Genomic DNA, 72,089 nt, shown 5'->3' with positions numbered 1-72,089 from the left:
GGCTCTCTTTGATGGACAGGAGATGTGACATCTCTGAAAAGTAACCACCAGATAGGAATGACCTCTACAGAGATAAGATATTATGAGATCTCTGCATTTAATGCGATTGTACTTGTGCGTACGTGGCTTCCTCTGAACGTTGGAAGATCAGTCCTAGGAGGAATGTTCAACTGATACTTGACTTTAGTATCAATCCTTTGCGCGCATTAAATAATCAGTCTTCAACTGATTCTTCAACTGATACTTCAGTTGGTATCTGCAGTCTTCAGTCTTCAGTCTTCGTTCTTCAGTCTTCAGTCTTCGACACCGCAACTAAACTAGAAACGAACTCTAACACTTGAGTTCTAAACGATTCTAGTCTATTACATATAAGTCCTATGAATTTTGGTATCATCAAAACAAGGGTTAGGATATTCCACAAGGTTCCCAACACACTCAAACACTCGGTTTCTTTCTTACGAAAGGAGGTTTGAAAAACTTGCCAACTAGACTTCAAAGAACAAGTTCTTTGGAGCAAGTTTTGACCTGGACTTCTTGGTAAACAGATATATGCCTAAGGTCTAAGAGAATGTGTGTAATCAGCAGTGACTGATTTTGGCTTTGGAATTCTCCTCTTCGATTCAAGCTTTGGAGAGTTTAAGCTTTGGGCTAAGTAGCAATTTCGGCATACCTTCAGCTTAGGTTGTTGAATCGGTGAAGATTGAAGTTGATCCTCGAGCGCTATTTATTGGAGAGGTCTTGAATAGATCCGTTGGCGAAGAACGTCTTCAAGATTTCTTCCGTTGGAGAGCATTTCGAATTTGGGCTGAGGCTTCAATCTTCGGGGTTCCTTGTTTGGTGGAAACGGCTCTCTTGAAAGACATGAGATGTGACGTCTCTGATAAAGTAGCCACCAAATAGGAATGACCTCTGCAGAGAGGGATGATCCTGAGATCTCTGCATTTAATGCGGCTGTACTATGTAAGCACATGGCTTCCTTTGAACGTTGGAAGTTCAGTCCGAGGAAGAATGTTTAATTGAGTCCACGGAGCACGCATTAAGTAATCAGTTCTGAACTGATTCTTCAACTGATACTTCAGTTGGTATCTTCAGTCTTCAGTCCTTCGGTCCTTCAGTCTCCAGTCTTCAGTCTTCAGAACTGCTAACTAAACTAGAAGCGAACTCTAACACTTGAGTTCAAAACAGTTCTAGTCTATTACAATATAAACCTAAGGATTTTGGTATCATCAAAATAAAACCTGATATTCCATGGGGTTCCCAACACATATAATTGAAAAAAGTTGAGATATAAATTGAGTTCACAATCGAGGCAACTATGGACGAGTTGCTAGTTTAGATTGTAGCATAAATGGATAAATAGTTTGTCTTGGCTATTTATTTATGCTAGTACCTTCGTGTATTGAACAGGATCACAGTGAGATGAATTCTTATATTCTGACTATTTAAGAATCAAGATCTCGGCGACTTAAATAGTCTTAACCTTAGTTGGATTAATCGGTGTGAATAATATATTGACTATTGCTTTGATTTATCATGGGTGAGAGTTCTTTTGAAGCTCAATATAGTCGATACTTTGGGTGATAGCAATTATTATTTGACATGCGATTATATTGCAATAAGGATCCATGTCCTGCTAATAATAGGATGATAATATCCTATCGAGGAACTTAATAAGTTTATCGTATTAAACCCTGCAGGTGAAATTAGTTCCGATACAAAAATAAGTTTAAGTGGTAGCACTCGAGATGTCGTTTATAATTAAACGACTAATTAATTAATTAATTGATCGTTAGAGGAATTAATTAATTAATGGATATTGGATATCCTAAACACGGAGATTAATTAAGTCTAATGCTAGCCCCGACTCACCTAAAGAATAAAGAGGTAAATCAGTATTAATTTTCTAGTGGAATAAATTAATATTTGTGTCTCGATTTTATTCTGGACTGAATAAGAAAATCGAACACTGGGAGGTCAAACTTTATTCAAGCTAGTAGATCCCCACTTGGCCCAATTAAGGTTCGTACTCCTTAAGCGGGCGTCCCTCTCATCTCTTAAGCCTTTGGGCTTGGTCTGATTTAATTATGTTTATGGGCTTATTATTTAGGTATGACTAATACCTAATATAAGTAATAAGACAACCATAAACCTAATTAATTATTCATACATGTGAGAGCAGAATAGTGAGGAGGAGACGCCAACTGTGAGGGAGAGAACTTGAAGATCGTTGCCACCCAACGTCGAGTCTTACCGTGGGAACAAGTTGGAAGATCAACACTGGAGTCTCTCATCGCCGGATTTGCAAGTAAGCCTCGTTCTCTTGTAATAGGCACTTGTGGTTTTTTGTATGTATTCGTTTGGTATCCGAAGTTGGTCACGGGCACGTGGATCATATGTCACAATATGGTTCCTACAGTCCTATATGTGATGTTATTTTTTAAAACGTTCGAGGAATACACATCGATATTTCGACTTGCCACGTCATCTTTAATTTGAGCAAAAATTGAATTTATGACATCGTATAGGACATCTCTAAAATATATCGTATAAGACATCTCTCAACTCATAAATCGTATTCAAACTAGGCACCATGAATTTATCCAACAATGTGATGAATCAACTATAGATTTTGATGATCTAAGGGCTGAAATTGGTTCTTATTTTATATTCTAAGAGGTGTTTTTATTTTAGCTCGCCCCTATATATATATATATATATATATATATATATATATATATATATAGGAAGCAGATCAAATGACAATGGACAAATATGATGAGAAATGTGAATAAATCTATAACGTTAGATTTTTAAATCCTATGGCTAATATTTATTTAGAGGGAGTTCGAATCTTGGGAGCGATTAATTAATTGAATTTTGTTAATTATTATAAGCATCTTATGCAACACTACATATAATTACTTCTGTGTTATTCTTATTTGTTACGAAAGATAACATTCTTAGTGTAACCCTCTCTCTCTCTCTCTCTCTCTCTCTCTCTCTCTCTCACACACACACACACACACATATATATATAGTTCAACAACAACACAAATATTTGCAAAGTCTAGAGTCACAATCTCGTTCGTTGATTTCGGGAGATCTGACGGTAGTGATTAAGATTGTTTATATGCGTAAGTTTATTTACAGAAGGATAACTTGGTATTTTCATAGTTTATGTAACCGTAACTTATTATCCTTATATCATATCAAATCTTTTTTTTATGGTAGATTTGTTCGGCAGATACGTTATTGAATGTTTGACCATTAAAGCATATTTCATACTTTGTAAACCATAAACCTAGCGTCTTCCACACAAAATTAGTTTCGTATTCCATTGAAGAAGAACTGCAGAACCTGAATTCCTAATATGAACGACGCAGGTACGTCCATATTACTTGACGAGCTTAGGAGAATTATATAATACATCATCAGAAATTCAATCTTATTTCATTTAAGTTCGAGTCATGATTCATTGAATTGAGAATACTTAGAAGTTGTGTTACCATCTGTTCGTAGAAGATGTCAAAACATCGAAATCGTTCGACAATCCCTATAGACGCTACTACTGCTATAAAACAATATCGGTAATTGGCTGTAGAAATTACATTCGATTTGATTTGTCTGATTTGAGATCATTACCGCTTCATTGTTATCCGACATAATGTTCTAATTGTTGTCTCTAATTTTCTATGATGCATAGGAAGACAATTTTCATTTCTTTCAATGGTTAGATCCTGATATTCCCCACTACCAGAAACGGTTTTTCCAAAAAATTAGAACAGAGTGTGGGCGGCTAAATGAAGAAAACTCAAATTTACAAAGTGCAATTCGTGGTTTCGATGACGAGTTGCGAGAATATCAGGAGACAGTGATTTGCTTAAAAAGGCAAAGACAATTTATGATATGCATTCTTGTATTTTGTTGTTCTTGTTGGTTGTACGTTTTGAAATATTAATGAAATCATGAAATTTGCTCTCTTTAAAAATACAAATTTTATTAATCTAAATATTTAATTTAATTACTTATTTTGCATCTTCATGTAACGAATATATAAGTAAAACGAGTATACTTAATGTGTAATATACAGTTGTAGTTATCTATACTCAAAGCGAATGTATTAAAATCATTCTAATATCTTACCCCCCAATCAAAAGGTGCAATCTTCACTCTCTACGAATATATATAAAATTCATACACAAATGAATAGTTCGCAGACTTTAGTTCGACACACGTAACAAAATGTTGTAGCGAAACTTGAGGTTTTCCAAATTCGAACACGTTTATAACATAATTTGAACTTTCTAAAATCAATGATTCGAATATATCTTGTATCTTATACCCTTAAAATACACTATATCAATTGCTTGGGCTTAAATATAGGAAATTAATAATTTATAACCTTGCTGATATCATAATAACTATAATATTTTTAAGGTCAATAAACATCATATTATATTTTCTTTTCAAATGAAAATTAATTTTGTTTTCTTAATTTTTAATATTCCAAACTTACCATATCAGTATCCCGAACATGAGCATAATATTGATCGAACTTGTAAATTTATGCGTTGAACCCAACTACCATACATATTGAACCAACGTAAATCTCCTGAACGATTAAAGGTATTCACTTATTTTAAAACTAAATGTATGAAATATTATTTGTCTATATACTTTCATTGTTGAAACTTGTAGTTATCAATAACTTTATTAAAATACACTATATCAATTGCTTGGACTTGAATATAAGAAATTCATAATTTATAACCTTGCTGATATTATAATAAATATAATATTTTAAATGTCCATAAACATCATATTATATTTCACTTTAAAATAAAAATTAATTTATTTTCTTAATTTTAAATATTCCAGAATTATCATATCAGTAACCCGAACATGAGCATAGTAGTGGTCGAACTTGTAAAAATTATGCGTTGAACCCAACCACCATACATATTGAACCAACGTAAATCTCCTGAACGAATAAAGGTATTCACTTATTTTAAAACTAAATGTATGAAATAATATTTGTCTATATACTTTTATAGCATAATTTGAATTTTCTAAAATCAATTATTTGAATAAATCTTGTATCTATACTCTTAAAATACATATCAATTGATTGGGCTTAAATATAGGAAATTCATAATTTGTAACCTTGTTGATATTATAATAACTATAATATTTTAAAGGACAATAAACATCATATTATATTTTCTTTTTAAATAAAAATTAATTTTTTTTTCTTAATTTTTAATATTCCAAACTTACCATATCAGTATCCCAAACATGAGCATAATAGTGGTCGAACTTGTAAAATTTATGTGTCGAACCCAACCACCAAACATATTGAACCAATATAAATCTCCTCAACGATTAAAGGTATTCACTTATTTTAAAACTAAATGTATGAAATAATATTTGTCTATATACTTTTATAACATAATTTGAACTTTTTAAAATCAATGATTCGAATATATCTTGTATATTATACCCTTAAAATACACTATATCAATTGCTTGGGCTTAAATCTAGGAAATTCATAATTTATAACCTTGTTGATATTATAATAACTATAACATTTTTAAGGTCAATAAACAACATATTATATTTTATTATTAAATGAAAATTAATTTTGTTTTCTTAATTTTTAATATTCCAAACTTACCATATCAGTATCCCGAACATGAGCATAATAGTGGTCGAACTTGTAAAATTTATGCGTCGAACCTCACCACCATACTTATTGAACCAACGTAAATCTCCTGAACGATTAAAGGTATTCACTTATTTTAAAACTAAATAAATGAAATAATATTTGTTGGGAACTTAATGGAATATCCTAATCCTTGTTTTGATGATACCAAAATCCATAGGCTTTGTTTGTAATAGACTAGAAACTGTTCGAACTCAAGTGTTAGAGTTCTTTTCTAGTTTAGTTGCTGTTCTGAAGACTGAAGAACGAATGACTGAAGACTAAAGACTGAAGTTGCCGACTGAAGTATCAGTCGAAGAATCAGTTTGGAACTGATTACTTAATGCGTGCCACGTGGAATCAGCGGACTGATACTAAAGTCAAGTATCAGTTAAACATTCTTCCTCGGACTGAACTTCCAATGTTCAAAGGAAGCCACATACTCCAGAAGTACAGCCGCATTAAATGTAGAGATCTCAGAATCGTCCTTTCTCTGCAGAGGTCATTCCTATTTGGTGACTACTTTATCAGAGACGTCGCATCTCCTGCTCTTCAACATAGCCGTTATCACCAAACAAGGAACCTCGAAGATTGAAGTCTCAGCCCAAGTTCAAATTACTCTCTAACGGAAGAAATCTAGAAGACCTTCTCCGCCAACGGATCTATTCAAGACTTCTCCTATAAGTAGCTCTCGAGGATCACTTCAATCTTCACCGATTCAACAACATAAGTTGAAGCTCTGCCAAAATTGCGTCTCAGCCAAAGCTCAAATTCCCCAAAGCTTGAATCGAAGGAGAGAATCCCAAAGCCAAAAATCAGTCACTGCTGATTACATATATTCTCTTAGACCTTAGGCAAACCTTGTATATCCAAAGCCTAGGTCAAACTAGCTCCAAAGAACTTGTTCTTTGAAGTTTAGTTGACAAGATTTCAAACCTCCCTTCTGAAGGAATATTAAATTGAATTAATACTCGATTGCCCGATGATCGATTCTTGGATTATTATTAATTCATCATACAACGATTAATTCCTAACATGCTCCTATGAATTTAACAGCTGCACACAGGTGTTAGGAAAACTTACTTGAGAAACGGATGCACAGATGATTGATGATCGTGTCGAATGATTCAGACTCCAGCTCTGATCTTCTCGACTGTATCCCGCTCAATTCCCAACGTTGGATGGACAACGAGCTATGGAAATTCCCAAGACAGAAAAGCTTCTCACGTTTTTCTGCGCCTCCTCTACTCTCAAAAACCCTAATTTTATCAGTGTATTTTCCTGAGAGCTGACAGCTGTATTTAATAGAGAATTAAATACGTATGGGGCGCTTCTTTTTTTTGTGATAGGCGATTTCTGCCCTACTTGGGCTAGGAGACATTGGGCCAGCCCAGGGACCAGATACAAGGAATAAAGATGGGCCTCAAATAAATTAATTTATCTATGGTCAGCCCAGACCATAATTAATTTATAAATATCAGTTCATTCCACTAGAGAACCGATACTGACTTACCCCTTTATTGCCGGTGATGAGTCGGGGCTTGTATTTAGACTTATTAAATCTCCGTATTTAAAATATCCGACATCCATTAATTAATTAGAGCTCTGACAGCTTAAATTAATTAATCTCTTAATAATTCCTTAAGCAGTACCACTCAATCTTTATTATTACGCCTGAACTTAATCAACCTGCAGGGTTTAGCGTAATAAACCTTATTGAGCTCCTTAAGGGGATGTCATTATCCTATACCGGATACGGGTACTAATACAGATAATCAAATATCATATATTAACCGCTATCACCCAAGATACAGAGTACTCGAGTTAGTATATAACTTTCACCCATAGTAAGTCAAAGTGATATACGAGTTAACATATATATCTGAATACTTATTAGTATTAAGATTTATAAGTCACCGAGATCTTGATTCTTCACTTAAGTCAGATAGAAGAATACATCTCAAACTGTGGTCCTATCAATACGTAATGACGTACCAGTATAGACAAGTAGCCAAGACAAACTACTTCCATCTATACTGCAGCCTAAACCAATAACTTGTCCTAGAGTTATTTCGGCTGTGATCATATTATATCTCTTAAGGTTATTCCAATTATATGGTCTTCTGTGATCTACAACACACCATATAATCTACTTATACAGAGATAAAGAACATACATATGCAATCATGAACACAATCAGATAGGAGATAAGAATAGTGAATAACAGGAATCATTGTATACAAGCATAAAGTTCTTGCTTTCAGTATACAAATCCAACAATCTCCCACTTATACTAAAGCAAAACTTTTAGTATACAATGTGTCTAAATACTAGCTATTACAAAAACTTCACTTCATCTCTCCCACTTATACTGAAAGTTTTTCTCTAAGTGGGTGGCATCAACCGCAATCCCATCCCTCGAGCATGCTTCTCATAGGTCTTTTGCGGTAAGCTTTTCGTGAAAGGATCAGCTAGGTTCTCCAATGTATCAATCTTTTCTACTAGCACATCTCCTCTGTTTACGATTTCTCGTATGATGTGGTACTTTCTCTCTATGTGTTTTGACGCCTTGTGGCTCCTGGGTTCCTTAGAATTTGCCACTGCACCCGAGTTATCACAATAAATTATGATACTCTTAGGCAAATTAGGGACCACTCCTAGATCCAAGAGGTAGTTCCGGAACCATACAGCCTCTTTAGCAGCTTCCGAAGCAGCTACATACTCGGCTTCCATGGTGGAGTCTGCAATGCACTTTTGCTTTGCACTCCGCCACGATACGGCTCCACCTCCCAAGGTAAACACATAACCAGAGGTAGATCTCTTCTCATCCCGGTCAGCCTGGAAATCCGAATCGGTGTAACCCAAAGGAAATAGACTGTCTGACTGGTAAACTAGCCTATAATCTCGAGTCCGTTTCAGGTACTTGAGAATATGCTTTACCGCAGTCCAGTGTCCTGGTCCAGGGTTCGACTGATATCTTGCAACCATGCCAACGACATAGCAGATATCAGGTCTCGTGCATAGCATTGCATACATGAGGCTACCTATCTTCCTCATCTCCTCAACCTCACTAGGCGTCTTAGGACACATGTCCTTAGACAGAGGAATGCCATGTCTAAAAGGTAGCAAGCCTTTCTTGGCATTTTGCATGCTAAAACGAGCAATCACAGTATCAATGTAAGACGCTTGAGATAAGCTCAACATCCTTTTCTGGCGATCACGAACGACCTTGATCCCCAGGATGTACGCTGCATCTCCTAAGTCTTTCATTTGAAACTGTTCGGATAACCACTTCTTTATGTCCGATAATAGCTCAACATTGTTGCCAATGAGGAGGATATCATCTACATAAAGTGCAAGGAAAACCACGTCACCATTGGCATCTAAACGGTACACGCAACTTTCGTTCTCACAACGAGTAAATCCATAGGATTTAATGACCTCGTCAAAACGTTTGTTCCATGACCTCGAAGCTTGCTTAAGTCCATAAATGGACTTCTTAAGCTTCCACACAAGATGCTCTTCGCCCTTCTTCACAAACCCTTCAGGTTGCTGCATATAGATGTCCTTTCCTTCTTCAAGGAAACCGTTTAAGAAAGCGGTCTTGACATCCATTTGCCAAATCTCAAGGTTCATGTGGGCTGCTATGGCAAGGAGTATTCGGATAGACTTGAGCATGGCAACCGGCGAAAAAGTCTCATCATAATCTATACCCTGTTCCTGGGTATAACCTTTCGCCACCAGTCTAGCTTTAAAAGCTGCGACTTCGCCATCCGAATCTCTCTTTCTCTTGTATACCCACCTACTACCTATAGCTAAAAAGCCATCTGGTAGTTCGGTTTTCTCGTATACATCCATAGCACCCATGGATTCTATCTCAGAAACCATGGCCTCGTACCAAGAATCTGCATCTTGATCTTTCATCGCTTGTCTATAGTTATCAGGGTCGACATCCTTTTGTTCATCAACAGGAAGTAGATCCGAAGATTCTCCCAAGAACATAAATCGATCGGGTTGAACTACAACCCTCCCACTACGACGAAGCGGTGGTGGTACAGTTGTGACAATGGTTTGTGCAGTGTCCTGTGGTGCATTCACTTGCACACTTGGCTGGGGTGATGGATTCGCCTGTCCATTGCCTTCGATTTCTTGAAGGACAATCTCGGACCTAGACTTGTGATTATCTATATAATCCTGTTCCAAGAATCGTGCGTTGGTGCTAACAACCACTTTCTGATCCTTAGGATTATAAAAATAACCACCTCTCGTTCCCTTAGGATATCCTATAAACAGCATTAATTCGCATCTAGGTTCCAATTTCTTCGCTTCCTTGTCTAGCACGTATGCAGGACAACCCCATACCTTTATATGGTGCAGGCTGGGCTGACGCCCTGACCATAACTCGATAGGAGTTTTAGGAACCGATTTGGACGGTACCTGATTCAGCAAATAAACCGCTGTTTCCAAGGCATATCCCCAAAACGAGATAGGCAAAGATGCATAGCTCATCATAGATCGTACCATTTCCATAAGAGTTCTGTTTCTTCTCTCCGCTACACCGTTCTGTTGGGGAGTACCCGGTGCAGTCAATTGGGATGTAATCCCTGAATCTGACAAGTACTGTAAGAACTCGTTCCCGAGGTATTCGCCACCGCGATCAGACCGCAATGACTTGATAGATTTACCCAATCTCTTCTCCACTTCCGCCTTGAATTCCTTGAATTTCTCAAAGCATTCAGACTTGCGTTGAAGTAGGTAAATATACCCATATCTTGAGTAATCGTCAAAGAAAGTGACGAAATACTCATACCCTCCACGAGCTCTGGTGGACATCGGTCCACACAAGTCAGAGTGAATCAATTCTAACACATGTGAGGCCCTATTCCCCTTGGCCTTAAAAGGCCTTGCCGTCATCTTTCCCTCTATACAGGATTCGCAGGTTCTAAATGGAACAGCTTGAAAGTCTTTCAAGACTCCATTTGAAACGAGCCTTTGGATCCTGTTTAGATTGATGTGGCCTAACCTTAGGTGCCACACATGTGTATATTGTTCATGAGAATAATACTTCCTCTTATTCGGATTAGGACAGATTTGTGATGTAGATGCAACATGGACAGAGTTATTCATTGGACATGTAATAGTATAGAGAGAGTTGTTCAAAATTCCAGAACAAATAATCTTGTTATCTCTCATGATAGAGACACCCCCATCAAAAGTAACAGAATATCCATTCAAAAACAACTTAGAAACAGAAAATATGTTCCGCCGAAACTCCGGCACATATAAAATATCCCTCAAAACTAAAATGTCATCACCAAAACATAAAGATAAATCTCCAATAGCAACAGCTGCGACCTTCGACGCATTGCCCATGGAGATGGTGATCTCATCACTTGCCAGCTCCCTTGTTGGGTTGAACCCCTGCAAGGTGTAACAAACATGGTCAGTTGCCCCCGTATCCACTACCCACGAATGAGTAGAAAACGAAGCTAAACATGTTTCTGTTACTAAAACTTGTGACGTACCTTGTCCCTTTGCCTTGAGCACTGGACAATCTTTCTTCCAATGCCCAACCTTGCCGCACTTGAAGCACTTTCCTTTGGCTGTCGGCTTGTTCACGCCGCCGCTAGGGCCATCAACCTTGGCCTTACCGCTCCCACTAGCCTCATGGTCATGCTTGCCCTTTGGACCTTTCCACTTCTTTTTCCCGCCTTTCGACGAAGAAGTAGATCCCTTGGCAGCAACAAGGACCTCTTTCCCATTGCGCGTGCCCATGACCCCCTCTGCCGAAACTAGAGCATTCAATAACTCATTAAGAGTATAGTTGGCCTTGCTCATAACGACATTGAGACGGAAATGCTCAAAAGTTTTGGGGAGAGTATTGAGGATGATATCGACCTTGGCTTCGCCTTCGATACCCCCTCCTAGCAGATCAAGCCTGTCAAACAGATTTGTCATATGCATGACATGATCGTGCACCGAGCTGCCCTCGCTCATTTTACAAGATAAGATTTCTCTCATCAAGTTAAAACGAGCAGACCTCTCGGACTCCCCATAAACCTCGCTGAGGTTTAACATGATGGTCGCTGCGTCATCCATGACCTGATGCTGGAGTTGCAAATTTTGCGACATAGTCATCATAATATAGCACTTGGCCATATTATTCGACTTGTGCCACCTTTTATGCGCCTCACGTTCCGCATCAGTCGACTCATCAGTTAAGGTCGCGGGACGTGGAGTGGTAAGCACAAAACTGTGCTCATCAGCGTCAAGAATATACATAATATGGCGTTTCCATTCGGTGTAATTTGGACCGGTGAGAGGATTGTTTGCTAGAATGTTAATAATCGGAGACATAGACATATCTGAAAGTAAACAAATAAACATGTAAGAACATGAAACACATATAGTTCGTAACAATAATATTGTAACCTTTTGATAAAACAATATTAATGAAACCTCCAACGGCTCAAAGAATTCTATGTGCAAGCCACGAAGGGTGGACGTTTACACATAAACTCCTCAACCAGACTATTAACCTAGTCGTTTAATTTCCATACATGTCAACTTAACCTTTTGACAAAGGAAATCAATAGTTGGCACCTTAACTAGACCATATCATTATCAAGAAGGGACTCCGATGGGGAGTTGTACATTGTACTTGAAATGATATCTAAGCAATGACCACAATTTAACCTTGAAAATTAAATTCTCGAAATTAACATACTCACGCGGACCATGTCGCTTTCAATTTAATTTTCTTGGTTATCTTATTTAATTCCATTCTCCAAAGTACTCGTGAAAACTATACAAGTAAGCCACGATGGGTGGACGTTTACTGCATAACTCCCACTACTTTAATGGTTTAAATATTTTAATAGAAATCTCTTCTGACAAACTCATGAAAAACAAATGTGAAGTAAGCCACGATGGGTGGACGTTTACTCACATTGCTAATCACTTTGTCTAGAGACCGCATGTGGAGGTCTAAAAATAATTTTAATTGCTTAAAATTATTAAAACTGCTTAGTCTTTTTAACTTCAAAAGGTTTGTACATGCTCAAGCACATAAACCTAAACATGCTTCTCTAGAACGCAACATGTAAATCATGCTCGCAGAATTCTAAAACATGCTTAAGAAAACGGCAAACCTACTATCATGCTTGTCTAAGCGCAATTAATAAACAAATATTAACAAGCAAAGACGTGCAAAAGCAGGTAAAGAGCATAAGGGATTAACAACCACGACATGCAAAGAACAGTAATAAAAGAATTAAAATTCTTCGTGACCCATTCGTGGAAACCCAACATCTATTCTATTTTAAAGAAAAAATAAAATAAATAAAAAAAGGACAATAAAAAGCCCAAAAACCGCCTAAACAGGCTCAAAAACTGATCCAGCCCTTGATTGGGCCCAAAACGCGCGGCCCAGCCGCCCAGGCCCGTCCAGCAGCTGCCCAAATCCACGCTCCCAGCCACTCCAGGCCCAAAACCGCAAGCCCAAACCATCTCTGGCCCAGATCCGCGCTCAGGATCCATCGACCCGCGCCCTGCCCGTCTGACCCGCCATCGACCCGTGTCTGTAACTAGGGTTTGGCGAGAAGCAGGCGCCGCCTAGGGTTTCGCCGCTTAGCGCGGCGCCGCCACCTTCTTCGACCGCTGCAACCAGCTCCCCGGCGAACTCGGCGGTAGCAGCTCCTCGGCGAACTCGGCGGTAGCAGCAGCAATCGACGGCATCAGCAACGGCAGCAGCGGCAGTGCGCCGCCCGCCGGGCGCGCAGCGCGCAGAACGCGCAGGCGCGGCCCTGGGCGCGCACCGCCCCTGCCAGTGGCTTCCAGCCCTCGCCCAGCTCCTGCCCTCCTCGCCTTCAGCAGCAGGTCCTCGGCGCCTCCAGCATGCTCCTTCGCGCAGCCCAAGTAGCAGCAGGCCCCCGGCGTAGAGAAACAGCAGCGGCAGCAGCGGCTGTGCGCCGCCCGCTGGGCGCGCAGCGCGCAAAGCGCGCAGGCGCGGCCCCGAGCGCGCGTAGCCCCTGCTGCCTGCCTCCTCGCTCTCGCCCGACCTGCACACCACCAGCAGCCCACGCAGGAGCGCGGCCGCCTGCAACCTGATTCCGGTGCAGCCTCATCCCCGTTCTTCGTGTTCTTCGTTTGTTCTCCATAATTACAGATTACAACAGAAAAACGAATACAATTCGAAAATCTAATCTAACCACGGATTTTCTCGTGGTGGAAAAACAATTACAACGTCAAACCGACGTATCCCACGAATCAACAAGCCACGAAGAACAACAGCAGTTAAAAACAATGCACATTATTAATCGTACATAAATTAATAATAGAGCCAAGAAATTAATCCTGGGCTCTGATACCAATTGAAGGAATATTAAATTGAATTAATACTCGATTGCCCGATGATCGATTCTTGGATTATTATTAATTCATCATACAACGATTAATTCCTAACATGCTCCTATGAATTTAACAGCTGCACACAGGTGTTAGGAAAACTTACTTGAGAAACGGATGCACAGATGATTGATGATCGTGTCGAATGATTCAGACTCCAGCTCTGATCTTCTCGACTGTATCCCGCTCAATTCCCAACGTTGGATGGACAACGAGCTATGGAAATTCCCAAGACAGAAAAGCTTCTCACGTTTTTCTGCGCCTCCTCTACTCTCAAAAACCCTAATTTTATCAGTGTATTTTCCTGAGAGCTGACAGCTGTATTTAATAGAGAATTAAATACGTATGGGGCGCTTCTTTTTTTTTGTGATAGGCGATTTCTGCCCTACTTGGGCTAGGAGACATTGGGCCAGCCCAGGGACCAGATACAAGGAATAAAGATGGGCCTCAAATAAATTAATTTATCTATGGTCAGCCCAGACCATAATTAATTTATAAATATCAGTTCATTCCACTAGAGAACCGATACTGACTTACCCCTTTATTGCCGGTGATGAGTCGGGGCTTGTATTTAGACTTATTAAATCTCCGTATTTAAAATATCCGACATCCATTAATTAATTAGAGCTCTGACAACTTAAATTAATTAATCTCTTAATAATTCCTTAAGCAGTACCACTCAATCTTTATTATTACGCCTGAACTTAATCAACCTGCAGGGTTTAGCGTAATAAACCTTATTGAGCTCCTTAAGGGGATGTCATTATCCTATACCGGATACGGGTACTAATACAGATAATCAAATATCATATATTAACCGCTATCACCCAAGATACAGAGTACTCGAGTTAGTATATAACTTTCACCCATAGTAAGTCAAAGTGATATACGAGTTAACATATATATCTGAATACTTATTAGTATTAAGATTTATAAGTCACCGAGATCTTGATTCTTCACTTAAGTCAGATAGAAGAATACATCTCAAACTGTGGTCCTATCAATACGTAATGACGTACCAGTATAGACAAGTAGCCAAGACAAACTACTTCCATCTATACTGCAGCCTAAACCAATAACTTGTCCTAGAGTTATTTCGGCTGTGATCATATTATATCTCTTAAGGTTATTCCAATTATATGGTCTTCTGTGATCTACAACACACCATATAATCTACTTATACAGAGATAAAGAACATACATATGCAATCATGAACACAATCAGATAGGAGATAAGAATAGTGAATAACAGGAATCATTGTATACAAGCATAAAGTTCTTGCTTTCAGTATACAAATCCAACACCTTCGACCGATAGAATCGAGTGTTTGAGTTGCAAAGGAGTTTAGGAAGGTACTCTGACTCCGTGAGATCCTAGTGCCAGTACGTGCTAGGAGTGAGAAATCCAACAAGGTGTGTTGGTACTGAAGATTGGATCTTCAGTTGATTCGGTTGTGTGCATCCGCAAGCACACGGTTTGGTTTGTTGTGCACCCGTAAGCACAAGCATCGGTTTGCAGTGCACCCGTAAGCACTTGCAGAGTGAAGTTGTTGGCCTGATCAACCGACCGTGCATGTAGGAAGTGTTTTCCGAACCACATAAAAATCTTTGTGTTATTTACAGCTTTCAGTTTTACTTTCCTACTTGTGCTCTTACCTTTCATAAACTGAAAACTGATTAATTGCAAAGAGAAACTTAAGACTAACAACGTGCTCAACTCAAAAGGCTATTGTGAAACAAAAGATTTTAGCTGCGTGTGTTATTAGTCTAACTGATCTATCTTCTGATAGTCAGCGAGACTTATAACATCTCTGTTTATCAAACTCGACTGAAGCCTTACGTGCATCAATTAAGTACTTGTGACTTAACTGATAACTCCTTACTGAAGAGTCATTCAGTATCAGTCGTCAACCCTGTTTTGGTCAAAACTCCTTTCTGTAAACAGGTGTCTGAGTTTGTGTTCGAAGTTTCGCTCTTGATCTCTGTATTAAGATCTTGATTGATTGTTGTTTTTAAAAATAGCCTATAGGTGTATTCCCTCCCCCCCATACACCTATTCGAGACCCTCCGGTCCTAACAATTGGTATCAGAGCAGGTTGTTCACAAGAACAATTCTGTGTCTGATTAAGTTCTTACTGAACTAGATCGTTTTGAGGGTTATTTTCGCTGGTCAAAACTTTCTCAAGATTCTTCTTGAGATTCCATGCTCTGTGTTCCTTTCTTGCCCCCTGTATGTTTTCTTTTCTTTTTGTCATGAACAGGAACAAGAAAGACTCCTCCAGCGACTATATCCAAACTTACTTTCGAGAAGTCAACGAACTTGAGATTGGGACACTGGACTCTGACCTTAACGACAAATTCAGGTTTCCAGAAGAAAACCAGAGTCCGGCCCACTCACAGTCAGAAGGAACTTGCAGATATGATCAAGTTCGATAAGAGTATCAAGACCTAAGAATGAGATTTGAAAATCTCCTTAGGGAGCACAGACAAATCTTGAGAGAGATTCTCTATGTGCAAGATGCTTGAAGGATTGTCATGCGCTATGTCTCAGACGAAGACGAAGATGATCGAAGAAATGTTCAAGAGCGCAGACTGATCAACAGACTGAAACTTCTTCAGTCTCAGAAACAAGAACTTCTGCTACGTCTTGAAGAAACAGAAATCAACTTCAAAAGGACGTCCGAAATTTTTGAAGAAGTGATTCATGAAGAAACACTTTAGATCAGAATAAAGATGAAGCAAGAGAAGAAAGTACAGTAACAGTCGACACCAGAGTAGCTAAAGAAGAACCAGTCATCTATTTAAAGGGGAACTTCCATTGCAGTCAACATCTAATTCAGTACTAGTTGACGTGTAAGTTTCTCTCAACAAGTTCATAAGGTTTAATGACTAAGTTCCTTACTTCTCTCGACTAAAAACTGTATCAAGGATGATTTGTCATGACATATATATTCTTTCCTTATTCTTAAATGACACGTAGAAATTACGTCTAAATATGGTTGTCACACGTTCGCACGATCCCGCCATTTTTACTAACAAGCGGATTGATCCACATGTCACGTTTCTATTTGCACGGATTTCAAAAGCTCATTGAAACCACCTTGTGCACGATCTTCCACATTCTCTTCAAAATCGTTTCATCTTCTGAAAAAGATTTACTCAATCTCTGAGAAATCATTCGTTTCAAATCAGATAAGTGTATTTTCTCTCCTCGACTCACCGTGAAATCCACAGTTCAATCTCTATGATAACATTTTCGAGATTTTTGCAGAAACCTCTCATTTCAAAATCTACACATGGCAAGATCCACGAAATCCATCTCTCAACAAGCAGTATGTTACGAGCCCATCGTCACATCCGAGGCACTTCAGAGTCTCACTAAACACGACAAGATTAATGAGATCTTGAATCGTCATGGATGGACAAGGTTTCTTCACAGCTCGCCAGAATTTCTTCTCGACGAACAGATCATCAGAGAATTCTATGACAACATTCAGACTGATGAGTCGACTGGTGACTTCATAGCAGACATCAATATCTTCACCAATGAAGATTTTTCAGAATCAACGAAGTTCACTGTCAACATCTCTCGAGCAGCAAGAGAACTGTTCAATCTACCAGCTGAAGGACCAGCTCCAATCTTCACTGATGAAGAAACCACCAATCTCATGAGAGACACATTGAATGATGATGCTTTCTCAGATCTCAACATCACAAACGTCTTGAGCATGTCAAGACTGCAGCCTCATCTCAGACCAATTGCCAAAATGATCAAGAAATGCTGGTTTGGCATTCTTGGATCACCAGGTCATCTGTCAAGACCACACAAATTGGTACTGATCGCACTATTTCAAGAAGGCCCATTTAACTGGGAAAGGGCATATCTTCAAATTCTTGCTGAAGAAAAGAAGGAGACTCATTCCTCTCGACATCTTCGTCAAGGAACAAGAGTATCATCATTGATCCTTCACAGCACGAAAGAATTTCAATGTTTCTGGAAAAATACCACTAAAGTGTCTTCAACAATCCATCTCTTTGAAGGGCAAAAGAGCTCAACCAAAGAGATTTTCAACATGCCTAGTGAAACCCCTGGTTCTTTAACAGAGGCTCACTACAGAACTCGAGGTTCAGTCAAAAGGAACCTTGACAGTTCCTCAACTCCAGTCAAGATCTCTCTTGACTCTCCTCAACAACCACTCAAAGAAGACTCTAAAGAAGCTGCACAAAGGACTCCAGAGGAAGCGCTAAATCCGGACACCGAAACCTCTCATCAACAACCACCATCCTCTACTGATCCTTCACAATGTCAAGAAGAACGACAGCCGAAGGAGTCACAAGCAGCTGACAAATAGGGAAATCCCACAGAAGAGCCCCATCTTCTTCTCAAAGGGTTCTTTCACTTCTGCCTTGACAGCTTCAACAAGAAGGTCAAGTTTGCAAAGCCTGCTGATCTCAATGCTGCATCCTCATCTTCAGTGACTCTGCTTGCCCTTCTCAATAATTATGTGACACTTCTTGCTCAACACTGTGTCACTACCGCTTTTCCCTTAATCATGGCAACTGAGCATGCTGAAGAGTTTCAAGACCTCGTCAGCTACTTCTTCTTCATCTTCGTCAGGATAATGCCCAAATCCCAATTTCAGGGAATTGACGAAGTTCTCACAAATGCTGAAATGGAAGCTCTAGAGAGCAGTGTCTTAAAAAAATTCAAAGTAACAAATCTCTGGGATGCAATTCATGACTGGTCTTCCAACTTCAGACAGTATCTTGTCTCCAAAGGTCTTCTCAAGGAAGATCACAACATTGATGATGAAACTCAGCCAGAGTCTCCAATTTGTCAAAATATTCCTTCCCATACAGGGAATGAAGACTCAGCTGATGAAGTTCCCAAGTCAGCAAGACCTCTCACTGATGAAGAAATTCAGATGCTAGATGAGAGGCTGATCATTCAAGAAGATGAGACTTACGATCTCAAAGTCAAACTAGCCTTTCTCGAATCTACTGTCATGAATCTTCAACAGCAATTGGGAACTTAGACCAAAATCAGCAACGTGCCTGAATCCCACAACAACAATAAACAAGAAGAAGACAAGAAGGGAAAAGGGAAGAAAGCTGAAGAGTCAACTGAAAGTCCGCCAAAGAAACCAAACAAGAAACTTCGCATCAACTAAGAACGAAGGAAGGTCCAGAATGTCAATTGTCCTTAAAATTTCACACTTGTAAATGACATTCTAGAACTATTTTGTCAACTTCCCTTTGTTCAGTCTTATTTTGCTACTCTTAACTGTTGATGTATTAAAACTGTTTTTTCCTTGCTTACGCATTTTTCTCTACTTTCAAATCACATCAGTCACTCTTTATGATAATAACTGGTTATCAAACTTAGGGGAAACTTTGTTCAGATCAAAACAGTTATTGATATCCTTCCTGACTAATTGTTGGGAACTTGACTGAAATAGCATTGCCTTTAACTAATGAGAGAATAAGATAGCTTGTGCTTTATTCTTGACTGGTGACCGTATCTTTTGGATAAAAAGGATTAATTCAAAATATCTTATTTGAATATATCGTTTTTGATCATAGCATGATTTGCTCGCCGCCTATTTTCATGAGTAAGAGATTGCGTCAAATATTCTTCATCATTTTAATCTCTTATTTTAAGGTATTTCTCTGACGGGCATTAATTACAGACTTCAAAATTCATTAAATATGATTTGGCGCGCGGATTTCAAATCGCCCATGTCTTTTCAATTGCCCTAAGCAAACAGTTCATCTTCCACGATCACACTTCGTCACCACGTCTCACATCTGCACTTGTCTCCACTACTCACATCTCTCATCACATTCTCACTTTCTCTTTCACATTCCAACTAACCATCTTCCACAGCCATCAACTATGAGAATTCTCCCTGTTCCAAAACTCTCTTTCTGCAGATTCACAGAATGACCAAATCCGACGGAAAGAAGTCTGGTGCCCAGAAGATCGACTGCCTAACTAAAGGAGTTAGATATGACCAGTCGGTGGATTTCCCATCTCTTCAGAAGAAACCGGAGCACCCAAAAGTAGAAGAAATTCTGACTCAACATCAGTGGAAGACTTTCGTGACCAAGGAAGCTGATTATCTTCTCATCGATACTATTAAAGAATTCTACCAGAATCTACGGTTCAACGACTCTGATGAACTCTTCTCCAAAATCACTGTGTTCACAACCCCAGATTTCTCAGACAAACAAGAAGAAACACTCAATGTTACAAACATTGTCAGAAATCTGTTCAACCTTCCGAACAGTGGTTCTTCACTCTCATCTATTTCATATGACGAAGCAAATGCCACCCCACCCTCAAAACGGCAATGAAGAATCCAGACGAATCGACTGAAGGGACTCTTATTCTAACTCTTCTCAAGCCTGAATATACTATGTTAGGCAAAATTATTCAAAAGTGCTGGATAGGAGCGACGGGAACGCCGGACAAGGCTTCTCAACCTCAGAAGAACATTTTGGCCGCTCTCCTAAAAGAAGGACCCTTCAATTGGGAAGAGGCGTATCTCAAACTCCTCTTCAGTGAGCGTAAGAACTCCAAACCGGCAATTTTGCTCCGACAGGGAAACAGGGTTTCTCAAATTATCATTCAAGAGACGAAGTCTCTCTGTATTGTTTACTGGCCGGAGACGCTGCCATTTACAGATAATTATTGACTTCTCAAAGTTGCAAAAGGCGGACCCAAACCTTCCCCAAAAGCGAAGGTAATCGTTCTCTCCTCCCCTGAGTCAATTGAATCAGAAATCCTTGTACCCTCCACCTCTAAGCATCTCATTCCCACAAACATACCCCGTCGATCTCGCTCATTCCTTCTAAAAACAACATCCAAACATGTCCCCAAACCAAAGCCTAAAGCTGCCTCAAGAACTCCCATCTCTCCCAAATCTAAAGGCAAAGCTGTATTGTAGACTACTTCAGAACCTACTCTCACTGGTTCATCTACTAAAATCCAAGCAATCACAGCACTGCAGTCTGAAGCTCGACAAGATGCAACAAATCACCTACTGCATATTCTTGGTGATTTTGATACATCATTAGAAGTCTACCAGAATCTCCATAGACTTCTCACCTACACACTCCTGAAGACGGCTCCTTGCCCTCAGGTCAATGATCTTCAAAACACTGAAACTGAAGAGTCATTTGAATTCGAAGAAGCATCCCTGATCAGCCTCTTCCAAATCACCAAAGTCTAGGAGGTAATCTACGGCTTTGACAAGTTTGCCATGGATTATCTTGAATCCCTTGGTTACTCCAGACAGTCACTGACTCTCAACCGAGATGATGGCACCTCCACATCGAGAATCATTGAAGAAACTCCAGCTCCTGATTCTGTAGCTACATTGCCTCCTCCATCGCTTCCACATCAGGATCCAGAACCTGATGTCACTCTCCGAGAAGCACCTGCTTTTGAGAATGCTCCTCAAACCGACTCCGCAGCTGGTCTCACTTCTCCAGATCGGCTGATGACTGATCCAATCAGTCAGTTGTTGATAGAAACTTCAACTGATATGTCGTCCTTCTTTGAGGATTTTCAGCCCAGTAACTTTGACAAGGCTAAACCTCCGAACTCCCCGCCTGCAGCCAAGACGAAATCAGTTGACAACGCTGATCCCTCATCTCCGGAAGGACGAGTTCAGGATATCACAGAAACTCCTCTACCTTCATCACCGCCCATCTTCCCAACAGATGAGCCCACTCCAATCGAGGGCCACAACATCAGCAAATGACACACTTTTGCTCTTCCTTCTCCCACTGAAGAAGAAGATCTCCCTTCTGCTCCAACTACAGCCAATGTTGCTTCAGCCACTGATGCTGCTTCAACCTCTCAAGGTCCAGCATAGGTACCCCCTGCTCCTCATGAGCAACCAGAGGAAATCATCGAAATCTCTCGCCAACCTGGTGTCATTCGATATGACTCGGATGTTGACACTGATGGATTCCTCACTGAGTGGAAAATGAGAGAACCCATCAGAACTCAGTTCAAAATTCCTGAAGGAACTGAAAATTCGATTGATGCTCTGTTAGAAGTTATCTCCGATCAACAATTCGCGCTTGAGACACTCAAGCATGAAAGGGAACGACAGGACATCTACGGCGCCAAATTCCTGCGGTATCTCATGTCTGTTGAAGCACAAGCTCAAGATGACACGATCGATCATGATGTTCGCATCACTGTTCTCAGAAGATAAATTCTAAAAGCAGAAATTGATCATCTCAATCTCAAGAAAGATCTGGTTTCAGTTCAAGAAGATTTTCCTAAAGTTCAGAAGGAACTCAGCGAGCTTCATCAATACATCTTTGAAGCCGAAATAAAATCCAAGCAACAACTTCTTGAGATTCAAAATCAACTTGGAAACATGCGCATCGAGTTCATGAAAGACTTCATGACTACTACAGATGCTCAACTGATGATCGCGCAAGAACTCCGACCAGTCCTTGTTCGCCTGGCAAAAGTTGAAAGTGAGTTGAACTCTGTTCGAGAGTCTTCAAACTCATCGCTCATTCAATTGATGCTTAATGACATCAAGGATCTTCAAAGGAAAGTCAGCTCTCTCCTTGGAGATGATGCGAAAAAGGGGGAAGAGTATTTGGAGCCTTCCCTTCCTAAAGAACTGGCACGGGACTTTGCTAGAGCTCAAGCAATCTTCTCTGGCGCTACCAACACCACTGCGCAAGCTCTTTCTGTCTCAAGAGATTTCAACAGAAAGAGATCAAGAGAAGAAAGCTCATCTTCTAGAAACCCAGAGCCGAAGGCCAAGAAAGTTCTTTCCATGGGCGAAGATACTCCACAACCCTTCCCACAGAGGCTTCGAGAACAACAAAGAATAGTGCAATATATCAGCGAAGGCCTCCTGGTATCCTATTTGGATAGGTGTGAATGACAAGATCGATAGATACCGACTTATATGAATGAATGGTGGGAAAAGCTGAAAGAATGCTACACCAAATGGGTTATTTTCGCCAATCTGGACAGAAGCAGGGAGTTCCAAAATGAAGCTTGAAAATATTTTCTTGTAAACTGGCCTGAAAGAGCAATGGTTTTGAGAATGCAGTCTGCTCAGAAAGATGTTGGGATTCCGACTTCAAATTCCCTGAAAAAGACGGTATGTCCTCCAAGAACCAGAAACGGAGTTAACAGAGAATCTATCAGAAGAGAAGTCGAAAGCATCTGCAACATTTGGAAGGTGCCCACTAATGTCAGTTCAGTAGATTATGACAATATCAAGAACGCAGTCTTCAGATTGTATGGCCAGAAACCTCAGTTTTCTGTTTGAATTTCTTTAAGAAGTCTCTTCACTTATCACGTAATTCAAACTGATGTCTTATCAGTTATTTTCTATTAATGAAAAGAACTTCTTTTTTATCTCAACCTGAAGACAATGACTCTTTGTCCAGGCTCTGATTAATGTTTTTTTGTCTTCTCCTCGTTCTGTTTTTGAACTGTTGTGTTCTTTCTCTTAGTACACGTTTTAGGTTCTATTGTTAAGGGGGAATAGTATTCACCCTGTTTTAGGACTTGTGCTCTGAGTTCGGTCTTTTTCTTACCTAGAACTGTTGTGTGGTTTTGGCATCATGAAAAAGGGGAAAATTGTTGGGAACTTAATGGAATATCCTAATCCTTGTTTTGATGATACCAAAATCCATTGGCTTTGTTTGTAATAGACTAGAAACTGTTCGAACTCAAGTGTTAGAGTTCTTTTCTAGTTTAGTTGTTGTTCTGAAGACTGAAGACTGTAGACTGAAGTTGCCGACTGAAGTATCAGTCGAAGAATCAGTTTGGAACTGATTACTTAATGCGTACCACGTGGAATCAGCGGACTGATACTAAAGTCAAGTATCAGTTAAACATTCTTCCTCGGACTGAACTTCCAACGTTCAAAGGAAGCCACATACTCCAGAAATACAGCCGCATTAAATGCAGAGATCTCAGGATCGTCCTTTCTCTGCAGAGGTCATTCCTATTTGGTGACTACTTTATCAGAGACGTCGCATCTCCTGCTCTTCAACATAGCCGTTCTCACCAAACAAAGAACCTCGAAGATTGAAGTCTCAGCCTAAGTTCAAATTACTCTCTAACGGAAGAAATCTAGAAGACCTTCTCCGCCAACGGATCTATTCAAGACTTCTCCTATAAGTAGCGGTCGAGGATCACTTCAATCTTCACTGATTCAACAACACAAGCTGAAGCTCTGCCAAAATTGCGTCTCAGCCAAAGCTCAAATTCCCCAAAGCTTGAATCGAAGAACAGAATCCCAAAGCCAAAAATAAATCACTACTGATTACATATATTCTCTTAGACCTTAGGCAAACCTTGTATATCCAAAGCCTAGGTCAAACTACCTCCAAAGAACTTGTTCTTTGAAGTTTAGTTGGCAAGATTTCAAACCTCCCTTCGACCGATAGAATCGAGTGTTTGAGTTGCAAAGGAGTTCAGGAAGGTACTCTGACTCCGTGAGATCCTAGTGCCAGTTCGTGCTAGGATTGAGAAATCCAACAAGGTGTGTTGGTACTAAAGATTGGATCTTCAGTTGATTCGGTTGTGTGCACCCGTAAGCACAAGCATCGGTTTGCAGTGCACCCGTAAGAACTTGCAGAGTGAAGTTGTTGGTCTGATCAACCGACCGTGGATATAGGAAGTGTTTTCCGAACCACGTAAAAATCTCTGTGTTATTTACAGCTTTCAGTTTTACTTTCCTACTTGTGCTCTTATCTTTCATAAACTGAAAACTGATTAATTGCAAAGAGAAACTTAAGACTAACAACGTGCTCAACTCAAAAGGCTATTGCGAAACAAAAGATTTTTGCTGCGTGTGTTATCAGTCTGACTGATCTATCTTCTGGTAGTCAGCGAGACTTATAACATCTCTGTTTATCAAACTCGACTGAAGCCTTACGTGCATCAGTTAAGTACTTGTGACTTAACTGATAACTCCTTACTGAAGAGTCTTTCAGTATCAGTCGTCAACCCTGTTTTGGTCAAAACTCCTTTCTGTAAACAGGTGTCTGAGTTTGTGTTTGAAGTTTCGCTCTTGATCTCTGTATTGAGATCTTGATTGATTGTTGTTTTTAAAAATAGCCTATAGGTGTATTCCCCCCCCCCCCTCATACACCTATTCGAGACCCTCTGGACCTAACAATATTTGTCTACATACTTTTATAACATAATTTGAATTTTCTAAAATCAATAATTTGAATATATCTTGTAACTATACCCTTAAAATACACTATATCAATTGATTGGGCTTAAATATAGGAAATTCATAATTTATAACCTTGCTGATATTATAATAACTGTAATATTTTTAAGGTCAATAAACATTATATTATATTTTATTATTAAATGAAAATTAATTTTGTTTTCTTAATTTTTAATATTCCAAACTTACCATATCAGTATCCCGAACGTGAGCATAATATTGATCGAACTTGTAAATTTATGCGTCGAACCCAATCACCATACATAATGAACCAACGTAAATCTCCTGAACGATTAAAGGTATTTATTTATTTTAAAACTAAATGTATGAAATATTATTTGTCTATATACTTTCATTCTTGGAACTTGTAGTTATCAATAACTTTATTAAAATACACTATAGTAATTGCTTTAAGTTGAATATAGAAAATTCATAATTTATAACCTTGCTGATATTATAATAAATATAATATTTTAAATATCCATAAACATCATATTATATTTACTTTTAAAATGAAAATTAATTTATTTTCTTAATTTTAAGTATTCCAAACTTATCATATAAGTATCCCGAACATGAGCATAATAGTCGTCGAACTTGTAAAAGTTATGCGTTGAACCCAACCTCTATACTTATTGAACCAACGTAAATCTCCTGAACGATTAAAGGTATTCACTTATTTTAAAATGAAATGTATGAAATAATCTAGTTCAACAATTTCAGATATCTAATTGTATGAACTTAAAAATGAATCGAATTAATAAAATATATGTTCGGACGTTCATTAAAAATCTCGTCAATGTAAATTCAAACATTCTACAATTATAGATATTTTCAAAATGTATGTAACTTGTTATCGAACACTAGTTCAGTTCAACAAAAATGGTGATAAGTCTTTTTGTTGGAACTAATTTCTAAGTTAAAAAATATACAGTAGCATAAAAAAAATATTGAAACCATTACAAACTAAAGGATGAAACCAACTAATAACGAATGAATTTGCATTTTTTTTAGAATGAGCTTGTTGTTTTCTTCAACTATGAAGGTCACCAACCTGGAATATATAACAGCTATAGCATACAGAATCGGAAGATGCGGATTTTGTAAGATACCATATTACTTTCCAAATTTCGTTCGTTATATTTTTACTACAAATTTCGTTCGTTATATTTTTACTATTTTAACCCTACGAATATCAGATTCATTAAAATTAAGAAAGAAATTGATTTAAACAATTAATACATCTTGTAATCTGGTCCATTGATTGATTCATATCCAAGGAACTAGATTAAGACTAAAGACTCTATATAGAAGTGTGTTCTTATAGAATGCAACCCTATATATATAACAAGAAACATCAGTTTCCAGGAAACAGGGGATTGTTATAATATTATCGCATCTCTCCCTCAAACATACACGCACATAAATATATATCACATTATTGTTTGTAAATAATATCATAATCATGTAGGTTTAGAAGTAGTTATATCGGTTGCATACCATGTAATTAAAAACCTTATCTTGGTACCTTGTGCGGTGTGGTGGCAAATACTATTATATATACACTAGTGCTAACTTGTCGAAATTCGACGGGAAATTATTTTAAATTATTATTTAAATTATATGATATTCTCTTCATCTTTCAAAATTACATACTATTTTTTGGTACAGTCCTCAAAATTATGCATACCATATTTTTAGATACTACCCCATATATAATTTTTACAATTTTACCCTTTTAACTTACACTATTTACTCATAATCTATTTAACAATACCCTCACTGTGGGACTCTTTCTCCACTATCATTACTACAAACTTCCATGCATAATTTTGGGGGATGGGGGAGTATTATTTTTGTATAAATAATTATTTATATATAAATTATTTTTAAATTTATTTAATTTAAAGTAATATAGTTGAAATTATATTAATCTGAATCATATTCATCAACTAAATGTTAACCTTTTGTTAGAATAATAAATATTCTTTTTATATAAATTTTTATTTAATAATATTTTGGAAAAAGGTCAATATTGAAGATTTTATTTCATCTGAGCATCATCTCGTCTGAACCACCCAGTATGATCATATCATCATCTAAAGCCCGAAAGACGACATCTAATGTTTGAACACCAGACTTTTGAGCATCATCTCGTCTAGACCTTAAAATACAAAAAATGAACTTTTATGCGTCAATTTTTTTAACATCATTATCTGGAGGTTTAAAAATAAAATTTGACTTGTGAGATTGTATGATTTGGAGCTTCTAATATCATAACTAACTTGTAAACATCATTTTGTATGGAACTTGAAAAAATCTTGACAAACTTTTATGCATTATTAGCTTCAAATATTATAATTGGGTTCCAAGAATCATCTCGTTTGGAGTTTGAAAGAACAAATTTAACTTGTGAGTATCATCATTTAATTGGGTTCCGAGAATCATCTCATTTGGAGCAATTCAAATTGTATTAGTCACAATCATTCCGCCAATTAAATATAGATTTTTAATTTGGAGAGCAAGAGCTTTAATTAATTAAAATTAAGATTTTATTGAAAGGAAGAAAGGAAAAAAACGAACCTTAAAAACCCTTGAGAGCACAGAGAAGCAAACTAAGGGCCGAGCCTCATTAAAACTCTTTTAAGACAAACCCGGGAGGGAAAAATCTTAAAAGGGAAAAAGGGTACTTGTCTAAAAAACAAAAAAACTGTGAGCAAGAGCTTATTCTTGTATAAGTTTTATTTTAGTGAAACCTTATAAAAAAAAAATCAATGTGAAATGAGGCGATTTATATGAATTCTTCACTCGATTGAGATTATTATAAATTTAATACATAATTAAAGATTTCTAATGTATTTTAACATCATATCCTCTATTATTCTTTATCTAAATTCTTCATTTATGCATTACTAATTTCATAATTTATCTATTATTATTATTATTATTATTATTATTATTATTATTATTATTATTATTATTATTATTATTATTATTATTATTATTATTGTTATTATTATTATTGACGAAACTGAAACAAATAAAGTTCTAGATATGAAAAATATATTTTTCTTCCCTATACAAATAAAATGTACGGATATATTCTATAAAAAATAAAATAAAATTTTAATTATTTTGATAGACATAAAATAAGATTTTATTTTAAAGTAATCAAGTTATAGAATTTGTGCCTTATTATTCAAACATGTAAATCAATGACCAAACTCGTTTATAATTTACATACATGTGCATGTCTCAATTCAAACTCAATTTAAAATTGATTTTATTGAAAATTAAGAAGATAAAATATTATATATATATATATATTTAAATTCATACAATATAATATATTGCAACATATACATATAATATACACACTTTTGAGAAATATAAAATTAATAACAAATATACATCTAATCACTAGCATTCAATTAAAATCATTTATTGTATATAAATTATAATCTTTTTCCTTGTCAGACATGTAAATCTAATTTTTATCGTGATAAAATAAATAATAAAATTTATTAATTTAGATTATATGAAGTTATTATTATTATTATTATTATTATTATTATTATTATTATTATTATTATTATTATTATTATTATTATTATTATTATTATACATTTATTATTAATTATATGTATTAAGATTAATGAATCTTTATATGGAATGTAATAATTAATTAATTAATTAATGATGAAGATTATATATGGTAAATTATTGAAATGGAACAATTCTAAGCATGCCACATAGTTTAAGGCTTAATCCTATTATAAAGAGGATATTAATGCTTATAATTAGTAATATATATATATATATATATATATATATATATATATATATAGAGAGAGAGAGAGAGAAAGAAATTAAAGGATGCTATAAGAATGATTAAATATGGTTAGAAGGCAATGTAAAATGAATTTTGAACGTTAGGTATTTAAATTTTGTGATTGAAATTAAGTTATTCAAATTTATTGTATAATAAGAAAATAATAAATAAGTTGCTAAAAATCTATGAATAATAAATCAATATAAATCTATGAATAAGTCGATAGTAATGCATAAGCAGCCATTTAAACATGGGTTCAAATTAATCTTAAAGGGGGCAAAAATTCATCTTATTTGAATACTTTATTTGTGTTTACAAACACTTTACTTCTAAAATTTATATTAACTTATTCATTATTCTTATTTCTCACTCTATTTTTTTTTTTTTTTTGGTAGAATAACCAAATTGTTTTTAAGGTTAATTACACGAAAAATCATGAACTTTGGGCCGATTTTCATGTTTACCATGAACTTTTTTTTTTATCAAATTTTCCCAGGACTTAACCAATTGATCAATTTTGCCATGGTTTTGAGAAAACCCCAAATAGAGTGCTGACATGGCACTTTTCAGTCACCTGAAATATGACATGGCGCCGCCGGACGGAAACCAAAACGACGTCGTTTAGTTGGGGGTAAAACGACGTCGTTTTATCTCAAATTTCAGCCCCCGTCTTCTCCTCTCTGAACTTCGACGAGGAGCCGCCCACCGGACCACCCCTGCCCTCAGTCTTGCAGGGCCCTAATTTTCTATCTACTGCTCTTTCTTCATCCACCCCCAAAGATGCCACCACCATCGTCGTCGGAAAGAAATCCGCAGCGACTACATCGAAAATTTCCCAACAATTAAAGGAAACCCATTCCCCAAATCGACAAATTTTCAATTCACCCATCCGATTCCTTCAATGGAGGCCTCAGGCTCATCGAAGAAGATGATAGCGATGCAGGAGGAGATGGTGGTCAACGATGGCGGAGCTCTGGTGATAGGGGTGGAAGAGCGGAGGGGGCGGCGGATCTGGTGATGGTGGTGGGGGAGGCCGATGGAGAAAGAGGTGTGGTGGTGGAGAAGGGTGGCGGGGCGGCGGCAGAATTCTTCAATTCCAGAGCTGACTAAGTATTCTTCAATTCCAGAGCAAAGTATTCTTCAATTCCAGAGCTGACTAAGCCTTGCCAGAGGCAACTCTGCCGACTCTGCCCGACTCTACGACTCAGCTCTGTTGACTCTGCTCTGCGGGACTCTGCTCTGCTATTCCGACTCTGCTCTGCTCTGCCGACTCCCCCACTACGTGCCACATCAACTCGGTATTACCACGTAGGCGACAGGTCAGCTTGGTATTACTCCCTCCGTCCCGTTATTAATGGCTCGTTTCTTTTCGGCACGGGTATTAAGGAGAGTTGTATTAGGAGAAGGAGAGTTGTATTAGGAGAAAAATTGCAAGGCCCACACATGAGTTAATTGATTTAAGTTAATAAACCAACACACTTCTGCTGCCGCTACCGACCAGCCGGCGCCGGCGCCGGCGCCGGCCCTGGCGCCGCGTTCCCTTCACCTCGTCTCCCTCTACTCTCCATATACCATCATTCAAACAACCAACAAATGTATTTCCCCCATATACCATCATTCAAACAACCAACAAATGTATTTTCCCCAAATCCAATAGTGTAATGAAATTCAAGAAATTTAAGAAATCTCCATCTGCAATTAAAACCCTAGGCCTAAAATCGTGGTTGCATTCCTCTGCGGCGGGAGGCGGCCGCTGCATCGGCGAGATCTGGAGAGGAAAGAGCCGCGTCGCCGCGCCATCGCCTTCGCCTCGTCTTCCTCAGCACCGACGACACAACAGATCTGCCCTCACCTTCGTCTCTTCTTCCGACGAGCCCTAATTTCTGGCGAGGTGGAGACGGGCGAGGGAGAGGACGTCTCCGACTTGTCCGACGAGTGGTGCTTCCCGATCTTCCTGCTCTCCCACTCCGCCGGCGCCTCCGCCTCCGCCTCCGACTCCGTCTCTCTCTCCGCCAGCGGAGGATCCGCTATTGTCATCTCCGCCTCCGGATTCTGGAGCAGAGCCGACGGATCCGGGTTGGCGGGGGTTCCGTCAGCCCGGGCGGCGTCGAGCATCAGGAGAAATGCAGAGAGCGAGAGGAGAGCGAGCAGGAATCTGTTGCCCAGGACGTGTTCTGGCGAGGTGGAGACGGGCGAGGGAGAGGACGGAGGTCACCGGAGAGGGGCTAAGGTAGCGGCGACGGCGAGGCTGGGAGCGCGGAGGCCGGAGGCGAGGCTGGAGGGTGGAGGCGGCGAGAAGGAGAGACCGAAGTGGGAGAGAGAGAGAGAGGGGGAGAGAGGGACATTGCATGTTTAATTTATTAGGCTTTTAATTAGGGATTTGATTAACATTAAACTATCCCTTATTTTTTCTAAAAAAGGAAACGTGCCATCAATAACGGGACAACCCAAAAAGGAAAACGTGCCATTAATAACGGGACGGAGGGAGTATCACGTAAGCGACACGTCAACTCGGAGCTTCACTGGAGCAAAAAAGCATGAAAAAATTGTTCAACCCCTTAAGTTCAGGGAAAATTTAATACAAAAAAAAGTTCATGGTAAACTTAAAAATCGGGCCAAAGTTCATGATTTTTTACGTAATTAACCCTTGTTTTTAAAATACCTCTTTTTCAAGCTGATTCTGACCTTGTGCAACATATGGACAAATAGAAGTTGAATTTGGTGAACATTTGGCTGAGGTAATAGTGTGAACATACATTAGATAGACATGAGAGAGAGAGGCCCACCTCTTATATATGAACAAAGTTTTATGTATAGAAATTAATAAAGTCGAAGAACCCTAATCCAAAAAGTAGCCCTCTGATACCGAAGCCAACCAGATTCATCACTCCAGAAAACCCTCTGTGCCGCCGTCGCAAATGGAGGTTAATTTCACCTCAAAATTTGGTGGGTAACACCCAAATCCTCCACTGAGTAGCTAGATTGATTTACCGATTCAAACAAAGTAAGCTACAAAAGAGATATATATATATATATAGCAAAAGCAAAGCAAGCTCAAAGTCCACTGTCTCCCTCTCTCTCTCTCAGCTAGCTTCCACTAATCCTTCTCTTTTCTTGAATTATTACACCATTTATTGTATTGCAATCAAGATCAATTTCCTACTCACATATTTTAAAATCCAACAAATCTCGTCGAAAAAAAAATCGGTAGTGTATTGAATGGAGGGGCATCAACTACCACCAGCATTCCACACGAGGGATTTCAACCTGCAACAGCAATTCCACCACCACGGCGAAGACGAGCAGAGCGAGACCAGCAGCCTAAAGCGCGGCCATGACGAGGGCGGCGGGGAGGGAGAGATGTCCGTCAACCGGAGGCCGAGGGGCCGCCCCGCCGGCTCCAAGAACAAGCCGAAGCCGCCGATCATCATCACGCGCGACAGCGCCAACGCCCTCCGCACCCACGTCATGGAGATCTCCGACGGCTGCGATGTCATGGACGCCATCACCAGCTTCGCCCGCCGCCGCCAGCGGGGCGTCTGCGTCATGAGCGGCACCGGCAGTGTCACTAATGTAACCCTAAGGCAGCCGGCGGCGCCGGGGGCGGTCATGACCCTGCACGGCAGGTTCGAGATCTTGTCGCTGTCGGGGTCGTTCCTCCCCCCGCCGGCCCCGCCCGCGGCCACCGGGCTGACTATATACCTCGGCGGCGGGCAGGGGCAGGTGCTGGGGGGCAGCGTGGTCGGGCAGCTCCTCGCGTCGGGGCCCGTCATCGTAATGGCCGCTTCGTTTAGCAATGCCGCGTTCGAGAGGCTGCCGCTTGAGGAAGATGAGAATGCCGCGGTTCAAGTTCAGGGTGGATCGCCGCCGCCGCTGCCGCCGCAAAATCAGCAGCAGCTCATGGGCGACCCGTCTTTGCTGCAAGGGATGCCGCCTAATCTTTTTAATCAGATGCAAAACGAGGCGTTTTGGGCAACCGGTAGGCCGCCATTCTAGCTCCATATATCTTATTTCTCAACTTCATACAAAGCTTCTGCTCCCATTAATTCACTTGTTTTTAATACTATCAGATTATCAACGTTTTCATCTTAAATACTAGAAGGATTAATTTATCGTTGTTTTCTTATTGATTTGGTGTAAGTTTTGGTCTTTTATTACAACGGTAATATATCTTACTGCCCCCGATTTCAATGTCGCCCGCGATCGATCGAAAGTCCATCGTAATTTTATACTCCCTTCGTCCACAAAAATTAAAAGAAGATGACACGAGTGTATTGTGAGTGGAGAACGGATTCCACTTAAAAAGTAATGTTAATAATGATAATTAATTGTATTGTGAGTGGAGAAAGGATGTGATAAAAAGTTTTCGAAAATAGAAATGCACTAATTTTTGTAAACCTTCGAAAATGACCAAAAAAAAAAAACTATTTTTTATAGACGAAGTGAGTATTTGCAACGGAAAGACAGGATTTAATGAGATGTTTAATTTAGTGATTGTTTGGAACTTTCAATTATGATGAGTTTGAATTTATGTTTCCATATATATATATATGACATTTTTTTGTCATTGTTTGATTTCATGTTTCCGAGTTTAGCAAATAACTTCATTTTAGTCATTGTTTGCATTCTTGTTTTAATATATGTGACCATTTTTGGTTTTCCAGAGATATATATTGATCGATATCAGCGTTAAGCATCAAATGGTAGGAGCTGTCCAGCTGATTTTAATTATTAAATTTCTCATAGTAATCAGTGAGATTAAGGTATGAGTAACATGATGCATAAGTAGAAGGGCCTTCACTAAAGGTATTTACAATTTCAATACATGGAGGGCTGGCAAAACATTTCACGAGAGGTACGGGCTTATCATATGCATATAATTTTCCTTGGGAAAATTATCAAAATATCTAAAATGTCCTATATATACTAATTTATAATATTCGAATTTTCAATTTTGCATCTTAATCTAACGTTAAAATATTGAGTGATTGAACATATTAAAATATGATTGGATTAATTACATTCTTACCTATCTTTTCTTTGGCTTTGTTTAGTTGTGAGGGAGCGGATAAATACATTGAGCTTACAATGCTCGTAGTAATTTTTCTTTTTTATCAATTTCAACTTTAGGTTGTATATAAGAAAAAAAAAATACGTGAACGTACGTCATTTTGATGTCAAGTACTGTTTCCCCAAGTTGGCAAGAATTAACGGTTCTGGCAATAAAATTTTGACCGATGTTAGACTAGAATACAAAATTTAATGTTTTGGTATTATTTGGGCTCGTATGAAATCGTTAGGGTGTGATATGTTTGACTGAAATGTTGTTTATTATATGTCATAATAATATCATGTTTGGTACGTAGAATATAGAGCTAATTGTTAAAATAGGATCGTAACTTTCAGTGTTTTCAGAAATTAGACTATATGTTACGGAATTTGAAAATGAGGACCATATGTTTTTGAATTTGAAATTGAGGACTATAGCTTACATTTTTTACAACACTCCTATATCGGGCCATGATGAAAGCTATAGTCCTCATTTTGATGTGTAAAATAGAAGTATAAATGTAAAAAAAAATGGAAGCTTAGAGTCCTCATTTTCAAATTTCGTAACATATAGTCCTCATTTTCAAATTCTGTAAAATATAATCCTATTTTTGAAAAATACTAAAAGTTACGGTTCTATTTTAACAATTAGCTCTAGAATATATTAAAATATGTGTTATTGGGACGAATGGAGTATTTACTAATTTTTTCGTTAAAACCCATATGTGAAACCCTATATTATGTACTTCCTTTATCCACGATAAGTGTGGTCTTTTTTACTTTTGTCCGTCCACAATAAGTGTATTTTTTTCATTTTAGAACATATACATTTATACTTTTACTCTCATTCACATACAATATATTTTATGATATATTCTTTATGGACAAATGGACTATAATTTTCGTTTTTCTCTTTTTTGTATATAATTCGGTACTTCTACTTATTAAGTTGGAGCGCTCAAATTCAAAAAACGAGCCCACTACTAGTACATATAAATTGTTATCATTTGATGCAAATTCTATTTCTCAATAAACATTTACTCATTATTTTATAGTATATGAATAGTAATTCATGAGATGAGTATGGGTATAAGAGCATTCCCATTATATTATAAACAATGTATGTATGTATATGCTGGTAGACACGTGAAGTGGTTGTGAGAGCAAGCTCTTTTTCGAGGCAAAATGCAAGAGTTAGACTGTAAAGGGAAGAAGGTGGTGCAGGGACAAAGTGGCTTGAGCGTTATTTACGGATTTCTTTGGATTGATGTCTATTATTATATATATATATATATATTAATTAATTTGTCGATGATCAAATGCAAGAACTTCGAGATCTAAAATCAGAAGAAGATTCTTTTAATCCTTTATATACGTGATGTCCATTGCTTCCTTTTAATGCAACATCCCCATATGTGCCCAAGCTTATCCATTCTCTCGAAACAATATACCACATGCATGCCTTCTTTATTTTAATTATTACTAGTATTATACCCGTGCTCCGCACGGCCCAATTATTTATACGTATTTATCATATATAATAACAGTAACATATAGAATTGTAAAAAGCAAAAAAAAAAGTGATACAAATCGCACAACATATATAATAAGAGTAGCATACCTGCACTTCGCACGACATGAATATTGATACGTATTTGTGAAGTATTGTAGCGGTACTATAGAATTGTAAAAAGAAAAACAAAAGTGATACAAAACATAATAGAAAGTGGTTAAACAAAACTAATCATGTACATTACATAATACAAAAAATAGGAATAAAAATAAAAAATAACTTTTATATCATACAATTCATATTAAAAGATAGTACAACACAAATATAATGATAGTACGACACAAATATATATTTAGAATTCTATTTCGCTACTTATAGTACTACATAAAATGACATATGTAAGCACTTTGACTCTACAAAATGATACACGGAAGAACTTTGATATTGTATCGAATATATATTTAGAATTATATTTTCTTTTATAAACTTAAAGCATTAAATAATTAAATAAGTAACTTATGTATTAAAAATATTTAAAAGACATAAAAAATCTGTGTGCATATAAGTAATTCTACATATGGACCAAAATCCATAGTTTTTTTTTATTATTATTATTATTTTAATTTGGCCCACAACAAAATATGAAGGCCCAAGAGCAAGTAATTAATCGGACTAAAAACATTAAATAAATATTGGTCTTATGAAAAAAAAAAGTTTTAGATTCTACATATTAATTTTTTTTATTATTTATTTAAATAATAAAAAAAGAAAAGTTTATATTTTTTATGTATGTCATAAAATATAAAATAATTATTTTATATACATCATCCCACCGAACAATTTGTTATCTTGGTTATACCCGTGCTTCGCACGATCCAATTATTCATACGTATTTATCATATATAATAAGAGTAATATATAGAATTGTAAAAAAAAAAAGTGATATAAAACATACCCGTGCTTCGCACGACATATATAATAAGAGTAACATACCCACGCTTCGCACGACATGAATATTCATACGTATTTGTGAAGTATAGTAGTGGTACATAATAAAAAATTAATCATGTATATTACATAATACAAAAAATAGGAATTAAAATAATAAATGACTTTCATATCATACAGTTCATATTAAAACATGTATTACAGTTCATATTAAATAAGTAACTTATGTATTAAAAATACATAAAAAAAATCTATGTGCATAAAGTAATTCTATGTATGGACCAAAAACCATAGTTTATTATTATTATTATTATTATTATTATTATTATTATTATTATTATTATTATTATTATTATTATTATTATTATTATTATTATTATTATTATTTGGCCCACAACAAAATATGAAGGCCCAAGAGCAAGTAATTAATCGGACTAAAAGCATTAAATAAGTATTGGGCTTATGAAAAAAAAAATAAGTTCGATATAATTTTCTATGTATCTCATAGAAATAATTTATTTAAATAATAAAAAAAATAAAACTTCTAGTTTTAACAATAAATTGTATATCTATGATATATTTTGTTTTAACAATAATTGAAGAATCACGCTGACTTCGAAGCCCAACATTTGTAAAATGTTGATATCTATTATATATTTTGTTATATATTTGACTTTTGAAAAACATAACAAACAGTTTTCTAGCATTAAGTAAGTTTTTTGTATTAAATATTAGTACTAAAACTCTAGGTTTGTAATGATAGTAAATATGTGATATCTATTACCGTTTTATTATATCTTATATTTTAGATTTTTAATATTTCATATTTGTATTAATTTAAGCTTTAATATTTCAGATTTGTAATACGGTTACTGTTTTATTATATCTTATACAAAAAAAAAGTAGTACTTGTACAAAAATAAATAAGAGACAATATATTTTTCCATATATTTCTTAAATTTATTTGTTTTTATGAATTAAAATACTAAATATTAAGTCTAATTTCAATTTTAAAATATAGAATTAAATAATATCTTTTCTTAAAACCAAAATTTAAAATCAGAGAGAGGCCCAAATGCAAATTAACATTACATAATACAAAACATAGAACATCAGGCCCAAACAAAACTTGCATATTAACATTACATAATACAAAACATAGAACATCAAGCCCAAACAAAACTGGGCTACAGCATGAAAAGAGCCCAAATAAAAAATAATAATTGGCCTCAAACCATAATAAAATTGGAGATGATGTTGATGTAGTGGAGAAAGGGTCCCACCACTTTATGTGATGTGTGGTTGAGATTGAATTTGGGGTGAGTTTTTTGTAAATAAAGAGTGTTTGTAAGGATAAAATATAAAGGTGAATGGTGGGACCATGACTTAAAAAGAAAAGTAGAATACTTTTTGCGGACGTCAAATATAGTAATTGTGGAATACTTTTGGCGGACGGAGGGAGTATTAAAAACGAAAGTTAAAAATCCGAAGAAAAAAAATGCAAAAGGAAGAAACTTTTTTGAAAATTTTCAACTCGATAAAAATTATAATCTGAATAGCCCGACACCCGATAGGGTCGGGTCGAAATTAACCCGAAATCCTATAGTGTTGATCCGAAAATAATGTCTTCGGTTGATTATATGAAAATTTTATTCGTATTTGATTTTCAATTTAATTACTTTACTTATGAAAATTAGTATAATAAAATATTTTTTTCAAAAGTTTGTAAAAACGTATTTTGATTCAATATTACTCATCATTTTACTTTTTTGTATTTTTTTAATTCAATGCTTAATATAAAATATTTAGATGTAAAATTTAAAAAGTAATACTTAATATTTAGTAAAAATATTGCATCTTTATATCTCTATGACTTGTATAATAGTCATTGTGTAAGTAAATATTGAAATGTTGGTTATTTATGCGTGTATTTATTTATTACAAATATAATATTATCAAGAGCAATTAATATAGTATTAGTTATTTTTTAAAAATAAAAATTTGAGGCCGATTACCCCGATGGGTGAGCCCGAAACCATAACATTTAGTGTTATGGTTAGAAATTTCTAACTCCAAAAAAAATTCAACCCAATCAGCCCGCACTCGAATAACCCGTAACCCGTTAGGGGTAGCCCGAAATCCCGTGAATTAGCCCGATTGACATTCTTATTTATGCTTACCTTTATGCATATTCTTTTTCAACTATATGCATAGTACTATGCGACACCGTCAATTGACTCTCTACGCTGGTAACTTGACGGATCATACTTTGACAATGGGGTCACATAGTGATATTTATTTAAAAATAAATATTTAAACATTTTTAAATAATGATATTGATGAATATTTTTTAACACTAATATTAATATCTATTCAATTTTAAAAAATGAATTTATACTTAAATTATGATGTACATTTGGACAAACTAAAATGTAAGAGCAATTGATTAATAATTATAAAAATTAAGATCAATTGATTATAAAAATAATTCCTACATTTTTATAAGAGCATTTCCAATGCAAAGTTCCAAAGGAGATGCATCCTCATAAAAATTCATTGGGTGTTATATGTTGAGTATGTATGATTAGGAAAAAAGAGATGCAATATTGCATCCCCTATAATTGGCAGAATGTAGGGCCATTCGACATTTTTTACTTTAATTTATTTCTTATTTCTTGTTTTATTCTTTCTATTAATTTGTCATATTAATGTCTTTTCCTTCTTCTTTTTTTTTTTTTTCTCTCTAAACAACTATAGTTTTTCTCTATTCAATTTATAATAATTATTTTTAATTATTAATCTCAACAATTGTGCAATAGTTCTTTTGATTTACAATTTTATTATTATTTCGAAAGCTGCTGTAGTAGCCCGCTCTTTTATTTATGATTAAGATTAGTAAATGCGATATTTAATTATTGCATCCTCCAGTAATGTTAATCCAGCTGAGATTCTGAATTAGATATTTCCACATGAAATGATCGTGAATTATTCATTGAGTAGACAATGATTTATTTTCTAGAATGATAACTGACTTAGCAAAGTCTAGTTATTAATTTTATATGCTATAGTATATTATTTCTATCTATTATTGTTACTTGAGTCGTAGATTTATTCCGACTTATTAATCTAATTAAATCTACAGATTTAATTTAGATATTAGACGACATGTGAAGCGAATTGAATTTACGGATTTGATGTAGAATTAGCAGGCAAGAAATTAGATATCGATATTCAAGATACGTGATTAATGGGAATAATCAATGTTTGATTGCAAACACGCAATTTTATTAGCAAAACTCGAGATTAGTATTATTGATACACAAGATATAGATTTATCGAAGACTGAAGGATTTTCTTCACTTTACTCCTACCATATAGCTAGTACACGCAGCAATAAAGAAAAGAAAAAGGGGAAAGGAAAGAGAAAGGTGCGTGTGTGCACATAGAATAAAATAGCTGCAACAACAGTAGTTCTGATAACACTCATGTCCCATCCTTTCCCCTGTAGTAGCTTGCGGCGCTTGCGGCTGGAGCAGTAAGGGGTCTTTCAACCACCCTACTGATAAAACATGTTATTATCATAATGCAGAGAATAAAGAGAAGCAAGATTATTGTTGTTGTATTGCTTACTTTTCCTTGATTACAATGCATCCTTATATAGTATAAGGATGGATAAAAAGTCTTACAAAATCTTCTTAAAATCAAAATACACACTCTTATATTCAATTCAAAGATCTAATCTTTGAATTGATTTTAATACTTTTGACTATTGATTCTTATTTTCAACACCTACAGCCACCCTACCTCTGTACCATCTCCGTAGAGTGCTCCAGTGTTCAGCCAACAACCATTCCCTCTTAGTCTTAAACCTCCAGCCAGCAATCTCACTTCATTCTCTCCCATTCCACACTAAGGACTTTTGAGAGAGAAACGGGAGAATCCATTGCTGCTGCAAGACTTCAAATGAGGTAAGCCCTGACTTAAATCTCCTCCACCTGCTTCCATGATTCCACCTTCATTTGTTAAGAAAAACAATGCATAATTCTATTTCAGTATGTCTCCACGAGAATCAATAGCAACACAGCAGCCACCCAACAGTTTGAACATATCCAAGGTATTTCACTATCCCAAGTATTCAATCCAGTTCGCATTCATTTCAAAACATGGCTAGTTTCGATTAATAAATGACCATAAGCATGTTAAACTTAGCAAAGTTACATGTTCTCTAAGGGATAACATCACTAGAATTAAGGACTAATAGAAAATAGAGGGAGACGAGAACTCAGCTTTTAGAGAAGGCGGGGCTACTGCCCTGTTTGTTCGGGCCGAAGGACGTCGAGTGGGCGGCAACTCGCGGGGACAGCAGCGTCGGCGGCGTCGAGCGGTGAAAGGCAGACGACTCCCGACCTCGGCGATGGCTCTCGCCGATTCTGGATTTCAGCAGCGGCGGAGTACCCTTCGCCCGAATCCAGCAGCAGCGTGGCGTGGCTCGAACCGTCAGACCTCGGGGAATCGACGGAGACGGCGAGAAATGCAACGGTTGCGGCAAGATTGAGAGTGGGCTGAGGACCAGAGCTCGACCTCTGTCTCGGGTGTGTGTGTGCGTGTTCCCGGAGCTTCCAGAAGGGAGAAGAGGTGAGGAATGGCGCCGGGCTCAGGCTCTACACCGGCGTCGCCGATTTGGGAGAAGGAACGACCGCGGCTCATCGAAAGTTCAGGGGCGGCGGCGGTGATTTCCGATTTGGGAGAGCTAGGGCTCGATTTTGGACGAAGGAGGAATTAGGGCTCGACGACGGAGGGGGATTTTGAGGACGAGAGTTGGACGGCGCCGCTCCCAGTCGACGACCGCTCGCCGGATTCCGGAGAGTGCAGTAACAGCGACGATTTCCAGAAATCTAGGGCACGATTTTGGGCCCGGAGTAAAGGGCGAGATGACGAAGGTTCCGGAGCCGCGGCGGCGGGCTCCTCAGCGGAGGACAGAGCGAGAGAGAGGGGCGTTAAGTTGTGACTGATTTCGGGATGGGATTTCTCGACTGACCTTTGAGAGAGAGCTCGACTGAACTGAGAGCGAGGGAGAGCTCGGCTGATTTCAGAGAGAGAGAGAGAGAGTTTTGATGGGCCGACTGTTTTGGAAAAGAGAGAGATTCGAATGGGCCTTGCTTATTATTAACTTGGGCTTTTCCCATTTAACTCAGATTGGGCTTTGTTATTATCTTCAATTGGGCCTTGTTCTATTTTTTTATGTTGGGCCACTTTTAATTGGCTTCGGGCCAAATTTTCATTAAATCAAGCCCAGTTATTTTACTTCAGTTGGGCCTTATTTATTTTATTCAGATGGGCCTCTATTACTTCATATCAATTGGGCCCTTTTATATAATTATTCAGGCCCACTTCTACTTAATTAATTATTAAGCTGCCTTATGTTGAGCCTTTTAATTATTTAATCTTATAACATTACTTGTTCCTATTTATTAAGCCCGATTGAGTTTTATGAGGTTATACAGCGAATAAGCCAAAGTATTTATTTATTTATTTTCTTTTGACTATGAGGAGCGGGGTTTATTTAATTGACGGATTAGAACACCCTGAAGAAAACGGATTAATTTTAGTTAATTATCCGGCTTCATGAGACGAGACTTAGCTTTTGTTTAAATCCGATAGCCTGGATTAACAATAGAAATTCCCTGATTATTATCTCAGAATAATAATTCATGCATAAGAGGATCATGCATCGTATTCTCATTATTTGAGGATTTTGCTCGAGCAGTATCTTATTTATATTCTCGTGATAAAGGTCAAGCACGAGATTAATAATCAATCAAGGAGCTACTGTACCGCAAGAGTTGCTGTCAGGTGGGCATTACTTTTACTATACGTATAAAGAGATCCCCTACGTATCGTAGGCCTCTTATACGAATGAATGCATGAGATGATCTAACTGTTAATTTCAGTTTCATATATATCAAATGAGTTTAAATGTTACATTCAAGCAAGTTATTTCATGACAAAATCTTTGAGTTAAAGTTATTTCAAGTATTGTCTTGCCATAAAATGTTTAAATTTTAGTATGATATCTATCTGCTTTGGCTTTGCCAATGATGCAATCGAATTCGGGTCCTGAGCAGTTGATAGCTATCCTGCCAGGACTAGTGTACACCAGTGACCGTGAGTCATCTAGCGGGTTGGCCGGTTAAGTGACCGTGAGAGGTGGCCACCTCTCCGGCACACAGTTCCAGATATGATAGATTACAAGAGAACTTAGACTGATCAGTCGAACTTTAAGAATCACAAATGAATTTAGTAAGCTTGGGCCTTTTAGCTAAAACTCCCTTGCTGTACTGTTTATGATGGCATGACAATTTACAGTTTTGAAGCATGTATTTTTATAATTAGGCATACGTGCCCACTGAGTACTCTCGTACTCAGCCCTGCATATATTTCTAAATGTGTAGGTTGAGCAGTGGCTGATGAAGATGAAGTGAAGAGCGGAGCTTTTGTCAAAAGTTAAATGAATGAACTCTTGGATACATGTCTTCATACATGTAATCAGATTATGTTATTCCGCTGCGTATCCTTAAGTAATAAGTCTTTTGAATTAAGTCGGATTTATCCGAACTTACTAGTTAATTGAATCTTTGTGGCTAAACATAAGTTATATTATAAATGTCCCCTTCGCTGTCAAAGATTAAGTTCGATCCTTCATTATATATTTACCCTTTCTATCCCCGCTTTTAATCTTCCTCCCTTAGTCATGGTTTTCCGACTTAATTATCCTTAATTAAGTCCGGTCGTGACAGAATGGTATCAGAGCAGTTCGTTTGCTCTGAATCCAAGAGTTACCCAATTAGTCCTAAATTTGATATTAGTATAAAAGAGTCAGTCAACAAAAGCTCATCACTTCATCACATCGTCACGCTCAACAAGAAAGAAAGAGGTAATGATTTTTTTTATCAAACGTTGAAAAGTTCACGTTTCATGCGAATGTATAGATGCTTATATTTAAGTTTTATGTCTTATTGATTGATTAGATATCTCAATAAACTTAGAAATATTAAGAATGCATGATCACTGTTACGAAAGAACAGTAGAAGGTAGAAATTCAGTTATCTTTCACTATAGCCATAGTGAAGAGCTAAGCAAGAGGAAGAACATCAAATGTCACTTGAAGAGACACGAGAATTCAATGAGAAAAATGCAATGAGACGAAAAGAAGAGTGTCACACATGAGTCTGTGATACGGGCATAGTTCCTTATTCAGACTATTCGCCCGTGATAACATACCGAACCAACTATTGCTTGACCCGACAAGAACTTACTTGAGACATTGCTCATAGTGATGAGTAGCTAGCAGTTGCGTAATGAGCTAAGCCTCATTTCAAACCCCTCAATTATCACCAGTTATGGCGTGAAGAGAACCTTCATGATTTATGATTGAACTATAGAATTAGACTCACATAGAGTCATAAAGCTTAGTGTAATGATGTTATAGTGTTGCAATTAGAACTGTCACCTTATAATTTCAGATATTCGGAACCTTTTTACATTACACATGAGCATGATTTAGAACCCCTATTGATTATGATCGCCTACTACGAACCGGAAGGACGAGATGTGACATGGGTAACTAGAAGTTACCGACCATTATGATCGACCAGAGAAATCTATACAAGTGCGTAAGACGAGAGGAGTTCCCGAAAATATTTTAGAGTTTAACAAGAGTTAAAAGTATCAACAATGGTTCGATGCTAAAGTCAATATATTGAGATTCTAATGAGACCCTAAGGGTATACTCAAGTTAAGTTTACATACCTTAGCTGATCAGAGACATTTCCCCGGCTAGAATGTCTCGAGTGGAACATCCAGTCTAGTAATCAGAATGAAAGTAATAACTAAAGTTGTTCCATGATTTAGTATTGTGTGTGGTGACACAGACCTTGTAAAGATGCTCAGAGATGCAAAATCTATTTCCTGTAAAGGCGTGAGAGAGTGCTTCGAATTACATAAATGTATTACAAGCATTATGAGAATGAACGCTAGATACAAGAAGTACGACATTAGGATCGTTCAAAGGATGAATATTGAATAAGGTCGAATGTGTTTGAATGGTCTTGTTTCGTGTAAAAAAAAAGATTTTAAGAAAAAGTGTTGATTTTAGGAGGAAGACCCCAAGCTTGGGAAGCTTCAGCATATTCTCAAGGATAAATTTTAGATGTGAAAAAAAAAAAAAAAAAAGTGGAGATCTCAGACCAGAAGTACCTTTTGCAGCCCAATAAACAAAGAGTTACCAAGTTCGGAAAAGTAATTCCGTGTGACTGAGAAGTAATTGTGTTGGACCTGGCCAGTCCACATGACCTAAAATCTCAGTAGTCGTCATATATGGGTCTCTAAACCTATATATATTTAAACTTTCATCTGAAAAGCCAAACGGGTTTCGATTATTAGGTCATTTCGTTCCGACCTCCTAGTCAATTCATTTCTACCCTGAGGTCATTCCTTTTCAACCATTTGACAAAATTGTTGATTCACTTTGCATAATTGCCATTTGTGACTTTAATCATTGTGGTTTATTAGTTGTTAGTAGATTTTCGGTGACCTAAAGACAAACAAGTATTCACCAGATTAAATCCATCAGACACGTATGCCTCGACCCAAGGGTCAATCACGTGATGCAACTAGACCATCTCTTACGGATTTGGTAAACGTTATTATTTTTAGAAAACAATGATTGTTCTGATGCTTTGGTATGCCCCATGTTGGCTTAGTTATGTTTGACTAGTATTAGTACGGAAAGATTGGCTCCGTGACCAAATTCGTTGGTGATGGTATTGTTAGACAACCAGTTCATCATGAGTAGTACTTGAATGGATCAGTATATCCAGATCCAGATGTTGATGCAAAAGTTCTCATCGAAGGAATTTTCTTATGTCTATTTAGCGACCTTATCGGTCTTTTGCGGCAAGTCACTTCCGCCACATTTTACTTATATGCTTATACAAGGAAGAGTGCGAGCAAGATTTGAGAATCAAGAAACGGTTTACAGAAGCGATGATATGCATAGGTATGTATTAATGACTATATGTCAACTCATCAGTATGCCACCAAAATAAGGGCGTCCGAGAAGAGGAGGACGAATTCCGCGAGATAATGAAAGAGGCCCAGTACCATGGCTAGAACAATATAGTGCCACCAACCATACAGCAAAAACGTAGAATAGAAGAATTATTTTGATGAGAAAACCCACATGTCTTCGATAGGATAGGAGATCCAACGAAGGTTGAGACTTGGGTACAAGCTAGTGAGCGCATCTTCAAATTCTTGCGCTGCACAGATCATAAACGTCTTACTTGCGTATTCTTTCAGCTGACTTATGGTAGGAAGCAAGGAGGAAGACAATGACAACTGAACAATTAGGGAATTTGACGTGGGAATAGTTTAAGATGGAAATATATGACAAGTATACAACCAAAAGCTATTGCAAAAAGAAAGAAATGGAATTTTACAATCCTAAGTAGGGAAGAACAACAATTACTCCATACGACATGATGTTATGTGATATGTCAAGATATGCGCTCGAGCAAGTAGACACATATGAAAAGATGGTTAAAAGAATTCGGCGTCGGACTGAGGCATGAGATTAGAATGGCTTTGGCAAGCCATGGTGGATCGTCTTACGTTGAGTCGCTTAGCAAAGCGTTAGGCATTGAGGCAGCTATGCTGGGAGAGAGACCAGCAACTGCGCCTACGTCTGCACCTCCACAGACTCAGGCTCAGAATTAAAAAAAAATAAATAAATAAAATAAAAAAAAAATGGGATATAGTAACCCTGGCCAAGCTAAGAAAAAGGCCATGGCAGGGGCAGACATCCCAACAACGTGACTATGACACATCTAAACAGATGGGGGATAACGAGTATGGGACTCTACCCTGCCCAAAGTGTAACAAGAACCATGGGAAACTCTCCAGGACTGGTAATGAAAGTTGTTGCACAGCAACTGGAATGAGCATTATGCAAATCGTTACCCGAATAAGCAACAAAGGGCGGGTCTCAGGCTAAATTTGCCTGTTCAAACTCCGCATTTGAGCAATCCAAGCTTTGCCCAACCATACCAAGAGCAGTAACCATGCCAACGGCAGCAACAACAACAATAATAGCACATGTGTGATTGAATTTAGAGTTGAGCATAAAATTTTTCAAAGTTGTAGTGAACAACTCGTATGTTATGCCGATGAGAGACATATACACAATTTTAGGAATGGAATGGCTAGTCGAGAACTATGCCACCATCATTTGCAATGAAAGTCAAATTTCTTTTTGACCCCGGGGAAGGAACCGACACGTTTTCATGGGATCAGCATAGGTAGGAGAAAGACGATCATCTCCGCCCCTCAAGCAACAAAGATGATGAGAAAAGGGTGTCCAACCTACCTTGTGTAGTTGCACAGAAAACCAGAAATCGAGAAAAGTATAAGAGACGTGACAATCGTACGTGAATTTCCAAATGTTTCCTAGAGATTTCACCGGGGTGCACCCGTTCTTTTATAAAGAATAAAGATGGCACATTGAGAATGTGTATCCTCTACCGAGGATATACATCAACTTATGGAGAGTTGAACAAGGTGACACTCAAGGACAAGTATCCTCTATCGAGGATAAACGACTTCTTCAAGCAGCTCAGAGGAGATAGTGTGTCCTCAAAGCTAGATTTAAGGTCTAGGTACCATCAACTATAAATTTGATAAGAAGATGTACCCAAGATGGTCTTCCGAACCAGATATAGACACTATGAGTTCGTAGTGGTGTCATTTGGATTGACCAATGCACCAGCCATGTTCGTGGACCTCATGAACCGAGTGTTCCATCCATACTTAGGCAAGTTGTCTTAGTTTTCGTAGATGATGTCTTGATCTACTCGAGGAACGAGAAGGACCATGAGAAACACCTGAGGATAGTCCTAAAAACATTGAAAACAAAGCATCTTTATGCTAAGTTCTGCAAGTGCGATTTTTGGCTCAACAAAGTCACGTTTCCGGGACCTATTATCTCATTAGAAAGGATCAAAGTGCACCCTGAGGAAGTACAAGTTGTACATGAGTGGAGATCGCCTACTAACCTCAATGAGATCAAAAGTTTCTTGGAATTAGCAGGTTGCTATAAGAGATTCATAGAAGGATTTTCCAAATAACAAGACCAATGACCCAATTACTCAGGAAGGGAATTAAATTTCCTTGGACATAAGTATGTAAGAAAAGATTTCAAGAAGCTCAAGGAGAAGTTAACCATAGCTGTTCCAACAGCTGACAAAGAATATGTGATTTATACAGACGTGTCCAAGGAGAGTACTTAGTTGCATGTTAACGCAAGAAGGAAGAGTGACAACATACGCATCACGGTAGCATTAACCACATGAATTGAACTAGCCAACTCATAAACTAGAATTAACTGCAGTAAGGACAACACCTATATGAAGTCAGGTGCGAGATATTCACAGACCATAAAAATCTGTAATATTTTTGAGCAAGAAGATCTTAACATGAGACAGTAAAGATGGCTCGAACTAGCGAAGGACTGTGACTGTAGTATTAACTACCACCCATGCAAGACTAACTAGGTAGACGATTCCTTGAGTCGTAAGACTCAACTTAAGTTGGGATCTCCCCTCACTCAGGAAAAGGAACCCATGAAAGATTTTAGTAGAATGAATTTAGAAGTGGTTCAACCACTAGAATCTGTAGAAGGGATTATTGCCACGATGGTAATAACACCCAACTTTATAGGAAAGCTGATAATGCGTAAAGAAGGAATGAGACCTTGGAGAAAATACGTTTAGCAATAAGATCAGGCAAGCCTAGACGTACCATGAGACGTGGATAATGCGTTAATGTTCATGAAAGATTGTATATCCCCCATGATGACAAACTCAAAGATGAGATAATGAGTAAGGCTCATGACCCGCCGTATACTGCCCACCCGGAAAGCACAAAATGTATCAGGACTTAGAGAAAATTTTTGGTGAAAAGGTTCGAAGAAAGATATAGCTTCATTTGTTGAGGGATGCCTAGCATGCCAACAAGCGAAGCTTTGCACTAAAGACCATGTGGAAGCTACAACAATTGAACATTTCAAAATGAAAATGGGAGCACATAAAAATGGATTTTGTAACTAGTTTACAAGTCGAAAAGAGGAAACACCGCCATTTGCGTAATAGTGGAGCGACTCACGAAATGCGCTCGTTTTATAACAATACCGATTAGTTACAGATCGAACAAGCTAGCCCATCTGTATATTCGAGAAATTGTGCATTGCACGGCGTGCCCATGTCAATCACTTCAGACCGGGATTCAAAGTTCACACCCAGACTATAGATGAACTTACAGAAGGAATTGGGCACAAGGTTTAATTTCAATGCTACCTTCCACCCTCAAACAGATCGATAGTTTGAGAGAACAATTCAGATTTTCGAAAACATGTTAAGAGTAGTAGTAATAGACAGAGGTGGAAGTTGAGAATTAGTGCATTCATTCATTGATTGAGTTTGCCAATAATAGTTATCAGGCGATCATTAATATGGCACCTTATGAGTCATTATATGAACAAAAAAAAAAAAAAAAAAAAAAAGAGCTACGCGAGAACTTGAAAGCAAGACGAGAGAAAATACCCAGAACTTTTGCGATGATATGCAAATTTCGGGACGAAATTTTTTTTAAGAGGGGTAGTATGTAGTAGCCCGCTCTTTTATTTATGATTAAGATTAGTAAATGCGATATTTCCAGACACCAGATCTTCCATTTTCCTCTTCTCCCTCGTCTGCATACTCTTCCCCTTCAATTCCAGCCTTCTCCATATTCACCTTCTTCCAGCGTTCTCCATATTCCCTTTTCCTCTTCTCCCTCGTCTGCATCGTTTTCTTTGGCCACTCCCAAAAATAAAACCCTAACTTACGCCCCCTCTCACGGTCTCACCTCTTCTCTCTGAACACCTAAATTTCAGAATCGGACAAAAATACTGACAGCGAAAAAGGCGAAGCAGCTGTTAACGCCACCACATCTTCGTATGGTGGTGGGGAGCCGGAGTGAAGATCTATTTTTTTACATTTATTAGTTTTTTGTCTTTTAATTTTTAATTTTTTTTTGTTTTTATAGTATCATTTTTGTAGATCTATGAATATCATTTGAAAAGAATAAGTTTTTTTTTGCTGCTGATGAGCTTTTTTTGTTCATAGCTTCATCAATAGATCTATGAATATCATTTTTGTTTTTATGAACATTTATTTCCTTTTCCCTTTTTATATAAAATCGCATTTTAATAATTTCGTAGATCTGATTTTGGCATTATTTTTTGGCATCTGTTTTTGTCATTTGATTTTTGTAGATCTATGAACATTATTTTGGCATCTGATTTTAGTATTATTTTTTGGTATCTGATTTTCGTAGATCTATGAACATCTTTTTTTATCGCATGTAGATCTATGAATATCCACACAAATTCATTATCCTTCGACAGTGTTTGTTACTGATTTACATTCTCGTTTATTTTTACAACTTCCTAAACCTGCAGAGTAAACTTTGTTTGGTTACCTATATTTTGTAGGTGCTGCTCTCGGCGCTGGATGAACATCGAGGAAGTGAGGAAGTGAAGATGGATATTATGTGGTATCACTATTGGGTGAAGGCAAATTCACTACCGGTGATTTGTGTGAAGCACTCATTTTCTTGATAAAAAGGTATGATCACTATCTAACAATTTACATAAGACTTTTCTCTGGAAAGAGATACTTTAGAACCTCACAATAACACAAGTAATGTTTATGTTCTTCAAGCGCAGATCTTTATACACTAACACCCAATAAATCAATTTTTAAAGATTGTGAGTTATATATTGAAAATGCTTTCAAAACACTTCCTGCACTCTGGGTAGGGGTGAGGAGAGAGAGATAATCCAATCCTTGTCTATCATATTGGCCCATTTAGAAATTATAGCAACAATATATGATTTGCTCCACATTAAAACTCTTGAATGCTGTAAATCTTGAATATAAAAGTGTGATAATATGAAATTTCTTCTTCTTGATGCCAACTTGCTATAAATCTTGAATATACACTACTGAAGCACTCTTTGGTGTGATATGAAATTTCTTCTTTTTGACGCCACTTGCTATAAATCTTGAATATACACTAAAACCATCATTTTTTTTGTGTGGCTTTTGCAGATCTGATGTGCAATACTTCCTGCTGCATTGAGAGATTTTAGTGTTGATCTGCTGAGAAAATAAAAGTAAATAGCAAAAAACTGAACAAAATAAAAAAGAAATTTTGAATAACAAAAATTAAAGAGAAATTTTGCAGGAATTTACCACATAAAAAACATACAAAAGATTTAGAATAATCGAGATTAGAAAGAGAGAATAATCAAGATTAGAGAGAGAAAGTTTCAGTGGTGAAAATGTAGTCTGAAATAAATTTGATATTTATAGGCTCAAGTGATCTGCAAATCGACTCCAGATGAAAGTATAGAAAAGTTTCAGAGGAAAACATATTTATATGAACAAAAAAATTTCGGAGAAGAGAAAATGGCTTGTTGAAAAACTTCAGATTAAATCGTAAAAAAAGAGCAGAGCTTAAAATCGGATAGCTCAAGTGTGGGTTAGCAGCTGATGAACTGCTATTTATAGAGAAAGAAAGCAATAATTTGGGCTCCAAAAAATTCAAAATTCAAATGTGGGCTGTACTGTTGGAGCCAAAATTGCCTGCATTCTCAAACCCAGCGGATAAGAATCAGAAAGATACATTGGGCCAATTGATGTGGCTCTTGGCGGGAGCACACTATCCTAGAATTCTAAGCTTTAATATATGTATAGATTTATTCACTTATCTTTTCTACTTTTATTAATTTCTTTCATGATTCTTCGGGATTTACTTATTCTCAATATATATATTGCATATATAAGTAAAACCACAATGTTTTATTGTCAAGTTAGAGTCCATTTTTGACAATAATATTTAGGTTTGTATATTTATTTGCAAGTTTTACACAGAATTAAATATTCTTTTATTTAGGCATCAATTAATAGCTCTGTAAAACATATATTTTGTCGTTCAGTTCATTTGCTTGACTTCCTTTAATTTCTACTTGATAACTAATAAGGATTATTTTGCAAAATATATTAGTGAATCCAAATTCTATGTATGGTGGATCAATATGTTTCTTTTGAATTAATTTATAAAAATATTCATTTTTTATTACTCCCTCCGTCCACGAAATGAGTACCCATATTTTCATTTTCGTCCGTCCACGAAATGAGTACTCATTTTCCTTTTTAACAAGTGTACCCCACACAACACTTTAATTAATACACTCAAAAAGGTGGGACCTTTATTCTATTCACACTACACTCAATACATTTCTTAAAACTCGTGCCGTCCACAAATGAGGGTAAATTCTACCGCGCACATAGGTGCCCGGCACCCTCATATTTGATTGTCGACACGTGTCCTTACCCTATTTATGAATTTTGAATTTTCTTTTGTAGAGTTGAGTTAACGCTGTTAACTCCTTCCGTGAAGTCATCATTACGTTCTCGGGGCACGTTATAATTCGGCATCAGCATTGGGCAACTTATGCTGGTAAAACCTCCGCCCAACCTAGAATTTTGTATTTTTGCCGCCCTTTTTGGGATGAAACTTTTTTATTGATATATTCAGGCGACTCTTGGACTACTTTTCTTTTCTACGAATCTATCAGCTCATTTTGAAACTCTTCATTGTTTTCATATCAAAATTAAATCGCAAGCTCCGTAAGCTCGAATTTTGGAATTTAAATCGTGAGGTTGTTGTATGATTTGTAAGGACCGCGAATTTTTGTGTTCTTAATCCACGTTTGAAGTTTCATTTTTTATTTTCCATTTTTGTCGGCTGTTGTTGCTGATTTTATGTTTTGTTAATTAGATTCGTACATTGTTATTCATGATTATTATAATATGATGTTCGTAAGTTTTATTTTTAAACTCAACATGATGATTTTCTTATCTTGTTGCATGTTTCTTGGGTTTTTCATAATTTCGGCAGTTTGTTTCTTTCAAATGCGTAATTTTTTCTAATAGTTATATATAATCATGCCGAGAAACCTGCCGATATATGATTTCTCATTTATTTAAAGCTTTTGAATTATTTCGGCATTTTTAAAAAATTTCGTCAGTTATTGGATTAATTCGGCAATATTTGAAATATGTCGGCAGATTTCCATTTATTTCGGCAATTCTTATAATGTTTCGGCAACTATATGAATTATTTATGAATTTTTTTAAAAGTATCGGCAGCTTTCGGCGATTGCCTTGTTATAGTGATATGAATTACTTTTGTTCGTATTGCGAATGATTTTTGTGTCATTATAGGTTAATGATGGATTTTAATTTGAACGAGTATCCAACTAATGATGTTGGCGATGAAGATGAAGTATCGTCAAGGAAGGAAGCATTTGTTGATGACAATAATGTTGAAAATAGAAACGAAGATTGTGATGATAATTCAGATGTTGGAGACGGAGATAAGGATGAAAGCGTTGAAGAAGTTGAGGAAAATGTTGAAGATGAGCAACATGTTGAGCATGATTGTGCCAATTTTGTCGATCTACTTAATAGGATTGATGTACTTGAGATGGTATTAGATGTTGGAAAATCTGTGAATGATCCCGAAGCAGCTCATATTTTATATTGCGAGTATGCAAGACTGAAGGGGTTTAGTGTGACAAGAGATAACAAAGGTTACTTTAATCATACTAAAATATGTAGTTTCCAAACATTTCTTTGCTCTTGCCATGGTAGGAGTGAAACGAAGACATCATTGGATAGAGGGATGGCTACTTACAAGAAGCAAGATCGAAAGACCATGTGTAAGGCAAAGCTAAGGGTGTCACGCAGACGTAATCAGCCATGGAAAGTGAGTTCTTGGTACAGAGAACACAATCATGAATTATTCCCCTCTGGCCAGTCGTATTTGTTACGGTCTGCCCGTTCTGTGTCTAAATGTAAGAAACTTTTGATAGAAGCAATGAATTCAGCAGGCATTGGCATCTCTCGGGCTTGTGCATTCATTGAGAAGGAGTCAGGCGGGCCACAAAATTGTGGTTTTACACGGAAGGATGCTTATAATCACATTAATGGCTTAAAGATGAAGACAAAAGTGGAAAACGGTGATGCAAATAGCCTTATTCAATATTTCAGCAAGATGTCGAATAGTGAGACATTCTTTTATTTTGACTTTCAAGTAGATGATGAAGGGCGACTTATGAATTTTTTCTTCAGAGACTCTCGCAGCTCTTTGGACTACGATTATTTCGGAGATGTGTTGTCTGTAGATAGTACGTATCGGACCAACAGATACAAGCTTGTTTGTGTTTCTTTTGTTGGTGTGAACCATCATTTGAAGAATGTTATGTTTGGAATTGGTTTCCTATCTGATGAAACCACCCGATCTTACGAATGGTTACTTTCCACTTTCTTGAAGTCTATGCATTCGAAACAACCGGACATAATTTTTACGGATCAATGCCAATCGCTTATGAATGCAATTGATTCCGTATTCCCGAGCGCTAGTCATCGTCTATGTCAGTGGCATATCAACCAAAACGCGCCATCGCATTTTGGGAAGTTGAATGGGAATTCATTCTTCAAAAAAGCTTGGTTTCATTGTATGAATGGATGTGATACTGAGGATGAATTTGAAGTAATGTGGATGTGTATGATTGATGAATACAGGCTTGAAGAGAATAGATGGTTTAATACCATGTACGGGTTGAAAAAGAGGTGGTCCTCTGTCTTTACAAATCAGCGATTTTGTGCCGGCCTACATGCAACATCGCGTAGTGAGGTAACAAACAAGGTTATTAAGAACCTTTGTAGTGCAAGCATATCATTACATGATTTTGTGCTTAAGTTTGAAGAAGTACAAATTCAATGGCGGCGAAAAGAAGCTGAAGAGGATGCACTCTGTATAGGAATGCCAGGGTTATTTGTGCAAAACAATGAATTGTTGAATAGTGCAGCTAAATTCTTGACACGAAGTGTGTTTCGAAAATTGGAGCATGAGGCTAGTTATTCAATGAACGTTGATTTAATCAAAGGGCCATCAAGTTATGCTTCTGATGACATAGAATTCACCGTGTCTTCTGGTAACTCTGGTGGGAACCCGAGGCTTGTTAAATTCAATAGATCAAGTGAGCTTGCTAGCTGCACGTGTCGTCTTTTCGAAACAGCGGGATTTCTGTGTTCTCACATTTTCAAGATTTATTATCTTATGAATGTGAAAAGCATTCCAAAAGAATATTTATTGACCAGACTATCTCGGCTGGCGAAGAATAGAATTTCGATGAATGTAGATTTCGGCAACGCTGTAGAGAATGATACGGAGCTGCATATATCCAGTTTGGCCTTTGTGAATCACTTGATGCGGTCGACATATGAGCTTGCCGAATATGCAAAAATGCATAGTGATAAGCGTGGCCTTATTATGAACCGCCTAGCATCATTGCGTAAGGAGGTTTATGGTTCGAAAAAAGACTCAAATGTGTCTGCAAGACAAAAGCCTAACTTGCCGAAAGGAGGTGTTGCATTTCGAAATCCGAAAGTGGCAAAGACACGTGGTGAAACCAATTCAAGAATTGAAAGACACTGGGATAGATCTAAAGGCAAGGGCAAGGAGAAAATACAGAAGAAGAAAGCAGGTGAGTTGTCCGAAATTTTTTGGCAAAGGCCGAACAATTTTAGAAAATTTCCGAAAATTTGTCGCGTTGGCCGAATTTTTTTCCCACGCGCCGAAATATTTGCCCAAGGTGAGTTGTCCGAAAGTTTTTGGCATTGGCCGAAAAGTATCGAACAAGCAAGCAGGATAGATGTAGAAGAATATATTGTAGTATTGTACTATTATTCTCATCTTCCGTACTCATTTTTATACAATCAATTGTATGTAACAGGTTATGAAACTCGTGCATCTCAGAAACGTAAGTTGCAGCACTCGGACAATGTTAGGAACTGTACATTGTTTGATATGCCATGTGGTTCTGTGGGTACTGCTAATCCTAATGACACACCTACTTCTCCACGGACTCATTCTGATTCTGTGGTATTTTTCCTGTACTTTGTGATATTCAAGTACTTATTTATTACTACTTATATATTTTGTGTGTAATTTTTTACCTAATTTATATTTGGTATAATTGTAGGCATATGCGAAAATTATTACTGGTGAAGAACCTGTAAATACCACTCCAACTGACGACTCTAAAGGCAAGGCTAATCAACAAATAGCACGCAAGAAAGCATCTGGGGTTAAATATATCTTACATGTTTTGTGTCGTAAGAATATATTGTACTATTATTCTCATCTTTATATCATCAAGCGTATTTTGACAGGTGGCCAAAGGCGTCCATCTAAGAAACGTAAGTTGCACAACTCCGACGATGTTAGTAACCCTGCACCCTTCGCTATGCAATCGGCTTCTCATGATAATGATGTCCCATATGATACTTGGGATGAAAATTTTGGTTGGATTCATGCTGATTCTAGGGTATGTTTCTTGTACTTTCTGATATTGAATTTTTTAGTTAATTGTAGTTATGTATATTGTAGATTAATTTCGAGAGTCTAATTTACATTTCACATAATTGTAGACATATGTAAATATTATTGATAATGAAGAACCAGTAATACCCAATCTGGATGACGACTATGAGGTTTGACCTGATTATGTATTAGATCTATAATTATTTTCTCTTTTTGTAATTATTAGTAATGTATTAAAAAAAATTTGGTTTGTATTGATGCAGGACTTGGACTTGAACTTTAGTCTTTCAAGGATTTGAGGAGTTTTATAGCAAATACCTTGAACTTTTTTGTTTTTGAATCTATAAGTGTACATATCATTAGAAGGTACATGTTCGGGGAAAAATTGCGAATATATTTAAAGCTCTGTTTAATGCTTTTTATTGTTGCCGAAAACAGTTACACTCCGGCAGCTTTGTCGGCGAATTGTCTTCATTGTTCGGCGAATAGGTTAGGCAGATGTCGAATATTCTATCGTTTTGGTGTTTTATTTGATCTATATTTTTATTTTGCCGATGTTCTATATTTTTGTTAGGCCTACCTACTAGCGCTTAAGACTTTCATTATTTGCCGAAAAAATTTCATGCGTCCAATTCGTTCGCCGAAGTCTCTTTTTCGTTCGGCGCTTATTTTCGGAGGTCGACAAATCTTTCGTTGCCGAAGTCTCTAAATTTTGAGGATGTTGGCTTAGCAATTTTTTTTTTCTACCATTTCGTAGTGTTGTCTTTTCAAATTGACCATTATCTTTGGCAAAATTATTAGGCGACAAATTTTTATGAGACTACTCATCTATTACTTTTGAATACACTATTGCACTTTGACCCAAATGTTTAGAAAAGACTACGCTAAGCAAAAAAACAAACAATAGCCTGTTGCGGCTGCAGCCCTATCACTTGTTCAGTATGAAGATGGTATGGTAATGCTTTTTATAGATGCTGAAAACAGTAAAGTAAAACTCCGGCAGTTTTTTCGGCGAAGTGTGTTCCTTGGTCGGCGAAAAGTTTCGGCAGATGTCGAATATTCCCTCTTTTTGGTGTTTTATTTGATCTATATTTTTATTTTGCCGATGTTTTATATTTTTGATAGGTCTACCTACTAGCGCCTAACACTTTCATTATTTGCCGAATAAATTTCATTCGTCCAATTCGTTCGACGAAGTCACTTTTTCGTTCGGCGCCTATTTTCGGAGGTTGACAAATCTTTCGTTGCCGAAGTCTTGAAATTTTGAGGCTGTTGCCTTAGCCATTTTTTTTTTTTACTACCACTTTGCATTGTTGTCTTTTCAAATTGACCATTATCACTGGCAAAATTATTAGGCGACAAATTAATATGACACAATTCAGCTTTTACTTTTGAAGACACTATTGCAGTTTGACCCAAATGTTAAGAAAAGTCTAGGCTACGCTAAAAAACAAACAATAACCCTGCGGCTGCAGCCCTATGCCTTTTTCAGTAACAAGATGGTAAGAGCTTTGCATGTAGTCAACTGTAGTATTGCATTAAATGTCTGGTACAAATATACCTCTTTTTTATGGACTCCAGCCCAAAAAAAAAAAAAAAAATCAAACAAGCATGCATTTTGAATGTTTACACAATGGCTCCACAACCAATTGATCAAGATTGTTGTTTCTATGTGGCTCCATGGTCTCGTGCAGTTGAAACATTAGTGTTAAAAAATCTCAATGCGGCCAGAAACGCTGGGAAATGGGCAAACGGGTACCCTGAGTACAACGAACATGCTCTTGCGAGAGTTGAAGCTCGTCTTTCGCGTTCTCCATGGAATATCAACATCACTTTGGATCAATATACGGAAAAAGTCTCAGAGTGGGAAGCGCGTTACTTTGATTTCCATAACCTTATTCACAAAGGTGGAGTTCAATACTGTGAGCGTACGAACAAAGTCATCGCAAGTGACTTCAATTGGGAACTGTATTGCCAGGTTTTACCATTTACTTCTATTCCATATATTATGGTATTATATCATGTTACGTATTATATTTGTCGGCTATAAACCATGTTGTAGGCTTACCCAAAATATCGTCGCTACATTATTGAAGGGGAGTTAAACTTCAAACTGTTGAAGCGTTTGTTCTCATGTCGTGAAATCAACTCTGCGAGTCATTCGCCGCCTGGTAGAACCAACTTGATTTTAAGCTCGAGTACCTCATCCGAAGAAGTTACAAGTGCTCCGGTGGACCACGATGTAGGAGTCAGTACTGGTAATGCGTCATTCGATCATACGCAAATTAGTGGCTACGGCTCGTATGATGGTGCGACACCTACTAATGGGTCTTACAGTAATACGAACAGTGGTTATGGGTCTTATGAATATATTGGTTCGTACGCCGGATCGGACGATGGTTCTAGTGTTTAATACTATTCTCTACTGTGTATGTAACTCTAGGACGTTGTTTATGGTTCCGATGAAATCGTATGAATAATTTTTTTATTCAACACAATCAGGCAACATCTTATCACTTTCTCATTGGCAATTTCAGGTGATTTGAAGTAAGCATGTACACTGACAGTCGCGTGCCATGAATTTCGGCCGAAATTCAAGGCAACTGCATGGCTGTCACAAAATATTATATATTTATCATTAAGTGTAGTATTTCCAGAATAAATAAATAAAAATGTTAATGCTCGCAATAAATAAATACGAATCTTGAACGTCCCAACAGTAAATAAAAGACTTATCAGTTTTTGGACTTAAATTCTAGTAGATATGATATGAAAAACATTGCACGCGCAAATCAAGCTGACAGTTTGCACGAGTTTTGACCACTTCAACTATTATTCGCTTGCCTACAAATAGAGAAGCAAATAATTTCCATTTTTGTCAACACATAATATAGTTTGTACGGTCGACAACTGCATAACTGCGATGGTTCCTCCGCCTCCTTTTAGACGAATTAGTCAAGACGCCGTATTCTACATGCCACCATGGTCGAGACAGCTCGAGACGTCCGTTTTGTGTGATCTTCATTGGGAGCGAGCCCGTGGCGCGTGGGTTTTTGGCGACGTGGAGACCAATCGTCAATGCCTTGAATACATTAAGACGATTAGGGACGCAGGATATCAGCCTCTCATATCGTTGGAGGAGTATGAGCGAAAGTTGTATGAATGGGAACGTCGTTATAGTCTTTTCTCTATGCTTTTGTCTTTGTATCCTACACTGTACGACAGAGTCAATAACAAAGTGCTTGCAACCGAAAGTACATGGCGCGATATACAAGCGGTATGTCTTCAATGGATTTTAATCTTTATGTGAATAATCAAACTTGTGTAATGTTTATTGGCGTGAAATTTTCATCTCAGGATAAACCATTTATGTTATACTACTACGACGAAGGAGAAAGTGATTGGCCTCTCCTTAAAAGCATATTCGAGGCCTCGCCACCATCGACCCCAGGGGATTCACATGGAAATGAATCCCCGGCCGAAGCTGAAGATATGTAGACGAGACTGAATATGAATGAGAATATTATTAGTTATTAATGTTAAGAGAGGCAGTCCTCTCATTGAAAAATTGATGTTGTTTGTTTTTCTATGGAAATATCGGTTAGTAGCCAATAGTTGTTGAATGTTGGGATTTGTAAAAAATTTATCGGCATGCTTAATGTTATTTCTAATATGTATTCTAATTTATGTTTTAACCCGTGTGGATATATATTTTATATTGAAGATAACATAAAATATACATGAAAATAAAATGCGAAGATTAAATATATACTAATTTCGTTAAATGACACAAAGGTAAATAAATGAGCATAACCAAACCTCATGTATATACAATTATGAGTATGTCGATAAAGCTCGGCAGATTTGGCAGATTTTGAAGTATGCATGCTAGCTTGCATTTGGTCAATTGAATTACTCGGCACAAATATCGGCAAGTCAAACGATAACAGTGTTTTAAAACAACAAAATATGACCAAAGGCCTATATGCATGCAATGCTTTCGAGGTTGTATCTGTACACCTGACTGTCGGCACATATATCGGCAATCAAAATTCAATAACTCTTGGCACATAGATCGGCAACCAAAATTCTATCACTTTTGAATTATTACAATTATAAATAGTGCCATGGTTTATCAAGTTCTATATTCTTAAAAGAATATATACGTGTATGTTTTTGGAAATCCCCTATAAATAGATAAGTGGGTGAGTTCAATTTTCGGCAACGCCTCATATTTCTACATTCTCATACTCTGAATAAGAAGCATCCATGGCTCCACCACTACCCCTTGTACCAATCAATCAGGATGACATCTTTTACGTATCGCCGTGGGAAAGGCGCATTGAGACCATGGTGTTGCACGACATCGCTATTGCAAAGGATCGTGGATTGTGGAAATATGACGACGACGCTGGAAACCGCCGCTGCCTCGAACGTATTAAAGACAGTGTGCAAAGCGTGCATGCAGTTTCCATCCCTTTGGAAGAGTACGTGGCCAAGTTGCATGAGTGGAAGACTCGTTATGATAACTTCAAGTTGCTTCTCGAAGTTTACTGGGCGGACTACGACCCCTTAAACAACACGGTTAATGCAGATCAGCATACGTGGCAGCAAATCCAAGCCGTAAGATCTTGTACACAAGCAACTAATTTAGTATGTATATTGTCAATATAACGTCCAACTCAATAAATTTATATTATTTTCAGGGACGACCGGAGCTAATGTGCTACTACAATGAGGGGGAAGTTAATTGGGTTTACCTGAAATACATCTTTTTCCCACCTATGTATGACACGCAGTCAGATTCGTATGGTTGATAAACACTTATTTTGCATGGTTTTTATGGTTTATATTCTGTAGTTTAAGTCGATTTTACACCCGTTTCATTATCGTTTAGAGTTTATTGACTATTATTTCGTGATTTCACGGTTGGGTGTAGTTTTGACTGTTTGGATGCAGAATTGAGTGATATTGGAGCATGGAGTGTAAGGAACATGTTGAAGAGAAGAGTTTTGAGAGAATCGAGCCCAAAAATCGAGAAAAGACAAAGATTCTGGAGTCGGGACGGAAAAGGAGCAGTTCGGCGGTCAAAGGGAGTTGACCGCCGAATTTTGGTGATTTAAAGGATGAAAACGGCGACCAATACGGCGATCGCTGGCCAGGTCGCCGAATTCCCTGTCTGAGTTTTGGCCTTCGGAGAGAAAAACGGTGGTCGCCGTTTTCGTGACTAAAACCGGCCATTTTCGGCGATCAATTCGGCGACCGCCGAACGGGTCGCCGAATTGACCGCGTGTTTTGTTTTCTTCCGCATTTTTACGATTTTTCAAGTTCTTTTCGGTTTAAGACTTGGTTTTTCACCCTAAGAATATAAATAGGTCCTCTTTAGACCTATCTAGGGTTCCCAGCTTTAGTTTTTCAGTTCTTAACATTCATATTTCAGTTTTATAGCTTTAGAACTTTTTAGCTTTCCAGTTTTCAAGGCTTGGATCAAGATTGAAGATTCAAGCCGCTACAATCGTTTTAATTCAGTTTTATACAATTTGTTTTTACAATTGCAGTCAATTTAATTATGTTTATGTTTGATTTTATTATGTCTGGCTAGTTCTTTTATTCTAAACCTAGGGTTTGTATATAGCTGATTGATTATGTGTTTTTGATTTATTGATATCAATTTGCCCTCCAACTTGTGATTCATGATTCCTGGTGCCTGTTCTCTTGTGAATTATCTGATCAATGATTTACATGTCTAGCTGTTCAGTTTGAGTCTTGAATGCGATAATTGTTCAGCCGATTCAGGAATGCATGATATAGTGTTAGCCTTGAGTCTTGAATGCGATAGGTGAAGCTATAGGAAGCTATTCTTTATGTGCTATTTGGAGTTAATTTATTCCTTGGAGTCTTGAATGCGAAAAGGGATTAATTAATCTACGTTCATAGGTGGTCGTTAGAGACGCTTGTGAATAATATAGTGATCTTTCATCAGGGTTGGATTAAAATTGGTAATTGAATCAATAGGTTGAATGCATGTAGTTGATTGGTGAAAATACATCCCTAGGGTCGGAGCTTTTCTTATATTTGAGTTAATTATCATAGTTTTTATGCTCTTTAGTTTTATTTAGTTAATCTTAGTTTAATATTCACCTTCATAATCGTTTTACTTGCATATTGTGAGAGTCTGTGTAGGAGATAGATAGAGTGATTTCGTCTTACAGTCCCTGTGGATACGATATCCGATTGCTGTTTATACTACGATTACACCGTGTTAGTTGCGGTATTTTTGTTGCTAATAAAATAGTGATCAACTTTTTGGCGCCGTTGCCGGGGACTGTTTAGATTTTGCTTTAATATTTCCAATAGGAATTTATAGTACTGCAAGTTTTCTTTGTTTTTATTTTTGTTTTCTAACTTTTATAAGTTATGTTTCTGTAGGTTGCATATGCACACAAGATCTCACGGGAATCCTCTCTTTGAGTTTGACCCTGAAATCAACAAGACCTTGCGCAATCTAAAGAAGAAGAACGATCAAGTTGAGACAGAAACGATGGCTACTCCAGAACAAATCCAAATTCGAGATCTGCAAGAGCAGTTGAAGAAGCTGCTTGATGCACAGGAGACGAGAGAGGCTCAGAAACAACCAGCCATCAATGAAGCGTTCATACCACAATATGTGTACCAGGAGCCCCCAAGAGTGAACGTTAACAACTTTGAGCTGAAAACGGGTTTGATCACGATGGTCCAACAGAGCCAATATGGTGGACAGGCGATCGAAGACCCTAATGCGCACCTGGCGCATTTCCTGGAGCTGTGTAGCACGGTGAAGATGAATGGTGTCCCTGATGACATTATCCGTCTTCGTCTTTTTCCCTTTTCACTGCGGGATAAGGCGAAGTCGTGGTATCATACGCTGCAGCTGGGAAATAATATCGTGTGGGAGGATTTGGCTCATGCATTCCTACGCAAGTTCCATCCGCCTGGCCTTACATTGAAGTTGAAGATGGACATCGTGCAGTTTCAACAGTACGATGGAGAAAAGCTAGCGGAGACTTGGGAGCGATATCAGGAGAAGCTCAGAAAGTGCCCAGGCCATGGATTCGATGAGGGCACGCTTGTGATAATGTTCTACAATGCCTGCGGGGAGCGTACAAGGATGCACATGGATACAGCTGCAGGTGGCTCTCTACTCCAGAAAAGTAGTTCTGACGCATGGAACATTATTGACAGTATGGCTTCCACAAGCTACCAATGGCCATCTGAGCGAATACAATTGAAGAAGGTCGCAGCTGCTTCCAGTTCTGATCCTATTGCAGCAATGGTTACTCAACAAGCTGCGATGGCTACGCAGCAGACAGCAATGGCTACACAGCTGGCAGAGTTGACTACAAAACTTGGTGAGTTGAATGTTGGACGTCCTGAGCAAGCTGTGATAGATCCGTCAGTCATGGAAGATGTAAATTTTGTGAATGGCAGAAATTATGGGAATTTCCAACGAGGACAGCTAGGAATGTATGGCAGAAATCAACAGTTTCAACAGGGTCCTCAGCAATTCCAGCCAGGAGCACGCCCACATCCTAACCTTTCTTACGGCAATCCGAACAATGCTTTGCAGCCTCCACCTGGATTTTCTGTGTCTAGCGGAGGAGTTATCAATGAGCAAAAGAAAGATTCAATGGAAGACATGATGAAGCAGGTGTTGGGAAAGATAGGTGGTTTGGAAACGAATGTAGGTGCGTGTAAGACCAACATGGAGAACCAAGTGAGTCAAATAGGAAATCATGTTTCATCACTGTCCAAACAAGTGCAGATTTTGGAGACTCAAGTTGGTCAAATTGCCAACCAAGTAGCTGCGCAGCACACCCCAGGAAACTTTCCTAGCAACACTGAGATCAATCCTAAAAATCAGTGTAATGCGATTCATCTAAGGAGCGGGACTCAGTATCAGAATCATCCAGAGCTGCAGGATGGAAAGGAAAAAGGTGTAGAGATCATTGAGGAGGATGATTTGGAGACGATTGTTTGCGATTCGCCGCCTACTTCTAAGGCATCGAGTTCTGCTGCTGTGAAGGAGCCCAATCCTACTCCTACGTTTCCCAGGCCAGAGTACAAGCCTGTAGCGCCTTTCCCGCGTCGCCTGGCAAAGCCAAAGATGGATGAGAAGTTAGCCAAGTTTATGGAGGTATTCTCAAAGCTTCACATTAATATTCCTTTACTTGATGCTTTGAGAGATATGCCAGGCTATGCCAAGTTCCTCAAGGATGCAGTCTCCAACAAGAAGAAGTTGGGGAAATATGAGACGATCAATCTTTCCGAGGAATGCAGTGCTGTGCTACAAAGAAAGCTACCATTGAAGCAGAAGGATCCTGGCAGCTTTACTATAGCTTGTGTGATTGGAGGGCAGAATTTCTCACGTGTTCTGTGTGATTTAGGGGCAAGCATCAATTTGATGCCTCTCTCTATTTTCAACCGGTTGGAGATTGGAGAAATCAAGCCTACATCTATCGCTTTGCAGATGGCAGATCGTTCCCTTACTTATCCCAATGGAGTTGTGGAGGATGTTCTAGTGCAGGTGGAGCAGTTTATCTTTCCTGCAGATTTCGTAGTATTGGACATGCCGGAGGACAAGAATACTCCATTGATCTTGGGGCGTCCGTTTCTAGCTACGGGCCGTGCGTTGATAGATGTTCAAGAGGGAGATCTGACTTTCCGTGTCAATAATGAGAAAATGACGTTGTCTATCTATGATGCGATGAAGAAGCCAGCTGAGCCACAAGTTGAGGATTGCAACCTAATTGATACTATGGTGGATTTTCCTGCAGCTGTAGATGATCCTTTGGAGGAGTGCATCACACAGTCCTTATATCCTTATTCCGATCTTGATGATGCGTGTGATGAGATCTTAGAATATATTGCAGAGCTGGAGGCCGTAGAGAGCCATCCCATCGATCCTGTGCCTTACATGGATATTCACAAACCTGTTGATGGGGGAAGCAAGTCCACGGAAAAAGGAGCTGAGTTTCCTGCGCCAGCTGCAGCTGCAGCTGCACCCAAACTTGAGCTGAAACCGCTTCCTGAGCACTTGAGGTACCAATTTTTGGGTGAGAATGAAACGTTTCCTGTTATTGTGTCTGCTTATTTATCTCCGTTGGAGTTGGAGAAGTTGATGCGAGTGTTGAGGAAATACAAGTCTTCTATAGGATGGTCTATTTCTGACATCAAAGGAATTAGTCCTTCTATTTGCATGCATCGTATTTTATTAGAGCAGGAATACAAGCCTAAGGTGCAGCCGCAACGACGTTTGAATCCGGCGATGCAAGAAGTTGTGAGAAAGGAGGTGCTCAAGTGGTTGGATGCAGGAATCATATATGCCATCTCTGATAGTGAGTGGGTGAGCCCAACTCAAGTTGTCTCTAAGAAGGGAGGCATGACTGTGGTTAAGGATGAGAGAGATGAGCTTATAGCTACGAGGCTAGTCATAGGATGGCGCGTGTGCATTGACTATCGAGCTTTGAATGCAGCCACACATAAGGATCACTTTCCTTTGCCATTTATTGATCAGATGCTTGACCGCTTGGTAGGATATGAGTACTATTGTTTCTTGGATGGGTACTCGGGCTACAATCAAATTATGATAGCCCCGGAGGATCAGCATAAGACCGCTTTTACTTGTCCCTATGGTGTTTTTGCTTTTAGGAGGATATCTTTTGGTCTCTGCAATGCTCCTGCCACTTTTCAACGCTGCATGATGGCGATTTTCCATGGGTTGATTGAGAACATTATGGAGGTATTCATGGATGACTTTTCTGTTTTTGGTTCCTCCTTTGATAATTGTTTGGACAATCTTGCTCAAGTGTTGCAGCGTTGTGAGGAAACGGCACTAGTGCTAAATTGGGAAAAATGCCACTTCATGGTTCGTGAAGGAATTGTTTTGGGGCATAAGGTTTCTGCCCAAGGTTTGGAGGTGGATCGTGCTAAGATCGTGGCTATAGAGAAGTTGCCGCCTCCTACGTCTGTGAAGTCGGTGCGGAGTTTTCTGGGGCATGCAGGATTTTATAGGCGATTCATCAAAGACTTCTCCAAGCTGTCCAAGCCACTTTGTGCTTTGCTAGAGAAGGATGTGAAGTTTGTCTTCACCGATGAGTGCCTCGTCTCCTTTGAGAAGTTGAAAGCTGCACTGACCACTACGCCAGTTTTGATCACGCTAGATTGGAGTGCCCCGTTTGAGTTGATGTGCGATGCTAGCGATTGGGCCGTGGGAGCTGTGTTGGGGCAAAAGAGAGATAAGTTGTTCAAGGTAATTTACTACACAAGTAAAACTTTGGATTCTGCTCAGATGAACTACACTAGCACGGAGAAGGAGCTGCTAGCTGTGGTGTATACTTTTGATAAGTTCCGTTCTTATTTGATTGGAACTCATTCAATTGTCTACACTGATCATGCCGCCATCCGCTACTTGTTCACAAAGAAGGACTCCAAGCCCCGCTTGATTCGTTGGATCTTATTGCTGCAAGAGTTTGATATGGAGATCTGAGATCGAAAGGGATGTGAGAATGTGGTAGCTGACCACTTGTCTCGATTGGAGAATCCGATTGAGGGGGATGATCCGAAGATGGCCATCAATGAGTCTTTTCCCGATGAGCAGATTTGGGCGGTGCTATTCAAGGATCCATGGTATGCCGATTATAGCAATTACTTGGTTATTGGAGTTCTTCCTGAGGGGTTGTCGCACTATCAAAAGAAGAAGTTCCTCCATGATGTCAAGTTTTATTATTGGGAGGATCCTTACCTATACCGGAGGTGCGCCGATGGCTTTATTCGGCGATGTGTTAGGGAACATGAATGGCCGAAGATCATTGAGGAGTGTCATAGCTCACCTAGTGGAGGTCACTTTGCAGCCAACCGCACTGCCATGAAGGTAAATCATAGTGGATTTTATTGGCCTTCAATTTTTGCAGACTGCCATGCTTTCGTGAAGTCTTGTGATCGATGCCAACGCATGGGCAACATTACCAAGCGGGATGAGATGCCACAGAACATCATTGTTGAGGTAGAGCTATTTGATGTTTGGGGAATTGACTTCATGGGTCCTTTCCCTCCTTCATGTGGTTTTTCCTATATATTGCTTGCGGTTGAGTATGTGTCTAGATGGGTGGAGGCTATCCCGACTGTCACCAATGATTCAAAGGTAGTCATTAAATTCTTGCAAAAGAATATTTTGACTCGATTCGGAGCACCGAGAGCGTTGCTTAGTGATGGGGGTTCGCACTTCAACAACAAGCTGCTAGCAAGAGTTTTGGTGAAGTATGGAGTAAAGCACAAGGTGACGACTCCATATCATCCTCAAGCTAATGGGCAGGCAGAGTTGGCAAATCGAGAAATCAAGCAGATTTTGGAGAAGAGTGTCGCCAACAAGAAAGATTGGGCCAAACACTTGGATGATGCTCTTTGGGCGTATCGCACCGCCTACAAGACTCCAATTGGTATGTCTCCCTATCAACTTGTTTTTGGCAAATCCTGTCATTTACCTGTTGAGATAGAGCACAAGACATATTGGGCGACGAGGAGAATCAATTTGGAATTCAAGGAGGCCGGTTATACAAGGCGAGATATGTTGACAGAGTTGGATGAGTGGAGGAATGAAGCGTATGAGAGTTCCCGTATTTACAAAGAAAGGGCGAAGAAGTTTCATGATTTGAGCATTCGCACAAAGGAATTCAAGCCGGGACATGAGGTACTCTTGTAAGATTCTAAGCTTCGACTTTTTCCTGGCAAGCTGCAGTCTAGATGGAGAGGTCCATATGTGGTTCACAAGAGCAATTGGAATGGGACTTATGAGTTGCTTGCATCGAATGGGTCCACTTTCACTGTTAATGGACATCGCCTCAAACCGTACTTCAAAGCTGAGATGGACCACGACGTGGAAGTGGTCAATTTCATTGATCCATGATTAGAGGTATCGTCAAGCACTTGTTGGGAGGTAACCCAATTTTACTTGCTTTGTTAGTTTTTGCTTGTTTTTCTTTGTTTTCGTTTGTCGTTTCTTTCTTCTCGTTTTTACTTAGTTTCTTTTAGTTAGTTTTTCTTCGTTTTTAATGTTTTTCCTAGTGTGTTTCGTTTTTGCAGCTAAAAAAAAAAATCGAAAAATCGAAAAACGGCGACTCGACTGGAATTCGGCGACCACATCGGCGATCGCCGGGAAGGTCGCCGTTTTCCCTGGATGAATTTTACGCTTGACTCTGAAATTCGGCGGTCGCCGAACTCACGCCTTATTTTGCCGAACTGCCCAGGTATCTTTTAAGTCACGATTTTTTTCCTTTCTCCCATTTTTCACCTAAAACACACACTCAGCACACATAGTAGTATAATTTTCGAAAATTCTTCATCCAATTACTCCCAAACGACTTTGAATCTTCACAATTCCTTCCATACATTCACTACCCACATCATTATCTTCCATTCCATCCGATTACTTCGGGTTTTCATCCACCAAATCGGGAGATTCACGAATTTGGGGTTTTTGCTCAAGAACACTTGAATTTTCGAAAATCACTCCTAAATCCTCAAGGTATGTGCTTCTAACTCTTAATCTAGTGTTATTCCTATGCTACTACTATGTTTGTTTGATTTGATTGTGAAATTTTTGATGGGTTAGTAGAGCTAGGGTTTATGCTAGAACTTTTTATGAGCTTAATTGTTTAGGGAGTTTGAATCAATTGCTTTGTGTTGGTGTTTGAACTTATTGATAGATCATTGTTGGTGTTGATGAGTGATGGAATCCACAAGAGCATGCTAGTTCTAGAATTGTTAAGTCTCAAGGGGATATTGTCTTTGCTTTGATTTTGATTGGTCTTCATTTAAAGATTATATGTGATGTTGATTGTGGCATTGATAATATTCATGAGGCTTTGTATCTTTTGAAAGACTTAGCATGATGTGGGGGATTATGATAGACGCAAGAAGTTGATATTTGTCAAGAGAGATGGAAAGGGGGTGCTAGTTAGCTTGTTTTACAATCTTGTACATGTTTAAATGGTCTCTAACTAGCACTTAATCCAGGTACAATGGCCCCAAAGAAGCGTAGAACCGCCGGCGCCTCAAGCTCACGCCAACCGGGCGAATATACACGGGAGGACCCCGAGTTTCATGGGGTAGTCCTGATATCCGACGATGATAGGGTCCGGTTTAAGAAGCTTGCCAAGAAGGGGATCGAAATCACACGGTATGCCGATCACGACCTTCTCCGAGAGATGGTGATGAGCAGGTCCTTCAGCAGGAGCAGGTGCATGAGGAGGAAGAGGAGCAGGAGGAGCCCGCGGCAGAAGCAGTAGGAGAACAATGGGGACCGGGTGCCCATTTTGATGTGACTGACCTCACCGATCGGATGCAGCGGTTGCAGGGCTTCGTCGAGCAACAGGAGGCGCAGCTCACGGTGATGCGCACTGACATCACAGCGGTTCGCCTGCAGCAGCAAGCGATGGATGCATATCAGCGCGAGCAATTTGCTCATTATGGCGCTTTTGAGACATACGCCCGGGAGGAGTTCAACCGGCAGGCGACCTTTGAGGCGTGGCAGTGGGCTGAGATGGCGAGACAGCAGCAAGAATATGCGAGGCAGATGGCTATGCAGGAGGAACTCCTACGACAGTTCCAGGAGTTCCAGAGGCGACAGGGAGGACCGCCATCTTGAGTGATTTGTAAGTATGCTAACCATAACTTTTATCTATTTTTCCCTCCAAACTTATTTTCGAGCATTCGCTCCTTAATAAGTTTGGGGGAGGGGGATGGAGATTAGTTATGGTTTGCATTTTTAGCCTAGCATATTTTTGATCTTTTTGATGTTTTTGAAGAGATTTGTTTCTTAGTCTTTTAATTCGTGGGCCTGTAATTAAATTGATATAATCTCTCAGACTTACTCCATAGTTTCTGTGCTATTTGAATGGTTGTTGCTCCATTTAGTTGATTGGTAAGGTGCCTGTGACGATTTCTGCGAAAAAAAAAGGTAATTCTCAAATTTTCTTGATATGATGACATGATTTGAACCGATGTGTGTGATTGATGAGTAGATTTTGCCTTGACTTTTGACGTTGAACAAGCTAGTGAGGAATTGAGCCTTAACTGCCCATATTTGCAGTTTGTTCTTTGTTTTTGAGTGTTGTCATGCATGTAGTGCGCTTCTAGAACTTGCCATGAGTCTTGGTCGAGGTTGCTTGTTGTGTTCAAGAGTTTGAAATGATCTTAGGCCATTTTTCGTAAGCCACGTTATATCCCAAACACTGTCCTGAAAACATTATTCCCTTGTTAACCGTGTTTGAGCCTTTTTAAGATTTGATTCATTAACCGGATGATAGGGGGTGATGGAGTATATGGGGATCATCGTGTGATATTGACTATGGGTTGATTGAAATAAGGGTGAAACATGATTCTAGTCATTCTTATAAGCTCTAGAAAAAAAAAAAAAAAAGAGAAAAAGAAGGAAATTTTGATGAAAGTTGATTGAGAAAGTCGAGTGATAATTGAAAAATTCATGGATAGTCGACTTTGTTGTTATGAGAAAAACGAGAGCATAAAAGAATGTCTAGTTTGATTTATGATGATTATATCCCTTGGTTTGTGATGATTATGGAGATGTTGTTAGGTGGAAGATGGAATTTATTCCATGCTTGAATGGTGAAGTCATAAGATTGGTGTAATCAATTTAATTTGAAGTCACTGAGCCAAATTTCCCTACCTAATCCAATGTCCCTACATTAGAACCCAAATTTAAGACCTATTTGATCTTACCCTTGACACACTTTTAGCGATGGAGATTTTGAGACAATTGGCAAGCATATGGTAAGTAATCTGCATTTCATGAGCTTCGATGAGTGATACACGTCCTTTTTCCATCAATTGAAAGTTGAGCGAAACACTTTTATCTTGAGAGTCAATTGTTGGAATGTCGAGGTTGAATTTGCCATTGATTATGCTGGTTGGTGATTATTGTGTTCATATGTTGAGAATTTGAGGGAATTCGAAAGGTTTTATTTTTTTCTGAGGCATCGATGATCCAATCATCTTACCCATTCGTGTTTATTGTTTTGTTCTTCTCGTTGTTCGAGGACGAGCAACATCTTAAGTTTGGGGGAGTTGACAAACACTCATTTTGCATGGTTTTTATGGTTTATATTCTGTAGTTTAAGTCGATTTTACACCCGTTTCATTATCGTTTAGAGTTTATTGACTATTATTTCGTGATTTCACGGTTGGGTGTAGTTTTGACTGTTTGGATGCAGAATTGAGTGATATTGGAGCATGGAGTGTAAGGAACATGTTGAAGAGAAGAGTTTTGAGAGAATCGAGCCCAAAAATCGAGAAAAGACGAAGATTCTGGAGTCGGGACGGAAAAGGAGCAGTTCGGCGGTCAAAGGGAGTTGACCGCCGAATTTCGATGATTTAAAGGATGAAAACGGCGACCAATACGGCGATCGCCGGCCAGGTCGCCGAATTCCCTATCTGAGTTTTGGCCTTCGGAGAGAAAAACGGCGGTCGCCGTTTTCGTGACTAAAACCGGCCATTTTCGGCGATCAATTCGGCGACCGCCGAACGGGTCGCCGAATTGACCGCGTGTTTTGTTTTCTTCCGCGTTTTTACGATTTTTCAAGTTCTTTTCGGTTTAAGACTTGGTTTTTCACCCTAAGACTATAAATAGGTCCTCTTTAGACCTATCTAGGGTTCCCAGCTTTAGTTTTTCAGTTCTTAACATTCATATTTCAGTTTTATAGCTTTAGAACTTTTTAGCTTTCCAGTTTTCAAGGCTTGGATCAAGATTGAAGATTCAAGCCGCTACAATCGTTTTAATTCGGTTTTATACAAT

General features: G+C 38.1%; 2 protein-coding genes across 3 annotated transcripts; both read left to right on the top strand.

The window, feature by feature from the left end:
* Positions 1 to 31,996: 31,996 nt before the first annotated feature.
* LOC130994595 (AT-hook motif nuclear-localized protein 22-like) lies at positions 31,997 to 34,183 on the top strand. The gene is made up of 2 exons (XM_057919645.1): positions 31,997 to 33,157; positions 33,843 to 34,183. Exons 1-2 carry the CDS (start codon positions 32,398 to 32,400, stop codon positions 33,869 to 33,871), a joined length of 789 nt encoding a protein of 262 aa, XP_057775628.1. The 5' UTR covers positions 31,997 to 32,397; the 3' UTR covers positions 33,872 to 34,183.
* Positions 33,895 to 56,804, top strand: LOC130994593 (protein FAR1-RELATED SEQUENCE 5-like). 2 transcript variants are annotated; one of them, XM_057919644.1, is made up of 8 exons: positions 33,895 to 34,033; positions 52,216 to 52,309; positions 53,077 to 55,403; positions 55,653 to 55,801; positions 55,902 to 55,965; positions 56,092 to 56,246; positions 56,350 to 56,412; positions 56,506 to 56,804. In XM_057919644.1, exons 3-8 carry the CDS (start codon positions 53,081 to 53,083, stop codon positions 56,539 to 56,541), a joined length of 2,790 nt encoding a protein of 929 aa, XP_057775627.1. In that variant the 5' UTR covers positions 33,895 to 34,033; positions 52,216 to 52,309; positions 53,077 to 53,080; the 3' UTR covers positions 56,542 to 56,804. The 2 variants fall into 2 exon arrangements, with proteins under 2 accessions (XP_057775627.1, XP_057775626.1); XM_057919643.1 differs by having other exon boundaries at positions 53,077 to 55,511.
* The last annotated feature ends 15,285 nt before the right edge of the window (positions 56,805 to 72,089 follow it).

Source organism: Salvia miltiorrhiza, chromosome 7, assembly GCF_028751815.1.
Source record: "Salvia miltiorrhiza cultivar Shanhuang (shh) chromosome 7, IMPLAD_Smil_shh, whole genome shotgun sequence".
In the NCBI taxonomy this organism is placed as follows: Eukaryota; Viridiplantae; Streptophyta; class Magnoliopsida; order Lamiales; family Lamiaceae; genus Salvia; species Salvia miltiorrhiza.
The sequence above is the reverse complement of the archived record's forward strand: the minus strand, read 5'-3'. Positions and strand labels throughout refer to the sequence as shown.

Bases quoted from the DNA above. Each gene is read 5' to 3' on its own strand.
- LOC130994595 (XM_057919645.1), top strand. From the start codon at position 32,398: ATGGAGGGGCATCAACTACCACCAGCATTCCACACGAGGGATTTCAAC. The intron at 33,158-33,842 runs GTAGGCCGCCAT...TTGGTTTTCCAG, and splicing joins CGAGGCGTTTTGGGCAACCG to AGATATATATTGATCGATAT.
- LOC130994593 (XM_057919643.1), top strand. From the start codon at position 53,081: ATGATGGATTTTAATTTGAACGAGTATCCAACTAATGATGTTGGCGAT. The intron at 55,512-55,652 runs GTGAGTTGTCCG...TGTATGTAACAG, and splicing joins CGCCGAAATATTTGCCCAAG to GTTATGAAACTCGTGCATCT. The intron at 55,802-55,901 runs GTATTTTTCCTG...GTATAATTGTAG, and splicing joins GGACTCATTCTGATTCTGTG to GCATATGCGAAAATTATTAC.